At 42.3% G+C, this 72,089-nt stretch overlaps 2 protein-coding genes across 2 annotated transcripts; one reads left to right on the top strand and one right to left on the bottom strand.

Annotated features, from left to right (window-relative positions):
- The first annotated feature begins 12,277 nt into the window (after positions 1–12,277).
- On the top strand, positions 12,278–21,607 carry LOC105056310 (uncharacterized). The gene is made up of 4 exons (XM_010938466.4): positions 12,278–16,209; positions 16,305–16,392; positions 20,435–20,562; positions 21,234–21,607. Exons 1-4 carry the CDS (start codon positions 12,491–12,493, stop codon positions 21,499–21,501), a joined length of 4,203 nt encoding a protein of 1,400 aa, XP_010936768.1. The 5' UTR covers positions 12,278–12,490; the 3' UTR covers positions 21,502–21,607.
- A 2,386-nt stretch (positions 21,608–23,993) lies between these two features.
- LOC105056311 (AAA-ATPase At3g50940) lies at positions 23,994–25,833 on the bottom strand. The gene is made up of 2 exons (XM_010938467.4): positions 24,771–25,833; positions 23,994–24,588 (listed from the first exon to the last, which is right to left on the bottom strand). The coding sequence occupies exons 1-2, from the start codon at positions 25,752–25,754 to the stop codon at positions 24,166–24,168; spliced, it is 1,407 nt and encodes a 468-aa protein (XP_010936769.1). The 5' UTR covers positions 25,755–25,833; the 3' UTR covers positions 23,994–24,165.
- Positions 25,834–72,089: the final 46,256 nt, after the last annotated feature.

Below are 72,089 nucleotides of genomic sequence, written 5' to 3'. Positions count from 1 at the left end.
TATCAACGATTGGTAGGGCATTTGATTTATCTATCTCATACACGGTCTGATATTGCATTCGCCGTTAGTATGGTAAGTCAGTTTATACATGATCCACGTTCAGTTCATATGGATGTTGTGACACGGATACTTCATTACCTCAAAAGCTTCCTGATCGAGGTTTGCTTTATTCTTGTCATGGCAACCTATGAGTGGAGATTTATACTGATGCTGATTGGGCTGGATCACTTGATGGACCGTCGCTCTACCTCAGATTATTGTACTTTTATCGGAGGTAATCTAGTCACTTGGCGAAGCAAGAAACAGAATGTAGTTGCTCGATCTACTGCTGAAGCAGAGTTTCGAGCTATGGCACATGGTGTATGTGAAATTCTATGGTTACGGATCTTGTTATTGGAACTAGATCTTTATCAATCATCACCTCTTATGCTATATTGTGACAACAAGGCAGCAATCAATATTGCTAATAATCCAGTACAGCATGATCGAACAAAGCACATCGAGATCGATCGATATTTTATCAAGGAAAAGCTTGATGCTAAAATTATTTGTATGCCTTATGTGCGATCTGCTAGTCAGCTAGCAGATATTTTGACCAAAGGTCTTAGTGTGCATTCTTTTCATTTATTCGTGACAAGATGGGGTCTTTATGATATCTATAACCCATCTTGAGGGGAGTTTTTGAAATGAGCTATGTAAATCGAAATGAGCTGTGAAGATCTCTCTAATTAGGAATGCAATCTCCTAATTAGAGAGAAATTTGTTTGTATAATTCCAAAATTAAGCCTCTGAAAAATAATAAAAAGGGCTCTTCTGATCCTAGAGAAGGCATCTCTTCTTCCTCTGAAATCTTCGTCTTCACCCTCTTTTTTATTCTTCTTGTTGAGGAATACCCACCGACCGACCGATGGCCGGAGGACCGACCGACTGACTTACGGTCGGAGGGACCGACCGACCGACTTACGGCCGAGGACGACCGACCGACCGACTGACGGCCGGAGCGACCGACTGACGGACGCCATCACCGGCCAATTACGGCCTCACCGACTGAGGATATGTCGGGCATCCCCCGACCGACTGAACCCGGAGGTCTGATGGCCGACTCGCGTAAGACTCGCCGACCAACGGAGGGGCCCGACGCCACTCAGCTGGCCACCGACCTAGGGTCGGTCGACTCCTCCGATCGCCGTACAGCCGCCAGAGCTTGTCAGTTCTGACAGCGCATGCGGCACGGCCATCTAGGGCATTGTCCCGCCGAGGGCATTGTCAACCCTGGTGATTTGACAGCCCCACGGCGACATGACACTTTCACGGCGACTCTGACAGTCTACAGTGAGTTGATTCCTCACTTGTCTGCCATTAATGACGGCGCCATACCGTGCTCCACTATATAAATCGGGGAAGGCAACAGTGCAAGGGATCCGCTCCCCCACTTCTCGACTCCAAAACCACAGGCTCGCTCCTCTCTCCCTCTCTCCCTCGATCGAGCTCTCTGTCTTCATTTCACTGTTGCCCAGTCACCTCTCTGACTTGACCGTCGGAGGGTCCCCGCCGGAGCCGCCTCCGGTCAGTGTGGACTTTTCGTTTTTGCAGGTGCACGTTCCCCGATGATCGGACGACGAGGCGATTGGCCGCAACAGATTGGCGCGCCAGGTAGGGGACAGAATGACAAAGACAAGAGCCCAACGATCGAGGATCACCGGATCGGCAAGGCGCTCTTCCCGCCGGGAAGAGGCCTCCCCGCCACCGCCGGCGGCGGAGCCCAGCTCCCCACACCCCGCGGTGACCACGGAGGCGCAGATCGCGGCCATCGTACGGCAGATGACCGTGCTGACGGACGCGGTCAAGAGCCTCCAGCAACAACGGCGGCCCGTCCAATGCCCTTCAGAGCAGCCGCCGACGACCGCGCCGATCCCCGTCGCCTCTACGCGAGCGCCCCTCAACAGCGCTCCCGCAGAGAAGAGGAGGAGCGGCCCTGGCGTGATGACCGACGGTCCCAGCAGCCCTCTCCTTCCCTGCTGGAACGGGCAAGGAAGGAGAAACGACCGCGCACGCCGTCGCCTCCCTCTCGGAATCTTCCGGAGACTCCACTCCCGGGGTCTCCCAGCATCGACGAGCGGACGACTATGAGCGTCGGTTTGAGGAAATCGACCGTCGGCTCGTGCAGTTGCAGATGGACGGCCAGAAGTCTTCGAACGACGTCGACTTTCAGACCGCCCAATCTCTCTCCCGACTAGTCCTCGACGAACCGATTCTCAGTCGGTTCAAGATGCCACACGTGGAGCCATACGACGGCTCCACCGACCCAGTCGACCACCTCGAGAGCTATAAAGCTCTCATGACGATCCAAGGGGCAACCGAGCTCTTTTTTTGCATCGGCTTCCCCGCCACACTCCGCAAGGCTGCCAGGGCCTGGTACTCCGGTCTTAGATCGGAAAGTATCCACTCCTTCGGGCAACTCGAGCACTCGTTCGTGGCCCACTTCAGCACCAGCCGAAAGCCGTCGCGAACGTCGGATAGCCTTTTCTCCCTCAAACAGGGGGAAAATGAGACGCTCCGACACTTCGTGGCGTGATTCAACACGACCACGCTTGAGGTCCGGGACCTCAACGAAGACATGGCTATCTCAGCCATGAAGCGGGGGCTGAGGGCGTCCCGATTCACCTACTCTCTGGACAAGACCCTCCCCCGGACATACGCCGAGCTACTGGAGTGCGCATACAAATACATGCGCGCGGACGAGAGAGCATCCGACCGATGCTTGGCCGAGCCCAGAGGCCCGAAAGAGAAGCGGAGGAAAGGTCGGGAACCCGCCGAACCCAGCAGGCCCCCGATCGATAGTCGGGTCTCGCCGCCCCGACGAATCCAAAAGTCACCCCGGCAACAGACCCCGAGGCCGGCACGCCCCAGGTATGACTCCTACACCCTCTTCCGCTCCTCGTGCACAGATTTCTAATGGAGATCGAGGGGGAAGAATACCTGCGACGGCCTCCGCCTCTGAAGGCAAAAGGCCTCGACCGTCGGAAGTACTGCCGATTTCATCGAGGCCACGGCCACAACACCGAGCAGTGCATCCAGCTGAAGGATGAGATCGAAGCTCTCATCCGCCGGGGGTATCTCGGTAAATTTCGGAAGGATCCGCCGACCCAACCGATTGCCGATCGACGACCCCAACCGACTGAAGAAGCGGCGACCAATCAGCCGACGGCCGGAGTCATCAACATGATCTCCAAGCGGCTAGGCCCGGGGACGTCTGCGGGAGGGGAGCCGATGAAAAAGCCGCGCACGGACGACGTAATCACCTTTACGGAGGATGATGTTCGGGGCATCCAAACTCCCCACGACGATGCTGTTGTTGTGTCGGCGACAATAGCAAATTATGATGTAAAATAAATTTTTGTTGATAATGAAAGTTCGACAAAATTTTGTTTTACTCGACCTTCTCCCGGATGCACCTGTCAATCGACCGACTTAAGAGGGTCTCCATGCCCTTGATCGGCTTTGCCGGAGATGCTGTCACGACAGAGGGAGAAATTACCCTGCCCGTGACGGTCGGTACCGAACCACGGCAAAGCACGGTCCACTTAACTTTCGCAGTCGTCCAAGTTCCTTCGACCTACAATGCCATCCTCGGACGACCCGGACTGAACGCCCTCAAAGCAATCGTCTCGACGTACCATCTTCTCGTTCGGTTTCCGACCAAAAACGGAATCGGGGAGATGCACGGGGATCAACAGCTCGCCCGACAGTGCTTGCAAATCTCCGCTCAAAATGACGAGTCGAAGGGCTCCCTGACAATCGACAAGCTGGACCAACGGGAGGAGAAAGAGCGAGGTTCGCCGGCCGAGCAGCTCGTGTCGATCCCGATAGCAGAAAATCCGGATCGGAAGATTTGGGTCGGGTCCCGACTGCCCGACCCCGAATGACGACGATTGACGAAGCTGCTGACGGCCAACGCCGACATATTTGCTTGGTCGGAAGCCGATATGTCGGGCATCCCCTCAGAAACAATAACCCACCGACTCAACATCGACCCAACGATGAGGCCGGTGAGGCAGAAGAAAAGGTCCTTCGCTCCAGAGAGGCAGAGGGCCATCGACGAAGAAGTGGACAAGCTACTCGAAGCGGGCTTCATCCGAGAATCCACGTATCCCGATTGGCTCGCCAATGTTGTCATGGTAAAAAAAGCCAACGGGAAGTGGAGGATCTGCATCGACTATACCGACCTCAACCGAGCCTGCCCAAAAGATAGCTTCCCACTTTCCAAGATCGACCAGCTGGTGGATGCGACGTCCGGATTCCGACTGCTCAGCTTCATGGACGCCTTCGCCGGATACAACCAGATCCGGATGGCGCCTGAAGACGAGGAGCATACCGCGTTCGTGACTCCCAAGGGCCTCTACTGTTATCGGGTGATGCCCTTCGGACTGAAGAACGCCGGCGCCACCTACCAGCGACTTGTCAATAAGGTCTTCAAAGACCAGATCGGGCGCAACATGGAGGTGTACGTGGACGACATGCTGGTGAAGAGCGCGCAGATCCCGGATCATGTTCAGGATCTCGAGGAGACCTTCCGCACCCTTCGGCAACACCGAATGAAGCTCAACCCGACCAAGTGCGCTTTTGGGGTGACCTCAGGGAAGTTCCTCGGATTCCTCGTTTCTCAGAGAGGGATTGAGGCCAACCCTGAGAAAATAAAGGCAATCCTCGACATGCGTCATCCGAACACCAAGAAGGAGGTCCAACAGCTGAACGGAAAAATCATCGCTCTCAGCTGATTCATTTCTCGATCAGCTGAAAGGTGCCTCCCGTTTTTCAAAACTTTGCACCACGCAAACGGTTTTTCTTGGTCGGATGAGTGCCAACGGGCCTTCGAAGACCTGAAGAAGTACTTGGCTTCCCCGTCGCTGCTCGTAAAGCCGCAAGTCGGGGAAACCTTGTATCTCTACTTGGCCACATCTTCTGAGGCGATCAGTTCGGTGCTCATTCGAGAAAACGAGTGCCGAACCCATCAGCCTATTTACTACACCAGCAAGGTACTCCACGGCGCCGAGGCCAGATACTCGGAGATGGAAAAGATGATTTTTGCCCTGACCGTCTCCGCGCAACGACTCCGTCCGTACTTCCAGGCTCATGCCATAGTGGTGCTCACCAACCAGCCCCTGAGGGCGATACTGCGTCGACCGGACACATCTGGACGACTCGCGAAGTGGGCAATGAAGCTCAACGAGTTCGACATTCAGTACCGACCAAGGCCTGCCTTGAAGGCTCAGGTCTTGGCCGACTTCATCGCCGAGTGCCCGACAACCGACCAAGGGTCGGGAGCTGAAGGCCCGGGACGAGACGCGGTCTCCGAGCCAGACCCGATCTCCACCTGGGTACTCCACATCGACGGAGCTTCAAACGCTCAGGGAAGCGGGGCTGGGCTCCTGCTCACGAATTCGGATGGGGTGGTCACCGAGTACGCCCTTCGGTTCGACTTTAAGGCCTCCAACAATCAAGCCGAATACGAGGCACTCCTCGCTGGCTTGAGGATGGCGAAAGAACTGGGCGTCGACAGCCTTCGGGCATTCTCCGACTCTCAGCTGATCGTGGGGCAGGTCAAGGGCGAATTCGAGGCGCGAGATCCGACCATGGTCAAATACCTTCAGGAAGTGAAGGACCTCGTGGCACGCCTCAGGTATTTTAAAATTTCCCACATCCCTAGGTCGGAGAACGCCCGTGCCGACGCACTCTCCAGATTGGCGACATCGGCCTTCGACTCTTTGGGTCGGACATTCGTGGAGAACCTCGAGCAGCCGAGCATCGATCGGGTCGAAGAAGTACAGCAGCTAACGACCGAACCAAGTTGGATGGACCCGATCGTTCGGTATCTGACCGACGGGATCGGCCCCGAAGATCCCGCGGAGGCCAAGCGACTCCGATGGTCGGCCTCTCAATATGTAATGATGGATGGCCGATTCTACAAGAGGTCGTTCTCCCTCCCCTTGCTTAGGTTCCTGGGATCGACCGACGCCGACTACGCTCTCCGAGAGGTGCACGAAGGAATTTGCGGGAACCACTTGGGGGGCAAGTCCCTGGCCTACAAAGTCCTGCGACAGGGCTATTACTGGCCTACCATGAAGAAGGACGCGGCCGAGTTGGTCCGGAGGTGCGAGCCATGCCAAAAGTACGCCAACATTCAACACCAACCGGCCAGCCAAATTGCTCCTATTGTCGCTCCATGGCCCTTCGTCCAGTGGGGGGTTGATATTCTCGGTCCTTTTCCACCAGCATCGGGTCAGAGGAAGTTCATAGTCGTCGCCATCGACTACTTCACCAAATGGGTGGAGGCTGAGCCCCTGGCGCAGATTACCGAGCGGAAGATGGAGGACTTTGTCCAGAAGTCCATCATCTTCAGGTTCGGGTTGCCGCATACGATCATCACCGACAATGGACGGCAATTCGACAACCAGGACTTCAGAGACTTCTGCGCCAGGTTCCACATCAAGCACCGATTGACTTCAGTCGGGCACCCGCAGTCCAACGGCGAGGTCGAGGTGACCAACCGAACCTTGCTCCACGGACTCAAGACCCGACTAAACGAAGCCAAAGGCCTCTGGGTCGACGAGCTGGGCTCCGTTCTGTGGGCTTACCGAACGACCCCCTGCATTCCGATCGGGGAGTCACCTTTCAGCTTGGCCTATGAAACGGAGGCCATGATCCCGCTCGAGATTGGACTGCCATCTTCAAGAGTCGAGCGGTATCAAGAGTCGGACAACTCCGAGAGTCGGAGGGCCGACCTAGACCTCCTCCCCGAACTGCGAGACGAGGCTCAAGTTCGCATGGCTTCGTACCGACAGAAGGTCGCCCGGTATTACAACGCCAAGGTCAGACCGAAGCTCTTCAGGCCTGGCGACTTGGTCTTGAGGAAGGCAGAGGTCTCGAAGCCCTTGGACCAAGGGAAGTTGGCTCCAAATTGGGAAGGACCCTACAAGGTGGCAGACACTTACGGTCCGAGGGCCTACCGACTGGAGACCCTTGAAGGGAAACCCATTCCCCGAACTTGGAACGCCGACAACTTGAAGTTGTATTACCCGTGAATTTTGTAATTCGATAGTCGGAATACAAATTCAGTTTGAAAACTCGGAGTTTTAACTCTTCGACTAGCGATCAACTCTCACCACGTTCAAGCCCCGACATACCGACTTGGACTCGGTATCCACCTGAAGTCGACGACCTTATCACCGGTGACCCATCGGACTCTTGCGAGGACCGACTCATCTACACGGACGGGAGTTGACACTCCTTCGACCTTCGACGACACATCGGACTCTTGCGAGGACCGACTCATCTACACGGACGGGAGTTGACACTCCTTCGACCTTCGACGACACATCGGACTCTTGCGAGGACCGATGCATCTATATTGACGGGAGTTTACACTCCTTCTACGGTCGAACTTTCGGGCCGAACCATCGGCTAACAAGCCGATCGGGCCCCGACCAAAGAGAGGCGAAATGCCTGTGCGACCGACGTCGCGACTCCCGACCAGGCTACGGCCGGTCGAAGGATATTCGGCTTACCACCGTCTATCGCACAACGCGACCTTAGTCACATCTACGACTTGCCGACCGAGCCACGACCTGCCGGACGATATTCGGCTTACCACCGTATATCAAAAGACACGGCGAGAATGCCCGACGCAAGTGCATCGGGATCCGACTTGTCGTCGTTTCCCCGACTGAATGCGCCGGACGGTATTCGACTGAACGCGTCAGTGGAGACCCGACTACCGAACCTTTGCCACGTTCGGTCGGCTCCCGACTCAACAGACGTGCCCGACTGACGACCTTGACTATCGGAAGCCGATCCAAAGTCGGGACTTACCCCACCTTCGTAGCAGCACGGGTTGCCGAACGTCCTACCGACTTATGTGAGTTAGCAACTTACATAGGTTAGTGACTCACGAAGGCATTCAACCATACATTTGAAAGAAATAGACTAAGGAAAAATGGAAGAAGTTTTCATTCAAAGTTGAAGGAAAGTTTACAAAGTCGGGTCAAAGCCCGATTACAAGTATTTCACAAATAGAAAAAACAAAAGAAAGTCGGCAAGGCCCGATCACCCTTCTGAGTCGATCTCCTCGACCGACGGAAGATCGGGGATGACCGGTGTGTCGGCCACGGTCGGCGCTGGGTCGACGGCCGAAGCTGGTCCTTCGGTCGGCGGGGGACTGGCAGTCGGCGCCGCTTGCTCCGGGACGGCTTCCTCCGCAGCGACGATGCCTCCCGATGGCTGGTCGGCCATCTCCTCGGTGGCTTCCTCCTCGGCCCCCGGTGGGACGATGCTGCTGAGGTCCAGCTCCGGGTACAAGGCCCGGACCGCATCCCGACCGTCTTCGTACCCCACCCGGTACGAGGCGAAGCCCGACTCGAGCATCTCCTCCCGATACTGGTCGGAGGCCCGGAAGTCTTCAACCGCCCGACCGGCCGACTCCTTCGCCGACCTTGCCTCTTCTTCCGCCCGGCCGAGCGCGTCCTTCACCGACTCTGCCTCCGCCTTCGCTATGTCGGCGTTGGCCTGGGCGATCGAAAGCTCCTCCTCAGCCTTAGCAAGCTTCTCCAGGCTGACCCGAAGCTGCTCGCGCTCGCCTTGGAGTTCGACGGCGATGCCGTCCCGCTCGTGCCGCAGATGACGTACGGCCCGGCCCTTGTGTCTGGCCTCCTTCTTGGCCGACCTTAGCTCGGACCCGAGCCGGGAGACCTCGTCTACCAACTTGGCCTCTCGGTCGGCCGACTGCTGTAGATGGTCGACCAACATTGCCTTCTCGGCTTCGGTCGCCGCCGACCTCTCCTTCCAAGCAGCCCGGACGTTACCGAACCTCCGGTATCCGGCCTCGAGCTCCGACATTGTGTAGATTAGCTGCCGTTGCAAGCACTTTGTCAGGAACCCATAATGAGAAAAATTCTAAGGAGAAAGAAGGCGATACAAAGCTTACCTCGATCATGGTCAGGTAGAACTTGGACAACATCTCGGTCACTTGCCGAGACCTCAGCGACTCCACGTCGGCCGGGAGGAGGATCCCCTGGCACAACCTCCTCGCCAGGTTGTGGTCGGCCAACGCCGACGCCCCTTCGGGGAACTGTGCGCTGGGCGGCACAGATCGGCTCCCCGACCTTGTTTCATCCGCGGGGTCCATCGGGGCTTTCCCTCGATCGGCCGCCCCGACCGACAGAACCGGCAGCGAGGGGATGCTTGAAGTGGAACCAGCACCCCCCGTTGCGGCCACAGACGCCGCCGGATGATGTTCGGTTTCCCGAACGACATCCGGCTCCACCGCCTCTGGTGATGCCGCCGACGTTCCTTCGGCCGCTTCCTCCACCGGCCTCTCCTCCACACGCGCTGCCGGAGCCGCGAGCGTTATGATGGGCTCCAATTGGTCGGTCACCGACGCTTCGACGATCGGCGCCGCTGGAGCAGGCCTCTTCGGAGGGCGCGAAGGTCCGACCCCCGACGCTGGCCTCTTCCTTATCGCGAATTGTCGAATCTCAGTGTCTGTCGGCCGTATTCTTGGAGGTGTCCCTGCGATACCGACAAAGGTGTTAATTAAAGAACCGGATTAAGGGCCGAATGAAAAGGAGACCGGGAGATCGGGCGATACCTAGTCGGGGGACCAAGCTCAAGCCGGCATCATAGAGAGCTTGTTCGGTAACAAGCTCCCTCTGCTTCGGGACCGACATATCTTTTAGTCGGTGGAAATCCTCCCGATCGTCCGCCTCCACCCGGCTGTTGTCATTGGCTTCAGTTCGGGGCACGCCCCAGCGGGAAGGAAAGCCCCAAGGAGACGGAGAAGAAACAAAGAAAAATTTGTTCTTCCACCCATGGATGGACGATGGAAGACCAGTGATGAAGGAAAGGCCCTTCCGGGGGTTGAAGAGCCACCACCCTCGGGCTTTAGGGTGGGGTCGGAGCACAAAGAAGGCCCGGAAGAGCGAAATGCAAGGGTTGGTCGGCAAGAGCTGACACAACAGCACAAAACTGATTATGAGACGGACGGAGTTCGGTGCTAGTTGCGCCGGACAGAGTCCGTAATAGTTCAACAGATTTCGGACGAATTCCGGAATCGGGAGCCGAAGACCTGCGCGAAGGTCTTCGACGTACAGCGCCAGCTGGTCGGGCGGAGGGCTGTTAACCCGACCACCGGCCCCTGGGGCGGATAGTTGAAACTGCTCCGGGATGCAATACTGCTCCCGAAGCCGATCAACATTCGGCCCCGAAAGCGAGGAAACCTCAACTTTCGGAGTCGACCGGGAGTCGTCAGTCGGATTTCCCGACCGAGCTCCCCGAGTCGGATTCCCGGCCATTGTATCGGAACCGAACAAGAAAGAGGAGAAGCGAAGAGAAGAAGAAGAGGAGGATGAAGGGGAGACCACGAACCGGAAGAACTCTTCTGGAAGCAGGAAAGCTCTGCCCGCGACGACTGAGAAATCGCCCGGACAGAGTTTCGGCAGCAAAATGGCAATAGTGAGGTCTTGGGTCCGGATGGCCCTATATATATAAGGCCGTCCGACAGTCGAGATGACTCCGCGCCGATCGAAGCTCCATGGATGTGCGACACGTGGCGGCTTCCGGGTGGCCTGAGGATTCGACGCGCCCCGTCCCAGGACGGCCGCACCGCCCATATTAAATGCGGGGGGCGCCGGCCAACCACCTTCGACACGCGGCAAGCGGGGACGTGGTTCCGCATTTACGCACCCGCGCCGATTCGCGTTCCACCTGACAGCGCCCCGCGCTCCCACAATCGGCGCCGGATATCCGGTCGTCTGACACCGTATCGTCCGGCACCCGACCTCCTGATACCGACGTGACGTCTGACGACGACAAGACGCGACGTCTGCCACCTGACGCCGACGTGACATCTGACACCGACTAGACGTCCAAATCGCTTGGCATTTATGAGGCGCCTGACATCGGATCAACCCGCGGTACGGTCGGAATCTGACATGCGACGAATCCACTCCTGTTCGCCCAGGGTTGCTGCCCAAATAAAAGCATCGGCCAGCTCACCGTCTGACTCAGGAGTGGAGGGGGGCAACTGTTGATGAATACCCACCGACCGACCGATGGGCCGGAGGGACCGACCGACCGACCGATGGGCAGAGGGACCGACTGACCGACTTACGGTCGGAGGGACCGACCGACCGATTGACAGTCGGACCGACCGACTGACGCCATCACCGGCCAATCATCGGCTCACGACCGACTGAGGATATGTCGGGCGCACCTTTCCCGACCGACTGAATCGGAAGGTCTGATGGCCGACTCACGTAAAACTCGCCGACCTACGGAGGAGCCCGACGCCACTCGGCTGGCCACCGACCTAGGGTCGGTCGACTCCTCTGATCGCCGTACAGCCGCCAGACCTTGTCAGTTCTGACAGCGACATGCGGCACGGCCATCTAGGGGGATTGTCTCGTCGAGGGCATTGTCAACCCTGGTGATTTGACAGCCCCACGGCGACATGACACTTTCACGGCGACTCTGACAATCTACAGTGAGTTGACCATTCCTCACTTGTCTGCGCCATTAATGACGGCGCTATACCGTGCTCCACTATATAAATCGGGGAGGGCAACAGTGCAAGGGATCCGCTCCTCCCACTTCTCGACTCCAAAACCACAGGCTCGCTCCTCTCTTCCTCTCTCCCTCGATTGAGCTCTCTGTCTTTATATCACTGTTGCCCAGTCACCTCTCTGACTTGACCGTCGGAGGGTCTCCGCCGGAGCCGCCTCCGGTCAGTGTGAACTTCTCGTTTTTGCAGGTGCACGTTTTCCGATGATCGGACGACGAGGCGATTGGCCGCAACAGTAACCATGATCGTATACAACCATATATATTTTATACATAGGTACATACTTCATGTAATATACCTACCTTCGTTCACTAAAACAGTGTTTAATTTCAACTGCGAGCTTGAGAACAACCAACAGGCACCGCCAAGAACAAGAAAGTCTCGTGGATCACCGACGTGATCAACCTGCATGCGAGATCCCGAACCCACGTGACATGGTCTGAAGTTGTCTCTTGTCGTCGCATTGGTGATTTTATTTACGCATATCCAGCAACGTGGCGCAAATTGAGTCGTTAAAATAACGGCATCCATAAAAATATACGAACGCCAGATAACCATGATCGATCAAACAGGATACCCAATCAACATCTGCCACCTCACCTACACTCTGCAAACTCGCGCCTCCACCAGCCCATCTAATGCCATTCCGGCGGGCCACCAGACCGGCCTCATCCTAGACAGCCATCGGCTCCTCCCCTCCCTCGTCTCGTTCCCTACCGAGCCTCCCAGTGGCGACCAGAGTCCCACCCTCTTGCCGGTCGACCGCACCGCCATCTCCGGACCCATTGGATTCCCCACGGACGGCGGGGATCTTCTCCTCCTTCCCCTGAAGGTGAGCTAGGTCTTGCGCGCTCTCCGATCTCTGGTCCTCCCCCAATGTACAGTGGCTACACCACCACGGCCTTCTCCCTGAGGGCAAAATCGTCCTTTTCCTACGCCCCTCTGCCCTACTTCACCGAGAGAGCCGACCACTGCCGTGGGGACTGCTCGCCTTGCGCCCAATCCTCCCTCCATGGCTTTTCCATAAACCCTAGATTTCTTCTCTATGGCTACTGCTCGAGGCAATCCTCATTGATCTACTGGTCGCCTTCTAGATCCTTCTTTGCCGGCCGGGCGGCCACCAGGTGCCGGCGATCGGCCCTACGGGAGCTCGGTCTCGGCCCACAGTGCCGCCGTACCTCTTTTTGGTCCCGGACCTCCGATGGGAGCTTCTGGGAGATGATCGGCCTCCTGGCCGAGGTCAGGAGCTGCTGCCAGGAGAGCTACAGCACTGAGGAGTCGAGAAATGAAGCCGGTTGTGATAAAGTTGGCAGCTTGCGGAAGAATTTGAAGAGAGAGGTAGAAATCGAGTCGGTTGATGGGGAGGGGGAGAGCCGGCGGTCTTCCACGGCAAGGAAGGATGGGTCGAGCTCGGTTTATTACTCGGAGTCGTCGTTGGATTGGTACAGCGGTTCCAAGAGGAAGGAAGGTAAGGGGAGAAGGGTTGATGGCGAATCTTCGAGGAATCATGGTAGTGGTACAGTGGACGTCAGTGAAAGGGAGGTTCGGCAAGCTCGGAAGTACGATGATGATGATGCTGGGTCGAAGAAGAGGTATGTGTCGGTGTGTGATGCTGGTGGGGATTCCGGTAGAAAGTCGGAGTTTCAGGAAAAAGATAGCAACTTGAGGGCCTCGAGTTCAAGTAAGTTCTCTGAATGGGAAATTAGGGATAGAGAGAAGAAAGATGCCTCCTTGAGGAACTTACGGCATGAAGTGAGGGAAGAACATGGTTATGAAGATCAAAAGGTTGCTCGGCAAGAAGGTTCTTGGAGATTTACAAGAATGTCTGGGGTAGGTGAAGATAATGCAAGGACAGGTTTGACTTCTAAGAACATGGCTGGTGCAAGGAAGGCTGATAGGGAAGAGGGTTCAAGTTCAGCTGGAAAGTGGCAAGGCAAAGTAGACAAGAGAGTTGTTGGGCGAGCAGGATGGAAAGTAGAGGACAGAGAGGAGAGTGGTGCTTTGTGGATGGATTCAGCTCATGAAGTAAGAGAAGAATGTGATTCCAAAGAGGAGAAGGTTTATGGGGAAAGGGAGTTGAGGGAAAGATCTCAGAAGATTGCTAGAACGAGAACATCTGAGGTACATGGGGATGATTCAAAGAGGTTTTCCAGTTTTCAGAGCATGGTTGATGCAAGAAAGGTAGATAGGGAAGAGGGTTTGGCTGCGAGGCGGCGTAGCAAAACAGACCAGCAGATAGCTGGGCAAGCTGAATGGAGATTTGGGAACAGAGAAGAGAAAGGTGCTTCATTAATTGATTTGGCTCATGAAGCAAGAGAGGAATATATTTATGAAGATGAACGAGTTGTCAGGCAAAGGGAGTCAAGGGAAGGATCTCGGAAGGTTACTGTAACATCTGATGTGTACGAGGATGATACAAGGAGGTCTTCCAGTTCCAAGAACATGATTGATGCAAGGAAGGTTGGTCAGGAAGTTAGTTTGATTTCAAATAAGCATGCTGAGCTTGATCGAGGAGTGGTTGGGCACGCTGAGTTAAGTTCTCAAAAGCTCAGGGAAATAACACAGGTCCATGACAGCAGGACTGAGGGTGCTGCCAACTCTCGGAGGCATTATGAACAAATGAGGGTAAGGGATAGGGAGGACAGATCTGCTTCAGCTCAGAGTTCGGTTCACATGTCAAGAGATAAGAGAACCCAAATGGGTCAACTGGTACTTGGCAGAATGGAATCAAAAAGGCATAATGAAAGTCGCACTGATGTTTCTAGGGTCTCTGCAGGTGATGTCGAAAGGGCCAGCAGTTCACAAAGACTTCTTGAGACTAGAAGGGATGATCGAGAAGACTATTTGGCTTCAGGTTTGAATCTAGTTGGTGAAGCTAGGAACCAACGGAATCTAATCAATGAACAATTCACCCAGCAATCCAGTTCAAGAAGAACGAATGAAAGGAATACCCAGAATTTTGAAGTTTCGAGGTGGGACACTGAAAGGGTTTATAACACACAAGAAATAAATAATACGAGGATAGAGGGTGAAAGTATCAACCGTCAATGCAGTTCCAGACAAGAATCCGAAAAGGAAACAAATATATCTGCGTACTCAAGAAATGACAATGAAACAGCTTCCAGTTCACAGGAGATGTCTCGTATGAGTATAGAAAACCGTAGAGGAAATTCTTCATCAACACTGGTCTGGGATAAGATGGGGAAACAAAGAAGCACACTGACAGGGGACAGTTCACAGCCAACAAAAGGGCAAATGGGTTTTACTGGAAGTTTTGATAGTGGCACTAGAGGTGATCAGACAAGTAGAGGTGAGATGTACATAATCAAAGATGGCTCGCTAGAGTCTGCTAGCCGATCAGACAAGTCTTCTGCATTGTACATTGGAGAGTTTGTCGACAAGGTACAGCAGGAAATTACAACTTTAGATGGATTAGACTATGCTTCCAAATATTCTCCTGGAATTCAAATAGAAGAAGTACATGGTGGAACGAGAAATGCAACTGCTGGCACGCACTCAAGACTTCCTGCTGCTGCATCAGAAGACAAAGATGAGAAATATGTAGAAGAAGCTTCCAGGAGATCTACATCAAGGTCAGGGATGAAAGGGCCATCTGATGAAATTTGGGATGTCCGGGCCTCGACTTCTCAGGAAACTTCTAGGACAGAAGAACCTGAGGAGGACCCAGCAGCTGCAGAAGCTGTGGATTCCACCACTGCCACTGCAGGAACTGAAAATGTTGTTGGTCGAAGAGCCCACAGGTCTTTGTGGTCTTATGTTGCAGATATAATTCGACTGAGCTGGGGTCTGCATGCTGAGTCTCGGAATCCAGCTCCAAAATCAGGTACAAGAAGTTCGTCAAATGAGTCTGTAAGCAGTGAGGCTTGGTTTTCTGGCCAGGAGCCAGATGACAATGATGAGATCGATGTGAAAGGAAGAAGTGGAACACCTAAAGAATCATTACTGATCAAAAGACCTGTTGATGAATCCTATGGCAGGATGCATGCTGGTCCAAGTCAAGGAAGCTCTGAAGTACCTAAATTGGGAGACAGAGTAGTGAAGTCAGATGCTGGTGCATCAACCTCAATGGGCATGACGAAAACAAGTTCGCTGGCCAAAGGTTCTTCCACCGTTTCCAGACCACAAGAAGTAGGATGGACTGAGGGTGAAAAAGGCGGAGAAGGTATTCCTTCTAACGTAATAATGGTTGACCAGTCATCAGCACTGACAGATGATACAGCTGCAGCCATCATAGAAGAAGATAGAACTAATATCGGAAATGTTCAGTTGCCTGTGAGTAAATACACTAGGTTGGAAGAAAATCTTGTTGGAGAGGGATCACCTGAAGTTGGTAAACCTGATGGAAAAGATGGGGAACTGAAGAGGAGGAAACTGCAAAGGAATAAGCAAGTCTTAAAAGAAAGATTTGATGATTGGGAAGAAGCATATAGACTTGAAAGTGAACAGAGAAAAACTGATGAGTTTTTTATGAGGGAAGCTCTGGTGGAAGCTCGGAAAGCTGCAGATACATGGGAGGTGCCAGTTGGGGCGGTGCTGGTACAGAATGGGAAAATCATTGCTCGTGCCTGGAACCTGTAAGTATTATTTTCATATGTTATATTAGTTCCTATCAGTCTTCTATCATGAACATCAAACTTCAATCCAACTTGATTATTCATTTAATGTTCAGAGTGGAGGAGCTGAGAGATTCAACTGCACATGCTGAAATGATTTGCATACGTGAAGCTTCTAATCTTCTTCGGAGTTGGCGCCTTGCAGTAATTTTCTACTTTTATATCTTTACCTGCTGATGATATTGTTAACAAGTCTTAGCCTTGCAAGATTACTTGCTGCTGATTTAGTGGACGTTGTGCAGATATTGGTGTATTTCTTGCTTTAATTTTATGCTTATTAATATTATTTGGCTTTATGCATGAAGACTCTGGATATCTTGAGTCTCTTTTTTGGCATTAATTTTATTTTGTTAATCTGTGTATTTATCTTTGTATAAAGAAATCATGCAGATCTTGGAAAGATCATTTTGATGATAATGCAAGAATGGTCCCCTATAATTTTACATGTAAAATTAGATTGAGCAATGTACAAACAGGAACATGGATTCTGAGAAACTAAAAGCCTTAAAATCATCAACCATGTTTGAAACTTTTTGTTCCTGAAATGGTTTTACGGAGATGTTATAGTGAAAGGTACTTTGTGATGATAGGGTGGAGTGACCATTAATAAAGGATTTGTGTTAACCCGGTCAATAACCGTGGTGTTCCAAATATGATGCTTAATAGGTTTTAACACTGTATGAAATGTAATTACCTTTTCATAGATAGACCTTAAGTATCTGAAGCAGGTTCACGGATGACATGTTTGTTAACTAAATTTTTGCTGAAATTCACATTAATTTAAATGATCGGGAGTTGTAAGCACATAAAGACCAACTTTTCATGGAGAAAAATGACTGTCAGTCATGGTTTTTTTCATGAAGCACATGATCATTTATCCGACATTTCTTCTGTACAACCTGTAACATTCTTTTGCTGCGGTGGAAATGATTATCATAAGCATCTTCATACTAAGTTTGCTTCAGCTAAGTCTTTTTAGTGAATACTAGGAATAGATGTTTTGCAGTCTCCCATTTGAAAAAGAAAGGTGCCCAAAATATAGATCTTTTTTTTTTCTTGTTAAACCAGTTTGAAACTAATTAAAACCATAACTGCAGTTAAATAATCTAAATGCACAGGCAGTTCATCCATTCAGAAACATTAATAAGTGCACTTAGATCAGTCATGTATTACTGATAGTACCAGTCTCCAGATCTTAGATTACTATAATTTTAAATGGACTCAAGTATTGTTGATTACAGGATGTTCATAGTTAGATGGAATTTTATTTCTCTTTAATATTTAGAATTGGCCTCTTAATGATAAAAATTGTATTACTGGGCTTGGAGCCTGTGACCATGGATGTTTCCCATAATCAAGATTATTGTCTTATGCCAAGGAGGCTGTAACTAGAGTTTTTATGTCTGCATCTGCTGCACTTCAGGACCTTCAAATTTAGTGTTTCATTATTTTGTCTCAATTTAAAAGGAGAAAAAGAAAGGTGCCCAAAATATAGATCTTTTTTCTTTCTTGTTAAACCAGTTTGAAACTAATTAAAACCATAACTGCAGTTAAATAATCTAAATGCACAGGCAGTTCATCCATTCAGAAACATTAATAAGTGCACTTAGATCAGTCATGTATTACTGATAGTACCAGTCTCCAGATCTTAGATTACTATAATTTTAAATGGACTCAAGTATTGTTGATTACAGGATGTTCATAGTTAGATGGAATTTTATTTCTCTTTAATATTTAGAATTGGCCTCTTAATGATAAAAATTGTATTACTGGGCTTGGAGCCTGTGACCATGGATGTTTCCCAAAATCAAGATTATTGTCTTATGCCAAGGAGGCTGTAACTAGAGTTTTTATGTCTGCATCTGCTGCACTTCAGGACCTTCAAATTTAGTGTTTCATTATTTTGTCTCAATTTAAAAGGATTTTGTTATGTTTCATATATATATATATATATATATATATATTATACATATATACATATATATATATATATCATACATATATACATATATATATATATTATACATATATACATATACATATATATATATATATATTATACATATATACATATACATATATATATATATATATTATACATATATACATATACATATATATATATTATACATATATACATATACATATATATATATTATACATATATACATATACATATATATATATATTATACATATATACATATACATATATATATATATTATACATATATACATATACATATATATATATATTATACATATATACATATACATATATATATATTATACATATATACATATACATATATATATATTATACATATATACATATACATATATATATTTTATACATATATATATGTATACATATATATATTTTATACATATATATATGTATACATATATATATTTTATACATATATATATATCTTATACATATATATATATATATTATTCATATATATATATATTATACATATATAAATAAAGTCTATTAATTATTAATATCCACACAAGCAACTGATATTATTTTACTGATTACATACATAAAATACTAGTCATAAACTTTTCATTTGTATATCTTCAGTATGCAAATTTTATTTACAGGTTTTGTGGTAAGTTTTATGCACATAAGCTCAGCAACATTGTTTACACGCATCAGTTGTGTATTACCTTTAATTGAGGATGTCTTTGCTTTGCATGGTACCCATTGTATGTTAAGCTTGTACATGCTTGTCTCTGAAGTAGGAATTTTGTAATTCTGTCTATGTACATATAATCAGTGCTTATTTTTCTGCATCTAAATGTGTAATATGAACTGCAAGTTTTTATTTGCTTTTACTATGCGATAATCTCTCCGTTCATGCTAAGTGTGTAGGAACACAAGCAAACTTTCTATGCACATAGGGGTGGCAATTTGGACTTGGACCTGTTTACCTGATCTTACCTAATCAACCCAGCACATATCTTTTGGGTCCATGAGCATGGGACAGGTCAAGAAGCCCTGACTTACCAGCATGGTGGGTTGGGTACAGTTTAACGGCCTTTGACCAGTTGGGTCATATCCAAACCCATTATTTAGTTTTCAGAGCTCTAAACCATTGGAATGAGAAAGAAAGAAAAGAAGGCTGGGCTTTGAGACATTATGTGAGATTGGACATGTATCTTAAGGGCCTTAAACCTGATTTTTTTTTTTTTTTTTGATAATTTATAACCCATTGTCAGAACATGTTGGTTATTTCAGATTAGAAAATAAATAATGCAGAATAAAGTCCAAATTAAAGCTCAAACCTGCATGGCCCAGCACAATGTGGTAATCTTCCTGCAAATGAAGCAGAAATTTGCATGAGCTCGGCCTTTCATTGGTAAATGGGTTGCTCTGGATCAGCTAGGCTGGCCCATCAGAAGATTGGTTATGCCATTGATTGACCTGCTGACCTGCTGGTGGGCCAGGTTGTTGAATGCCTTGATACTTGATGTTGACCAATACCTGGTCCAAAGCAACCCTCAGTCATCCTGTATGCACATATATGAAGTGCATATTTTAATATGAAGCATGAGTACATATATGTCAAGTCTATACATGCAAATTCTAGTCTTTTTCGTATGCTGGGTTTATATGCATTAAACATGTCAAGTCCTGTTTGTTGAGGGAAGAAATGGTAGAGGTAAAATAATGAATGTGGAAGGTCCTAAAGAGGTAAAAAAACTAAATATAATTCAAAAATGAAAATACTATGCTCAATATTAGTGACAGGCATGTTTGTGCACTCTCTGGTTGTTAAAGTGGAGCAGGAGATCACACGTAGCAATATGCTAAAATTCTGTAGGTTCTTCTATTATGAATAAGAGAAAGGCTTGATGAATAATTTAGGAAAACTTTGATGCTCATATGGTTTTGGTGGGGAATGTTGGTTCAAATGAAGCAGACTATGGCATTCCTTTTTTTGAATATATAAGATGCAAAAATTTTGATTTATATCAGCTTATCAGTTGATATAATTGGGAAATGAGCACTTTTAATGTAATATTCTCTTTCAATGAATGGGCATCAGGCCATTACACCAGATTGCATCCCACCTCCAATTGCTAAGATGTTCCTTTTGTGTTTTCTTTTGAAACACCTAGTTTGAATACAATTTCCCTTTCTCAGCACAGATGTTTTTTATGCAAATTCTCTATAGGAAACAACACTTTATGTGACACTTGAACCATGCGCCATGTGTGCTGGAGCAATCCTTCAAGCTAGGATTGATACTGTGGTATGGGGAGCGCCGAACAAGCTACTAGGAGCTGATGGCAGCTGGGTCAGGTGTGCACTTTACATATTTATTTATTATTATTTTGGAATATGCTTACAAACAATTGCAGTTGCTCTCTTGATTAGTTGGTTAATCATGCATTCTGATTGTGACGCTTTCAAGATTGAATCTATTTCGGTTATTTCCACGATACTTTGTATTCATTGGCTCTTGTAATAAGTTTCAGCGCCATGTTGCTCCAAATGAAAAGTTGTAGCCAACTCTTGAAGATTCTCTGTTGCCTTCATTTCCTCTCCATTATCACAAGGGAACTTAGTTTTTATCAGATAAGATTTGTGGAATGATTAAAATAAAATGTAATGGGTTCAAGGATTCAGATCTTGATGGGATACCGGGATGGGGTACCATCCCATACATTGAGACGGGACTATCCTGCCAGCGTCCTAGCATTTTGATCATGATATCTTTGGACATCCTCTGTCCCAAGTGTCAGGATGGGGTGGGACAGCGGCAGATCCTGTTCCATGATAAAATTGGGACAGTCCCATTTTATGAGATTTAAAATCTTAAATGGGTTAATATTCTTAAATTTGACCTGTTGTCTGCGGCTTTTTCTCAACTAGGTATGCTTGGTTTTGTTGTTTGTGGACTCCACATTGTTGACCGGCTTGATTGGTCAAATGGACAGCAAATTTGGCTTGACATGCGCATTATTTTATAGGCTTTTTCCTGGGGACGGAGGAAGCAGCAGCCTGGATTCATCAAATCAAACAGTTGGACCTGTCCACCCATTCCACCCAAAGATAACAATAAGGCGTGGTGTTCTGGCAACGGAGTGTTCTGAAGTGATGCAACAATTCTTTCAGCTGAGGAGGAAGAAGAATAAAAATCCAGAGCCATCACCGCCATCATGCCTGCCAGTATCTACTCACCGGACAAAATTCTTCACAAAGATACATGACCTGTTCTCTATAATGTTTTGCTTGTAGCATTTGAAGTGGACTTACGATTATGATTACTGTAATGTCTTTTTGACAAAGTAAGTCAAATTCCTCTGTTTTTTGTATCAGAACATATGCCTAAGTGATTTTGTTAGCGCGTATGTTTTCTGGGAATGTGGAGGTCATAATATGCACTTAATGTGTTAATTAATTACAGGTAGGCCATAAACTTCTCTTTTTAAACGTACAATGTGCCGCATCATTTCTTTCCTTGGTAGTAAATTATGGTTGATGAGAATGAATGGATCTCTTGCTGCTATATATGGATTTTGTTTCATCTAAGATGATTCAGATTCTCATGCCTGTCAATATCTCAATGGTTCCTACAGGTTTTATTGATTGCAGTAGTAGTTCTACTCAGGGATATGTGAAAAATCCAAGTTCATATTGTTGATATGAAGTGACATCTCTCCAATGATTTGTTTTATTTCTGCCGTTTCTTCTAATGAAGATTGTAAATAATTTTAATGCTGTTTGTTTACGGATTTCGTTTCATCTAAGAGGGTTCAGAGTCTCATGCTTGTCAGTATATCGAGGGTTCTTACAGGTTATATTGATTGCAGCTGTAGTTACTACTCAGGGATATGTGAAAATTCCAGGTTCATATCATTGATATGAAGTGACGTCTCTCCAACGATTTGTCTTGTTTCTGTCATTTCTTTTAATGAAGACCGTAAATAATTTTAATGCTGTTTGGTGATGATCCTTTCATTTGTTTATCTTCTTTCAGAGTCTGCCACAGGGTTAAGAAGGTATATTTAAACTTAACAGAAGATTAGCCTCATGAATACTCTAAACTCTAAACCTGGTGACTTTTATATGAATAGTCTCTTGTGATGAATTAAGGAGGTGCAGCAAATTTGGATGGGTGCTTATGATTCTATTAATTTATCGATCAGGGTTACAGGACTGGTGTGTGTGTGTGAGAGAGGCCCTATATTTCAAATCATGTAAAGACTCATGCTCACGTGCATTGCACATGCCAGACCAGTAACGTGACATGGAGGAGAGCCACCAAAGCCGAAAGAAAAGCTCCTTGCGTGAAGACTACGTCCACAACCAGTCTTTTTTTTTTTTCAGCATTCATGTTATAACCAAACAAAATTCTACTAAAATAAGAGACCTCATCAACTGATTGGTTCTCCTTCATACACTCAAAACAAACAAAATGAGTCCTATGACAGTAATAGTAAATATCAGTTAAAGCTTTATCATTACTTAACAGCAGATAGCAATAGCAACAAGATGGAGCCTGTTTTTCTTTGATTAATTATCACATTTGTTTTTAAGAAAGCCTTCCAACAAAGACAAAAGCAAAGATGAGGACAGCTGCTGCCATCCTCGCCCTCACCCTCACCCTCACCCTCACCATTTCTATGACCATGGCGAAGGAAGACCTGAGTGTGGTGCCGGAGTTGGGCACTTACATCCGCTGCTGGGGCTACGTTGCTAAGATGAAGGTCATCAACGACCTCATCGACTACACCGTCGACGGCACCCTCCCTGGTGAGGACACATGCAAGTTTGTCCAGAAGGCTAGCGACGACGGGTTCTGCATTCCAAACATGTTCCTTATCTGGCAAGAAAAGTATGGTTATAACCGTGATTTTATGATCCAACTTGAAGACCATTGCAAGAAATTCCATTAAGTGGCCTTATTGTTGTTCATGTCATTTTTTCTTTAGTTAGCTTGGAGGTATGATTCAATTTTTATATGATATTGATAGCTGAATGATGTATGTATGGAATGACAACTTTTAGTAGTGTTTCTTTTGTTAGCCAAAATCATTGTGGGGTTGATGGAGGTATATCTTGTATGTTTATTTTCTTTATCTTTATATACTATTTTAATGAAAGTTTTTAACAAAATTCCCCTCCGCATCAACATCGATTTAAGTTGGATGTTGACTAGAAGTGGTTGAGACCCTAAGGCTCATCTGGCGGTGAGGCCCATGCAACTTCTACAAATTGTCAAATTGAGCCATCCGGTCTCTATTTCATTTATAGTTTCAACATTTAATTCTTACCATAGGAAAATAGAAGAAAATTGCACTTCTCATAGCTGGATGTTTATTTATCATAAATCAAAAAAGAAAAGTTAGAAAATAACGATCGGTCATGCGTCTTCTCGTGAGCGCTGCACAAAATCTCCAGCATGAAATGGCCTTTGGGTCATGACAAAGACCTGGGCAAATATTATAGTACCACAAAAAGTTGTGCATCTTTAGATGGCCGCCATGGTAAAATGAATGGTCATCAAATAATACGTGTCATGTATGAAATGGTATCCGCTTGTGGACCTTTTTGTTTGACGATCGTCCGCTTAATGATGAGTTGATGACCAAGCCTGGCGTGTAAGGGAAAGTATTTGACGTCTCCAAAAGAGAAAAAAAGGGCACCCTTTATTGGCAGTGGGCCTCGTCGTTTCCAACCTTCGATGGGACCACAAAACATACCACCGTCAACCCGGGAGACCGTCATGCTTTGATGGTTGGAATTTTCTAATTAATTAAAAGTTTCACTACAGTAAGTCAATCAACACCTACATGACTCCAACATCTCATCTCCCCCTTTCTTCTTTGATCTTTATTGGCAAGCCTTTTGACGAATTCCTCCGGGGAAAAAGAAAAAGAAAAAAAAGAAAAGAAAATCTCAAGCTTGACCTCCATCAATTAGGTTTCCTCCACCCTCCTGGTCCTCATTTTGATCTGGACCAGCGGCTTTCTTCTTCTTTGTTTCGATAAGCTTCATGATGAGCCCTCGGAGCGCGATTTCGGCGTCGTCGCTCTTCATCAGCTCTTCTGCAACCTCGGCTGGTGTGACCTCCACCTCTTTGATCAATGCTTCGATCTCCTTGAAGAGTGGGTGGTCGCCGAGACAATGGTAGTTGGAAGCCAGCACCCTGAACCCGGTGGGACCGCAGTAACCCATCGGAACGTGCACATCCATCCTGCCCGGCCGCAGCAGTGCCGGGTCCAGCCGGTCCTTGTAATTGGTAGTGAACACGATGATCCTCTCTTCCCCACAGCTCGACCACAGCCCATCGACAAAGTTTAACAGACCAGAAAGTGTCACCTGTCGAACAACATTCCAGAAATTAAGACTCAGGAACAAAAAATTTCAGAAAGATTCTGTCTAGTTTAGTAATTGAAAAACAAGCGAGCAAATTCCACGAATAATTAATGGATAAGTTCAAAAAAGGAAAAATCTTGATGCATCGTAATTAAGCTATCAAATTACTAGAAATATGCGCTTACCTTTTCTATTTCATCATCGGAATTCTTGGTTTCCTTGACTACCTTCTTCTCTCCATCCCTGTTCTGCAAGTCGAGGGAGCAGTCGATATCCTCCACCACCAGTATGGATCGGTTGGCCGTCCCGACGAGCAGAGATCTCAACGCCGAATTGCTTCTCACCTCCGTCATCTCCAAATCGTACACGTCGAACCTCAGAAAATTCGCCATCGCTGCGATCAAACTCGACTTCCCGGTCCCCGGCGGGCCGTGCAACAAGTAACCCCGCTTCCAGGCCTTCCCTGTTCTCCTATAGAACTCCTTCCTCTTCACGAACCGGGTCAAGTCATCCATCACCTCCTTCTTCTGCTCGTCGTCCATCGCCAGGGTCTCGAATGTCGCGGGGTGTTGGAGATTCACAGGCGTCCACATGTCGTCCTCGTTGGTGTAAAGCTTCAGCGTTTTGGACTGCTCTTTGATCGCTTTGGCTTGGTCCAGGACGTGAGGCAAGTAGGACTTGAGGGCCAGGTCTTTGTGCTTCCTGTGGAAGGTTAGCTGGAAGTAGCGGACTTCCGACGGGGTGGAGTCATAGAAGTAGTGGCGGCGGCGGTGGGTGTGGTACATGGGGCGGTTGGCTTCCCGAGATAGGAGTTGCCACCGGAAGCGCACCCCTTGGAAGACGTCTTCGACGTCCTCGCCGCGCTCCATGGTGACGTCGAGGGCCTCGGAGTCGTCTTGCTTGGTGACGCGGAGACGGCGGGTGGCGGGGGAGACTTTGGTGCCGAGGTAGATCTCGGCGGAGCGGTACATCTTGTTGACGGTGATGCCATCGAGCTCGTCGATGACTATGGTGAGCTGGGAGGAGAAGCGGCCGAGGAAGGAGCTCAGGGAGGAGAAGAGGTAGTATCGGATGTGCTCGGGGACGAGGTCGTTAGCGATGGTGCGGACGAGGACGACGGAGGCGGTGACGGAGGCGACGGTGGAGAGCAATGTTTTGGTGGTGGCCATGGGACTTGGTGGTGCGGGAGGCGGAAAGAAGACCACGGGCTCTTAAATAAGAGAGATTCTTGAATGGACCCTGGTCTACCACATATATCGTAGGCAAAGCCAATAAAAGATACCAAAACAATACGACTCCCATATTAAAGGAAGAGATATCCAATCTCCAAAGAACAAAGCACAAACGCTTCCTTCTTAATCAAGCTCTCTCTCTCTTTTTCAATTTTTTCAATATACCGTGTGGGTCCTACATGAGCTGGACCCAACGTGCCTTGCAAGTTTCTCTATTTCAAATATTTGAAGAATTTTTATTTTAATTTTTCGGAGAAAGGGCCAAAGACCCGTCGTTTGGAAGCGGTCTTGGTGTTGCTGCTGTCTGCAAAATTATAAAATAAAATAACCGACGGTAATGGAAACCGTTGACCAGTTTGTAATTACCCGCCCACAGCATTATTGTTCTTTTAACATCCGGCCTTATCCCGATTCTTTCCGCTCTGAAATCCGACCGCCATCCATCCCCACCCACCCCACTCGCACGATCAATGGGAAAAAAGGAAGGAAAATCCTAACCTCAGGTGCTTGACTCGCATCCCACCCGCCCTGATTTCCGTCAGGATGCGATGTAGCCATAGATGACATCCGTCCCATGCCATCAAACAACATACAATGCATCTGACATTGGTGGATGCCATCTATAAGTGCGCGTATTATACGGTGCGTGCGCGCAAGAGCATGCTGTAAAAATTTTGCAGAGTGGCGCTAACTCGCATGTGCACTCAAAAAAAAAAAAAAAAAAAAAAAAAAAAAATCCTAATCTCACGTTCTCGACTCATATCCCATCCATTCTCGCAACCACCAGAGTAGCCATACATGACATCCATCCTATGCCATCAAATAACAAACAATGCATGCCACATAGATACATGCCATCTATAGATGCACCTACCGCAAGAAATCCATTTCACGCCTTCATATCCCAAAAGAATATGTTTGGGTAGATCCTCGTTACTTAGCTGATTATCCTGCCTTCTGATCTCTGAGTCGACTAAAAAAATTATACCGACTAATCGATAATCAATCCGATTTAGATATACAAAGTTCTCCCTCTAGCAGGATAGACGTCAGGTACCATCACTGATATCCAACCAACTAAAGGTTGGTCGCCTCTGATCGACACCATTCCTACTAAAATTAATATACCTCCCATGGCTGTAATCTTTCCAGCGGTGCTCAGTTTATAATCGACTTAATGGTCGATTAACAACCGACTATGCCAATCGAAGACAAGGCACCTCGATAATTTCATCCTACTGACTCCGGTAATATGGACCTCTGCCGACTAACTGAGCACCAAATATGACCATCATACGACTCTGACAAGCCACATCAAGATCATATCACTTAGACACCATATCCTGATTGGCTAGCTGCGCACCGTGATGGGATATTATGATCTCATTAAATGCGCTTATAGGGTCATTTATTATGCCCCATATCCGATAACGTCCGCCACCATGAGTACACTGAATAGAAGGCTCACCGTCGGCATTTAAAGACACCCATACGACACCATACGATGCCATACGATAAGATATGATCGACATGATTGCCTATTCTCTCATCATTTATTTTGCTCTCTCTATAAATAGAGCTAAGCAGAGACCCCTCCAAGTATGCATAGATGCACTATCTTAAAGTCCAGAGACTCTGTCACTCTTTTCTCTCGATCCATTTCACTGACTTGAGCATTGGAGGATTTTCGTCGGAGCCACCTCCGGCGGAACTTATTTTGTAGATCTTCCTTTTTTGGCATTGAGTGGAGCCCAGCACCATCTCACTCTAAACTCTCTCATCACCTTTCATCTGAATCTTGACTGTGTGCACCTTCCCCGATGACGATACATCATTCTTTGGCAATTCCACCACCAACTGACAGGCGTAACTCCTAGTCAGCTTCAGACTGATTATCGACAATCCATCGGAATAAGGCCGCAACAGTTTGGCACACCAGGTATGGGGACTATCGTGCAGAAAAATTTTTTTTCTTTTAAGGACCTCCATGGCCAAGACAAGGGCGTAGAATGTCTCTACTGGTTTAGTTTGATTTTCATCATGGCATGACACACCTCTAGCAACCCGTGGAGAGCCGAGTGCTTCACGACCATTGGTGATGGCAGATCTTGAGTTTGCTATCCTCGTGCAGCAGGTGAAAAGTCTGACGGAGGTTGTTCAAGGTCTCCAACAACAACAACAGTTGGAAGAGGTCGCACCATGTGATGCACCTTCCAAGCGTAGCCACCGACCGCGATCTCTAACCCGCCACTCTATGCAGTATTCTCGTCGAGCGAGTTCTCCACTTATCCAATGGCCACCACGTTTAGAGTCTTGGCATGCTTCACATGCCAATTTCGATGATCACCAGTCTCCGCATTCCCCTTGATAAACTCAATACAAGGGGAAGAGGCCGTAGTCTCCTTCGAGATCTTTTTTTTTTGGGGAAGGTTCTACTCTAGACTACTCGCGGTATCCTGATATATCGCAACAACTGCTGGATGAGTACGATCGAAAACTGAAAGAGATAGATTGCCGTCTGGAATAGCTCCAAACCAACTATCGTGACCCGATCAATGAATTCGGCATTAGTACGAATCCACCTTTCTCAAGATGGATCTTTGACGAGCCAGTTCCTAATCAGTTCAAAATACTGCAAATCGAACCATACGACGGCTTCACAGATCCACTCGATCATTTTGAGAGCTACAAAGTCCTCATGCTTTTACAAGGGGCATCTAACTCCCTCCTCTGCATTGCTTTCTCGGTTATGCTCTAAAAAACTGTGCAGGCATGGTACTCAAGGCTACGGTCAAAAAGTATTAATTCTTTTAAATAGTTTGAGCAGCTGTTTGTGGCACATTTTGGCACAAACCGAAGAGTGTCCAAAACTACTGATAGTCTTTTCTCTATTCGCAGTAGGATGGAGAGTCTTTGCAAAAATTTGTAGTGCGTTTCAACACCACCACCCTGGAGGTCAAGGATCTCGATGAGGCAATGGCCATTGCAGTGATGAAGCGGAGACTCTGGAACTCTAAGTTTACCTACTTTCTAGACAAGATTCTTTTTTGATCCTATGTCAAACTTCTCAAGTATGCATCGAAGTACATCTGCATCGAGGAAGCTGTGACTGACCGACGCTAGTTCGAGAGAAAGGGCCAGAAAAAGAAGACAAGAAAGGGAGGAGGCTCCAGGGAGCCCAGTCGGATCCATGCTGAGAATGAGGCTCCACCTCCCTGACTAAGCCAGAAGCCCAAAAGTTTAGTAGGTAGGTATGACTCCTAGACTTCTATGATTGCTTCTCAATCACAAATTCTGATGGAAATAAAAGAAGAAAGCTTCCTTCATCGACCCCTGTCAATGAAGACGAAATCTTGTGATCGAAAGCGCTACTGCAGCTTTCATTACGACCATGGACACGACACAGAGTGTCACCAATTGAAGAACGAGATCGAGAACCTGATAAGATAGAGATATCTTGGAAAGTATGCACAGGAGCGTCCTATGCAGCTACCTTCCAATTTACCTCGTCCGAAACTTGAAGAGCAGGTTTACGTCCAACCAACGGTAGGCATGATTAATATAATCTTGGTGGGACCACGACTCCAAGGGATAGATGACTGTGAAAGTACTTTCAAGCACTAGTGCGCTAACAACGATATCATCTTTACTGAAGCAGATCTACAAGGAATCCAGACTCCTCACAATGATGCTATAGTTGTATCGATGACAAATGTAAATTATGATATAAAAAGATGCCTTGTCGATAATGGAAGTTCCACTAACATGATTTTTTATGATTGTTTCTCCTAGATACGATAGTTTTCTGCTAAACTTTTTAAATCCGTTAATATTTCTCTAGTTGGGTTTACAGGTGATTCGATCAAAGTGGAGGGCGAGATCGAACTTTCTGTCATGATCGAACAACCACCTCGATAATCAATAGTTCACCTCAACTTTCTCGCAGTCCGAGTCCCATCCACTTACAACCTCATCCTGGAGTGGTCCGGATTGAAGGCATTCCGAGCGGTCGTCTCAACTTAGCATCTGCTCGTATGCTTTCTGACAAAGAACGAATCCGGTGAGATACGAGGAGACCAACAGTTGGTCCGATAATGCTACTTAACTACTATCAATAGAAAAAGACCAACTAAAACTCTTCTCATCGACGACGGACTAGATCAGAGAGAAATTGAAAGCCAAGAAGAATCCGCAGAGCAGCTCATCTCAGTTCTCCATCTAAAATCATGCAAATCAGATCCTCACTGAGCAAAAAATTGCAAGAGGAGCTGATCGATTTTTTAAGAAAAAATACCGACGTCTTCGCTTGATCTACCTCAGACATGTCGGGCATCCCTCCAGAAGTTATTGTCCATCGATTAAACATTGATCCCAACCACAAACCGGTAAGATAAAAGAAGAGAAGCTTTGCTTTAGAGTGATAGAAGGCCATTAATGAAGAGATTGATAAGTTATTGACAGCCGACTTCATCCGTGAGGTAACCTACCCTCAGATTGGCTCGCGAATGTGGTTATGGTCAAGAAAGCAAATGATAAATGATGGATCTGCATTGACTACACCGACTTGAACAAAACCTATCCCAAAGATAGCTTTTCTCTCCCCCGAATAGATCAACCAGTTGATGCGATATTCGGACATCAGCTACTCAGCTTTATAGATGCCTTCTTCAGCTTCAATTAGATCTAGATGGCATCCGAGGATGAGAAGAAGATGGTGTTTATCATCGAGAAGGATTTATACTGCTACAAAGTCATATCCTTTGGCCTCGAAAATATCGGAGCAACATATCAGAGACTAGTCAATAAAGTCTTTAAAGGCCAAATCGAGCGCAATATGAAAGTTTACATCGATGACATGCTCGTAAAAAGTATTGAAGCTATCCTCCACATCAGCAATTTGACCGAAGCTTTTGATGCCCTGAGAAAGCACCGAATGAAACTAAATCCGACTAAGTGCGCTTTCGATGTCACATCAAAAAAGTTTCTCGATTTTATGATGACAAAGAGAGGCATCGAGGCCAATCCCAAGAAGATCAAGATGGTTCTCGACATGAAACCTCCTAATTCTCGGATGGATATTCAGAGATTGGCGGAGCGAATTACATCCTTAAGTTGATTTATCTCTAAGTCTGTGGAACGGTGCCTCTCTTTTTTAAGACCCTTAGGTGAATGAAAGACTTCATCTGGACGGAGGAGTGTCAAAAATTCTTCGACGAGTTGAAGCAATACCTCATCTCTCCTCCACTTTTGATAAAGCCGAGCACCGACGATGAATTACTCATGTATGTGGCAACCACTTCTGAAACCATCAGCTCGATACTGGTTCAGGAAGAAGACAAAGTGTAGAGGCCTGTTTACTATATAAGCTGGATGCTACGTGACGTCGAAATAAAATATTCTAGGATTGAGAAGGTCGTCTTTGCAATCATAACAACTATTCGATGGTTATGGCCCTACTTCCAGACCCATTCAATAAAAGTTCTCACCGACCTCTCCCTAAGGTCTATACTTCATAGATCGAATACCTCAGGGAGAATGACAAAGTGGGCGATCGAGCTCATCGAGTTCGATCTTTTTTTTATTCCAAGAACATCAATGAAATCTTAGATTTTTGCTGACTTCATCGTTGAGTGTACCCTGACGGACAATGATCAAGTCAAAGGCAACTTCTTGGAGAACACTCAAGAGTCCATCTAAATTTTGCACATTGATGGAGTTTCAAATGCTCAAGGATGCAGCGTGGGTCTGATCTTGATCAATATTGATGGGATGGTGACCGAATATGCTCTTTGATTCGAATTTAAGGCTTCAAACAATCAAGCGGAGTATGAGGTCCTAATAGCCGGACTCAAGATTGCTAAGGATCTTGGTGTAAAGCACATATGGATATTCATCAATTTGGAACTCATCGTCAGACAGTCTTAAGGAGAATATGCAGTCTGAGATCCTGTTCTCTCCAAATATCTACAAAGGCTTAAGTCTCTACAATTATATTTTGATTACTTCAAAATTTTTCATATCCCTCGCTCTGAGAATGTCTGAGCTGACTCTCTATCCTATCTCACCATCTCTGGTTGTGGAGATCTTGAAAAAATTTTTATCAAGCATCTCGAGAGTCCGAACATTGACTCGAAGGAAGAAATCTGTCAGATTGAAGTCGGACAAGAGTCGAGTTGGATTGATTCGTTCATTAATTTTTTGAGGGATGGAGCCTTGCTGACTGATCCTGTCGAGATGCATCGAGTAAAAAAGTTGGCAACTCTGTATGTAATCATTGATAATCAACTTTATAGAAGATCAGTATCTCTACCCCTGCTCAAGTGTCTCCGACCTTCCAAGATCGACTACATCCTTCGGGAGGTGTACGAAGGCATTTACGGCAACCACTTGGGGGGCAAGTCGCTGTCCTACAAAATCTTTCGGCAAAGATATTACTGGCTGACTATGTAGAAAGATGCTTATGATTTGGTGTAGAAATACGATCAATGTTAAAGACTTGCCAACATTTAGAGGCTCCCATCTAGCCATCTTACGGCCATCTCGGCACTCTGGCCATTCGATAAATGGGATGTGGACCTACTCGGTCCATTCCCACCTGCCAGCGGACAAAAAAAATTTCTCATAGTGGCCATCGACTACTTTATTAAGTGGGTTGAAGCCGAACTATTGGCATAGATAACAAAACAGAAGACTACGAATTTTTTATGAAAATTCATCATTTGTTGATTCGATCTGCCTCAGACAATCATCACTGACAATGATCGACAATTCAACAATGCCAAATTCGAAAAGTTCTGTGTGAAGTATCATACTATCCACAAGCTCATTTCGATTGGACATCTTAAATCTAATGAAAAAATTGAGATGACCAACAGGATGATTCTTCAAGGCCTAAAGATCAGAATTGATCAAGCTAAGGAAAGCTGGGCCGACGAGCTTCACAGTGTCTTATGATCTTACCAAATAACTTTTTGGATCCTGATCGGAGAAACTCCATTCAAGTTGGTATTTGGATCTGAAGTCATGATTCCAGTTGAAATCGGCCTACCTTCAACTCGAGTGAAATACTACAATGAATCAACCAACTCGGACAAGAGACGAGCAAATTTAGATTTACTCGAAGAAACTCGAGAACAAGCTTGACTAAGAATGACCTCCTACCAACAAAGGGTAGCACGATATTACAACTATCGAGTCAAGCCAAAAATTTTTCGAGTAGAATACTTAGTACTAAGAAGAGTAGAAGTTTTCAAGCCCACTGAGCAAGAAAAGTTATCTCTGAATTAAGAAGGTGTTGGAAAATATATCCTAAAGTCAATCATCTCGGTTGTAAATGATTGCGCTTCATATATATATATGAATTATAAAATGATAAATGTTATCTGACAAGATTCATCATAAGAAATACATCTTCCTGAATAGAACTCATATGTTATGATAAAGTCTTTGGAACTACTTCCAAAATGATGAAAAAAAAATTATCGTATGGTTCTTAAATTCTACTCGTGATCAAATGATATAATTGTTACAAGGACGATAGTTGTATCGAGTGTAGGTCGTTATGTGCTATATTAGTTGGTTGTCCTCTTAATCAAGTTATATGGTGACATGGATATGGCATGCAGGTGATATATAGGAGTACATTTCACTGAGCGTGACTACTTCTGGAGCACTCTGTTGTCAAGGATTGCTTTAATGGGATATGGATATAAGTGTTTCTCTAATCTGAGGCTGCCTCGGTGACTTACAAGCAACTCACTGTGCTTTGGTGTCAGACTATTCGAATTTCTAATTCGATGACGAATAATTTTTGGGTATAGTCAAGTACTTATGAAGTCTGAGTGTGAATCAAGATGGGATTGACCACTCCAAGTAAAATTAGAGATGATGCATCATTGTATTTTAATTCAGCAAACTTTGACCAAAGTAGTCTTAATGAGAAGTCACAGAATTTTTGAGGTTGAGACACAATGTGGACCACTCATCCTGGGTTGACAGTTTAACTCTTAATTATCCTTGAGCATCAAGAGTCAAAGAGATGAATTATATGGTAACTATATCCACATGGGTTCTAGAGTGTTGCTGGACATACATTCTATCTATCTGGATATCGAAAATCATTACTAGATGGTAACATCGATTAGTACAAAAATTGTTCTTGTGCTACCGGCTTAAGTTTGAACTTATAGGTCACACACAGAGAAGTACCGTCTGATCAAATGACTGATCGATGATTATGAATCGTTGAAGAGTTTAATTATCAATGTGATTAATGATTAATCCTATACAAAGATTGTAATAAATTATTTACTAATGATTGATAAATTAGAAGAATAATTAATTAATAATATGATTGTTAATTGACTTAATTTGATTGAGCTATAGGGATTGGATCAAATTTAATTGAATTGGATTTAGTTAGGTTTACTTTGGATTGATTGGATATAGCCCTTTTGAATAACAGGACTTGTTCCAATTGATCTTAAGGATAAAAAAGATTTAATTTATGATTTAGGATTGATTAGATCAAATTCTATTAGATAATAGGTTTGATTGGACCAAGTCCTATTGATTATGACATGACATTAAATCCAAGAATCAATCTCTGGATCAATGAAATTTTAATCTAACTAATTCTCTAATTAGATTGGAGCCTAATTGGTTTCATAATTAAGCTAGGACCTAATTAGTTAATTTGTTATAACTAATTTCTAAGTTAGTTAGAATTGGGTCCAAGAATTAGTTAGAGTTTGATCAAAATTCATGAGCCCTATTTGGAATAGGACTAAACCAACTAAATCCATCTATTTAAAATCTTCCTCACACCCCACCTCTCTTCACATTGAGAAATCCCATGCCTATCATAAAGTGCCATGCCCCTTCTCCTTTCCATGCATGAAAAGAAGGCTTCCCTTCTCTTATGTGTCCCCCAAAAGGAAAATAAAGAAAGGGGGCATCCAACTCTTGGATGCCCCAAACTCCACACACCAACCCCCTCCTCTTCTTCCCATCTTAGAGTGATTTTATGAGAGTTTGATTACTGATTCTTGAGCATCAAAGAGGACTTCTCTTGTTGGTTATACAGTAAAAAATTTGAGAAGAAAAGTTCTTCCCAATGAGAGAAAGGAAAGAAAAAAAATTGATCCTCTTTCTTATGTGCAGTCTTAGAGAAGAAGAAGTTCTTCTCACAGATTTTTTTTAATTTTTTTGTAAGATTAAAATTATATTGGATCTATTTTTAATATTATAATTTGGAGAAAAAATATCAAAAAAAATTGGTTGGATGTTTGGAGCTTCCTAGGGCTCTAGATCAAGGAGAAAAAGAGAGAAGAAGGGGGAAGAATAGTTCTTCTTTTGGATCTTTCTTTTGAATTTTTCTAGAGCATGAGAATTCATGTTATTTTCAGTATGAGAAATCATATTAGATCTGATTTTCATCATGAAAAATCAGAAAAAAAAGTTCTTCTTAAAGATGTAGAAGGAAGAAAGAAAGATTCTCTTTTGTGCATGGAAGAATTGAGAAGAAAGGATTCTTCTCTTGATCTCTATTATAGAGATTTAATACGTGAATCCAGAAAGAAAAGAATCTTTTTATTATTGATTCTATTCATGTTCCTCTTAGATCAGTCAAATCATGATATCTTCACGAGCTAGCACTCCCAGAGAGATCGATCAGCATATGGGCTTCGTGTGGATACTTGTAGAGGCTGCACGTGTGCGGCTGTCGAGCATCATGAAGAGCCAACTACCATGGATTTTGGATGCAGTGATCTGCTACCCACACTTAGGTATGAAGTTTTAAAATTAATTCATATTTAGATATAACTTAAATATAATTTAGATATGATCTAATTATATATAGATATGATCTATACTTGCTGAATTTTAGATTTCAAATTTACATACATGTATATTAGTTCATGTCATGGTTCCTGTATAGTAATTTTAGATTTGATCTATGCATGTATTGTAGATTAAATTATTTAATCTATAGATGTTCAGTTATAAAATTTTAAAAATACATGCACAAAACCACCATGCTTTCCTTCAGAAGGTCCTTATAGAGTCTCGATGGTCCTACGATCAGGGGCATACAAAATTGATCGCTTGGATGGCATCAAGATCCCTCGAACTTGGAATGCCAAAAACCTATGAATGTATTATCAATAAGAATGCCTTCGTCAAATAAAAAGATCGTTCTTCCTGCAAATTATGTGCCTTACAATTCAAATTCTCGATAAATTACAATACAACCTCTCCCTCATCGGCTCATACCCAATGAAGTGCTAGCCAGCTGATACCTTGCAAATGAAGCCAGGAGTAAGTCCGTGCTTAACAACGAGTGGGTTCTTCAACCATAAGCGTGTCCGCTAAAAACTGCAACACCAGATTGAATGCAAGACTTAGGCAAAATCATTACGTTAATCAGCTAAAATCCGATTATTGAAGTCGCACGATCCGACAACTGCCACCATACTTGCAACAGCCCAAGGATCGCAAACGTAAGAGTTGCAGTTCGTCATACGATCCGACGAAAATAAATTATGCTCAGTCGGCTCAACACCGACTAATCGAGGATCTATCAATCCTAAACAAAAATCACCTATAAGTTCCTACTCGATGGGATAGTCTACGGTGAATGATTTACAATTATGACTTCGCTCTGGCCGAGTTCGCCTGTGAGAGTCGATTACATGACTTAGAAAATTTTTTTAAGTTCAATTAATTCGGCTATAACCTACTCGGTTCGCTGCTTCCTACAGACTGTTTTACTTTATTACTGATCATAAGATTTAAAAGATTCTATCGAATCTATCGATTCGGTTGTAATTTAGTCAGTCTGTTATTTTTAACTAAGTGCATTGCATTATTACCGACTTAATTACTTAATCAATTTTAGGGAAAGATTGTCAAGAAAGTAAAGAAGAAAAGCATACACAAGAAAGAAGTCGGACAATTCATAAAAAAGAAGATTTCATTTTATTTTAGAGAAGTTCATTTCAGATATGGAGAAGAGTACATGAGGTATTCAAGAGGTCGGCTAGGGATGGTCCTCTTCGGCCTCTGCATCTTCGTCGCCTGGCTCATCCGATTCCTTGTCGGGCTGAATGGAGCTCAGGTCCATCTTGGACATGAGGTGGTGAACTTGCTTCTTGCATTCCATAAATCCGAGCTGAAATGCATCTGCATTGACATCGGTGAGATCATTCTCATACTCCTTTGAGTCGTGAAACTCGACCAGTGCCCAAGAAGTAGCTTTCTGGGCTCGAGTTTCTGCCACCATCAATTTCTCTTGAAGTTCGATGGTGGACTTCTCGACTTTCTCAATGGTATTTTCAGCTTCCTTGACGGCGTTCTCAGCCTCCTTGGTTGCCTTCTTTGCCTTTCGCATCTTTTTCTTCTCCTCGATGAGGGTGCTCTTAGCCGACTCCATCTGCTTCTGATAGTCGGGCTTTAGCTTCTCAAACTCCTTTTCATTTCTCTGTTGGGCCGTTAGACTCGCTAACTCGGCCTCTAGCAGAGAAATCTTCTCTCTGCTCTTTCTTTTTCGCTCCTCAATGGCTTGGAGAAGCTCGTCAGAAATCTCGACCCACACATGAGTGGTCTGGACCTGGTCCTTCAAGTCATGGTTGACCAGAGTAGACTTGATCAACCCCTTCGACAATATTGTAATATTGTGAATCATCTGCAATACAAAAAAAATGGCTAAGTCATCTACTCAGCTAAAAATAATTCAAAAAAAAGAAGAAGAGAAGGCTGAGTAAAGAAAGCCCGAATACTTATCCCGATCAACGACATATAGGCGCCCGATTGGATCTCTGAGACTGGGCACGCTTTCTTGACTTTCCAGCCTGCTGGAAGCATGACCACTCTCGCCAACTCTCCGACGAATCGATGATCCTGGAGCACCTGATCGGTGGCTTTGAAGTGTATCCCGATCGCGATTGTTGGCTCCCCAGAAGACATATCCAGACCGTAGTCCGTAGTGAAATGGAAGAGCATTGATGCCTTACCCCTGTTGGCACCCTTATCGACAGCTTCTTGACTTGCTGCTCGACTTCCTCTGGACCCAGCTTGGACTAGAAGGGCTTGCACTACTTCCATCAATCTCATCGGTGTTTTGACGACCACCGCATCATCGTTAGCCGAGGGAGAAGCCACAACTGTGATGACTTCGATGGAAGGTGGCGGAGACAAGTGCTTCATCGATATTCGGAGCGACGATGGTGGCTGTGTACTTCTCAGCATCCGAATCAGAGACTCCTCTCTCGACTTCTTCGATGGTCGAGATGGGCTCTCGGGCCCGGATGCTGCCTTGATCCTCTTCTTTCGAACTGCCTCCTCCTTCAGAAATCCTGCCGTGATTCGCATGCCTGTATGAATGCAACAAAAAGAGAAAAAGATTAGTCGACGAATAAAGCAAAAACTACAAAAAGGTCTACAAGAAAGAAAATGATTGAGATGGCTAGTCGGGCTAATCCTGGCGTCATAAAAGGATTGCTCCTTGAGTAGCTTCTGATGCGTGGAGATCTGAACCTCGAATAGCTTCTCGTATGTCTCTTGATCCTCATCCAGGACTGTGTCATTCCTATTTAGGGAGAGGTTTGGAGTCGTCTAGGTCTAGTCAAAGCCCCATGGATGGTCGGCGATAATGTAGAAGAACTTACTCTTCCACCCATGAGTAGAGGAAGGAAGCTTTTGGAAAAGCTGTTGTTGGGACCAAGGACAGAAGAACCACCATCTCTGCTCTCGAGAATGTTTCTTCAGGATAAAAATGGCTCGAAACAAGAAAACTCGGGGTTCAACCTAAAGAACGTAACAAAGAATGACAAAATAAGAAAGGATATGAATAGAGTTGGGAGCGAGTTAAGCAGGAATGACCTCATACAGGTCAAAGATATTGACAAAGAAAAGGTGAAGAGAAAATTGAAATCCCAATCAGAGGAACTCCTTATAGATGGCAATATAGCCATCGAAAGGATGAACGACCCGACCTCCTTTGTTGGGCACCATCAACTGATATCGACTAGAGATGTGATAGTGTCCCTCTAGTCGGTCAACGACTGTCTCAGTCAACTTGGACCTCTCAACGAGAGGTCCAAAGATATTCTCGATAGTCGGCTGTTCATTCGACTCATCCAGATCTGACTGACCTTGCCAAGAAGACACCTCATCGGGATCATCCCGAGTAATCTCTTCGGTTGCCCTCTGGGTGGTTAGAACTCGAGAACTCTGATCACCGATCGGATTCTCATCTCTGGACTCTCTACCAGAAGAAGCCATGGAAAGGACTAACAAGAGAAGACCAAAAAAAAAGAAGAGAGAAGAACCGAGAAGAAAATCTCTAAGGAGGGGAAGTGAACCGGCGACAAATGCTAACAGTGGTGGAAGACTGACGTCGGAGGGGATGACTCGCCGGTAGCTAAACTCTCTGCAGAGAAGGGAGCAGCATGGACTCAAGATGGAGCAGAAACAGTGGAGCCAAAAATGGGAAAAGATCAACTCCTATGTACAGATTCCTTCAACGATCAGGGTCGACGCTGAATACCATGCCTAACTCAGAGATCATGACATGTGGCGGCAATCTCGGTCGGTCTTCTCGTTATCCGTTCAGCGCACCATCATTCGGATCTTGTCAAGTAAGTTCAATCCGTGTGATCATAGATCGGACCAATAGATGACTGACATGCGGACGACTCGGGTATGCATGCTCATTATTGTCCTGCCAGTCAATCTCCTAGCATTTATACGGAAGATCATCTCAAGCTCTACGATATTTATTGCCATGCGATCTACGATGGAACGGCACCATCGCACGAAAAGATAAGACAATGATTTGCCCTACGAAGCAGCAACTGAGTAGTAGTTGGCTAAAGCAACTCAGAATGGTTCGAAAACGAACTCCTCTTATCCGACTAGCTGCTAAGTCAGACTCGAGAGTTAGGGATCAAGTGTTGGGGTAAATCCCCATTACTTAGTTGACTATTCTATCTTCTCATCTCTGAGCTAACTAAGAAAACTGCACCGACTAACCGACAATCAATCTGGCTCGGATATACAAAGTTTCTCCTCAGTAGGATAGACATCAGGTGCCGTCGCTGACTCTGGCCAACTAAAAGTTGGTTGCCCCTAGTCGGCACCATCCTGACTAAACTTAATATGCCTCCCACAGCTGTTATCCCCCCAGCGGCGCTCAGCCTGTAACCGACTTAATGGTCGGTTAACAGCTGACTACATCAATCGAAGACAAGGCACCTCGGTAATTTTATCCTGCCGACTCTTACAACACAGACCTCTGCCGACTAACTGAGCACCGAACGTGACCATCATACGACTTTGACAGACCATATCAAGGTCATGGTACTCAGTCACCATATCCTGATCAACTAGCTGCGCATCGTGATAGGATACTACGATCTCATTAAATGTGCCTACAAGATCATTTATTATGCCCCATACCTGGTAGCATCTGTCGCCATAAGCGCGCCGAATAGAAGACATGCTCGCTGTTGGTATTTAAAGATGCTCACGCAGCACCATGCAACGCTGTATGATAGGACATGATCGCTTATCCTCTCATCATTCATTTTGCTCCCTCTATTAATAAAAGTAAGCGGGGATCCCTTCAGGTATCCATAGATGCATTATCTCAAAATCCAGAGACTCTGTCATTCTTTTCTCTCGAGCCATTTTACTGACTTGAGAATCGGAAGGTCTTCGCCGGAGCCATCTCCAGAGGGACTTGTTTTGGAGATCTTTTTTTTTGGCATCGAGCGGAGCTCAGTACCATCTCAGTCTAAATTTTCTCATCGTTCTTCATCTTGATCTTGACTGTGTGCACCTTCGCCGATGATGATACATCATTCTTCGGTAATCTCACCGTCAATTGACAGACGTAACTCCTAATCAGTTTCAGATCGACTACCGACTATCTATCGGAATAAGATTGTAACAAAATCTACAGATATTCTTGCCCATCTTTTGGTAACCAATATAGCATCCGCAAGACGTAAGAAAAAGCAAAGTGACACTCACTTAGAACACTCAAAAGAAAACAAAAGAAAAATCCTAACCTTATGTGCTTGACTCATATCCCATCCGTTCTCATTACCGTCAGAATTTGGTGCAGCCCTAGATGGCATCCATCTTGTGCCATCAAACAACATACAATGCATGCCACGTAGATGGATGCCATTGTAGGTGCACCGTATTCTGCGGTGCATGCACGCCCCGCAAGAGATCTACGCTGTGGTAATTTTCACGACTTCAAAAGAACGGATGGATACTCGATCTTGCCCATCTTTTGATTAATTAATATAGCGGCCATAAACAATAAGAAGCAGCAGGGTGGCAGTCATCCTTAAAATATTAGAAAAATCATACTATATCACCGACTAGGATAATATCATGTCCCTTTCCATACTTCAAGAACGAGCAGTTGGGATTTTACATGTGACCACTGGCTAGTCTGTGCACTACTTGCAGATTGAAAGCCCCACACGCGTAACATCGTGGGATGACAAATATTACCCAAAAGTGCATGTGAATTTTTATTTATCGAATAGTTTTAGATCATCCATCCAAGTAAAAATATGTTTTATATTTTCTGCACGCAAATATATGATCATAATTTTTAATGTAATTTTGAATATTCCCTTTTCTGCGTACCAAATATCTTTGGTTGAAGGTTATTCATTTTTGATGAGCTTAGAACAGCTGGCACACCTCAGAGGATATGGTTCGCTTCTGTGCAGAAGAAATAAGAGACGCATGAATCGGCAAATCCTCTCGCAACTGCCGTGTTCAAGATACAAGCATGAGCCTGAACTATTTCTTTTTTTACGGCTCGTTGGAGTTGTGGGAGGTAAAGGAAAAAAAAAAATAAAAAATAAAAAAATTCTATTTTTTGTTAGAGTTTCAAGAGAACAAAGAAAAATTTTTTTTCATCGAAAGATACTTTTCATATTTTATAATAATTATAAATAAATTTTAAAACTTTTCATTAGATAAAAATTGATAGTTTTTTTTCTGAAAATATCTTTTTAATAATATCCTTGTAAAGATTAATATAATATTATATTAATACTATATTAATATTTATAATAACATAATATAATTTTTATGTTAATATAAATATTGTAATATTTATAACATATTAATATTACTTCAATATTTATATTAATGTGATATTTTTATTACTTCTTGGAATATTAATTTTATATTAATATCTATATTGATAAATTTATTATAATAAAATATTAATATTATATCAATGTGTATATATTAATGTTGTATTAATATAATAAACTATAATGATCTAATGTTATATTATATTATATTTATATTAATATAAATATTATATTAATATTTATATAGAATTTGAAAGTAAAAAGATATGGTTCTATATCTATTAAAAATATAATAGATATTTTACATAATTTTTTTAAAAAAATAAATATTTAACTAAATATAAATTACTTTGCTTTATCACGATCAATTACATATATTAAAATTATATTTTAAAAAATAATTTTTTTGAACATAAGAGATATTTTTTTTGCAAACCAAATAAGCCTTTAAAGGTTTCAAGCACTACCGTTCATCTATGACTTATTTGATTTTATAATCACAGGCCTTTTTCTTGTTGGCTTTCCTATGGAATCCTTTCATCCATATTCTAACGAGTGTTTTTGTTTCCTTCCCTCGCTCTTCTTTTAGGCCCATTGCAATCCTTTGTGGTACCATTGCATCTTATGGTCACTCTTTTAAATATTTCAAAAATTTGCAGTAAAGTGACAATAAGGCGTGCAGAATAGAATGCCTACACATGCCGAGAGATAAGAGTGCATGGGATGCAAGCATGCGAACTCGTGAACTGTTTTATTGTTAAAGAATGACGTCTTTTCTTGGGCCGATATCTCTGCAGTCTTCTCTCGCCCGCTCTGTTTGTTTCTTCTCGATGCAACTTTATTTTGGAGCTGGCCCCATTATCACGCATACTTTATTGTACTTGCTAACGTGTCATCCGTTGTTTTTTTTGGCTACCGTATTGGTTTCTGGTCTTCCACGTTTTTGTTCCTAGGGAGGTTTTCTACCGCTTAATGTCCTCCATTCTGTTGGATTCAATGCCCTCCCATATGTTGTACTTATTTGACTTTCTTTTACTCTTTGAAATATAGTTGCCTTTTCTTTACCCAAAAAAAAAAAAGGGAACGAGTGCTAATCCCATAAGGTGTCTGTATTTTTTTGTAGATCAAACATCTAAAGGTATGCAAAATAACTTGGTGAGCAAGATACTACAAAGTTGAAATTGGATTTTTGTGTGATCCTTCAATTATTTTTCTTTTAGTGAGAAAAGATGATCCTTATATTATCATCGATCACAAATATCCCCCTTGACACTTTCCTATACTGATCTGAGAGCTGCTGCTATCTCTAGAAAATAGACCCACATAAACTTAGTTGAGCATGCTCGAGTTGCTCCTAGCAGCTAGACAGAGAGTGATGCATCAGGAGTTTTGGAAGTGGACATAGACACAGATTTCATACTTCCCTTGCACTGAATCAAGGTGTGGCACCTTGATTAACATAAAGAGCTGGCTCAATGTATATGTAAGCAAAGGCAAATCAGGATGTCATGTAATAAGATCACAAGAACCAATAAATTCTCCATATGAACAAAATAAACATAATAATTAACTACGTACCAAACTTGCCCAAGGAAACTCTCTGTAAAATATGAACTAGTCTTGGCTTGCAAAGTGTGGAGGCTAATTGAAATTTGGCATCACAGTTTTTGTCAAATATAAATCAATCAATCTGGGCATGCTAGAAATTTTGTTTTGTGTGAAATGGACTAGCGCAGTGGAGCCATCAGTGGTGACGCACAACCTAGCAATTCCTTAAATTGTTGCCATTGTGATTCATGAACAGCCAAACTAATGTTGCATTCTTCATGTCAATACCTTAAAGATTTCCATGTCTTTTCAGCATCGATGGCGATGCTAATGACAATGGTGACAATAGTTTTATCAACATGCCCTTTTATTATCAAGCCCAAGGAGCAGGTAGGATCCATTCCTTCTGCCTTGAAGTTAATCTACCAACAACAACAAAGGAAGCCTCTTAACACCCTCAATGAAGTAGCTACGTATCTTGGAATACCGAATGTTCGCAATTTTGTTGGATGAACTACAAATTTCACGAAGCAGAATCTCGAGACTGTATTGGGTCTTAACTTCCAGTGGCATTTTTTCAAAATCGAAAAAAAAAATATATCATTAGAAGACTGCAATGCCAGATGGACAGCAGACCTTCAAACTCAGTTTATTGTGGAATTCTAGGATTGCGTTAACATTGCATTGGTTGTGGACTCTGATGAAGGAGCGTTACCAAAAAAGTACGGGTGAAATAATATTTTTCTTGATTACACCCCAGAAGCGCCGCCTGTTTTGACTGTTGCCAATTTAATGATAGTCCTAATCCAACTGCTCCCAAACAATTAGCAGACCAATTTAATCATAGTCCCAATCCAACTGCTCCCAAACAATTAGCAGTCCAAGTCGAATCGTACTTCCAACTCGACAATAACCATGTTTCCAAACTTTGATACCATTCTCTTCCTATGTAACCCATCATGCTTGTCGTACCTCAAACCGCATATCGAAATAATTTAATCGACTCTTTCGATTCTGACTTTCAATTGATCTGATAAGCACGAATCACCGACTATCAATCGATTGGCTGACCAACGATCGGCTATTCTCAATCTTCCTGACAAACTCTGACTATAACAACTCAACTGACTTCAGACTAATGACCATCGATATATCAGAGTTGTTGATCGATGGTCATTCGGACTTCCACAATTGCCGATATACAGTCGACATATTCAGACTATCGACATAGAGTTGGCATACCAGAACCGCCAGCAGAAAAAGTGCATACTAGAACCGCCAGCACAGAAAGCGCATAATGACCAGAACATAATCGGTGGTGGATATAACTGTCCATCCCACGATCACATAATGCCAAAATAAGTAGGACCACATATCTAACCATTACAAACGGTTACCAACAACTCGTCTATAAAAGGAGATAAATGAACAGCATTGGGTAAGACATTCTTTTGAGCTGAGACTCTGTTTCTCTAAACATTCATTTGCTGTTCACCACTCTCCATTGACTTAAGCATCGAAGGATCTCCGTCGGATACAATTTCGATCAGTGTGGATTTCATTTTGTAGATGCTCTTCACCGACGACGGACACAACAGGAGATTGGCCGCAACAGATTGACGCGCTAGATAGGAGAAAGATACGAGAAATCATGGCAAAAATCAGAGCTCAAAATAACTCTACAGGATCCATGAGGCAATCTTCCCGCTAAAAAGATCTCTCTCCCCTACCTTCAATGGCAGAGCCTAGCTCTTCACATTCCGTAATCATTACGGATGCGCAAATTGCTGCTTTAATATAGCAAATGAAGGTGTTGACAGAGGTGGTACATAGTCTCCAACAACAACAGACACAGCAACAAAAGCAGCTATTGGCGGAGGAGCCGGTGGCTCATCCAGTGCCATCAAGGCACAGCCATCGTCCTCCACGGTACTCACCTCTTCATCTCCAGAACGAGATCGTCTCGACGTTCTCATCGAGTCGAGCAACCACTTTCTTGATATTCTCATCATGCTGCTCATCATTCGCGACGATCTTCCTCTCATTCTCGTGTACATAGAATCAAGAAGGAGAAGAGACCGCCTGTACCTTCCACTTCTCTATCCTCAAGTTCTTTAGAAAATTCTACTCTCAATGACTATGAGCATAAATTCAAAGAGATCGACTGCCAACTTATCTGACTCAAAGTAGAAGGTTGGAAGTCCTCCAACGACCTCGGCTTCCAAATTGCCCAACTTTTCTCTCAGCATATTTTGGACGAACCGATCTAGTCTCGATTCAAGATGCCGCAGATGGAGCCATATGATGGTTCCACTGATCCAATTGATCATTTAGAGAGTTACAACGTTCTCATGATGATCCAAGGGGTGATCGACGTCCTCCTATGCATTGGCTTCCCGACGACCATTCGGAATGTTGCTCGAGCCTAGTATTTTGGGCTTCAGCCGGAGAGCATAAGTTCGTTCGAACAGCTCGAATATTCATTTATAACCCATTTTAGCACTAGCCAAAAGATATCGTGGACATCAGATAGTCTCTTCTCCATCAAATAAGATGAGATAAAGATATTGAGGGACTTCATGGCTCGCTTTAACATGGCCACACTTAAGGTCAGAAACCTCAGTGAAGATATGGCCATCTCGATCATAAAGAGAGGTCTGATGAGATCCAGATTTATCTATTCTCTAGATAAAACTCTCCCTCGGACCTATGCTGAACTTTTGGAGTATGCATATAAGTATATTCGTGTGGATGAAGATGTTTCTGACAAGCGCCAGACAGAAAAAAAAGATCAGAAAAAGAAATCAAAGAAATTTGGAGCTTCGATCGAACCAAGTCAGTCAACAACCAATAAAGGAGCTTCATCCCATCGATGGAGTCCAAGGCCAAATAATTATGGTGGTAGGTATGACTTCTATACTCCTCTTTCTGCTCTCCGTGCGTAGATCTTAATGAAAATCAAAAGAGAGAAATATCTTCAATATCCCCCATCAATGAAAGCACCACCCAGTAGTTGCAACAAAAAGAAGTATTGTCAGTTTCATCATGATCACGATCACGATATCGAACAATACATTCAACTTAGGGATGAAATAGAGGCCCTGATCCGATGTGGCTATCTCAAAAAATTTGACGAGATCATCCGACTCAATCGCCCACCGACCAACAGCCTCAGCCACAAGTTGAGAAAATGATTAACAATCGATCAATATCTGGAGTGAACAACATGATTTCTGGATGACCGAAGGATTGGAGGGCAACTTTCGAAGAAGAGTCGACAAAGAAATGATGACTTAACAATTTAATCTCTTTTTTGAAGGATGATGTTCGGAGAATACAAACTCTCCATGATGATGCTGTCGTCATCTCGACGATGATAGCAAATTACGATGTAAAAAAATTCTAGTTAATAATAAAATTTTTAGTGATATTCTCTTTTATTCGACTTTCTTCCGAATGCGACTATCGACTAACCGACTCAGAAGAGTCTCAATGTCATTAGTCGGTTTTACTGGAGATGCAGTTACCGTGAAAAAAAAATACTCTCCCACTAACCGCAGGAATAGATCCACAATAAAGCACCATTCTCTTGACATTTACGATCGTTCGAGTTTCTTCGATTTACAATGCCATACTTAGATGATTAGGACTCAATGCCTTAAGAGCGGCAGTATCAACATATCATTTATTAATTCAATTTTCAATAAGAAATAAAGTTGAAGAAATACGTAGAGATTAACAACTTGCTCAATGTTACTTCATGGTCTCTACAAAGAATAATCAATCTGAAGACTCTTTATCTGTTAATAAATTGGACCAAAGAGAAAATAAAGAAAGAGGTGAACCAGCCGAGCAACTGATTTCTATCCCATTAAGGAAAGATAATTCTGAAAAGATGGTTCAAATTGGATCGTAATTATCTGATCTAGAGCGACAGCAACTAGTGAACCTGCTAAGAGCAAATGTCGATATTTTTACTTGATCAGTAACCGATATGCCAGAAATTTTTTCAAAAGTAATAACTCATCGACTGAACATTGATCTTAAAGTTAGGCCGATAAGGCAGAAGAAAAGATCTTTTGCTCCTGAAAGACAGAAGGTTATCGACGAAGAAGTCGACAAGCTCCTCACGGCTGGCTTCATCAGAAAAGCTAATTATTTCGATTGGCTCGTCAATATAGTGATGGTGAGAAAAGCCAATAAAAAATAGAGAATCTGCATTGACTATATAAATTTAAATGAAGCTTGTTCGAAGGATAGTTTTTTCTTACCAAAGATCGACCAACTAGTTGATGCGACTTCGAGACATCGATTTTTGAGCTTATGGATGGCTTCACGGGCTACAATCAAATTTGGATGGCATTTGAAGATGAGGAGTATACTGCCTTTATAATTGACAAAGGCATTTATTATTACAAAGTAATGCCATTTAGTTTAAAAAATACCGGAGTTACTTATCAATGGCTAGTTAATAGATTGTTCAAGGGATAAATTGGATGCAACATGAAAGTCTATGTTGATGATATACTGATAAAATATTTTAAAACTTTTGATCACATTTAAAATTTGAAAGAAGCCTTCGACACACTTCGACGACATCAGATGAAATTGAATCTAACTAAGTGTGCATTCGGAGTAATTGTCAGAAAGTTTCTTGGATTTCTCATGTCGCAATGAGGAATTGAAGCTAATCTCAAAAAAATAAAGGCTATCATTAATATGAAGCATCCAGGCTCTAAGAAAGAGATACAATAACTCAATGGAAGGATCGCCGCACTCAATCGATTCATCTCAAAGTCGGCAGAAAGATGTCTACCCTTCTTCAAGACCTTGCGACAAGCAAAAGATTTTTCATGATCAGACGAGTGCCGATAATCCTTTGAAGATCTAAACAAATATTTGACATCTCTATCATTACTCACAAAATCAAAAGTGGGAGAAATATTATATCTTTATCTGACGACTTCGATAGAGGTGGTTTGTTCGGTACTTATCCAAGAGGACAAAAATCGAATTCAACAGTCAATTTATTACACCAACAAAGTGCTTCACAATGCTTAAATACGATATCTAAGAGCAGAAAAGATGATCTATGCTTTGATCATATTATCACAATGACTTCAATTGTACTTTCAGGCACATCAGATAGTTATCTTGACAGATCAGCCATTGAAGATAATTCTATATCAACCCGATACTTTAGGTCGATCTACGAAATGGACAATAAAACTCAATGAGTTTGATATTCAATATCGCCCACGATCGTTAATGAAGGCACAAGTTTTGACTGACTTTGTCGTTGAGTGTACCGTGTCCGATGATAATCTTGAGGATGAACTCGACGGTAAATCGAAGCAAATTGAAATCCTTGAGGCCGATTTAGCATCGGTGTAGGTGCTACATATTGATAGAGCATCCAACGCACAAGACAATAGAGCCGATTTCATCCTCACCAATTTTGAAGGGATCATAACTGAATATGTCATTCGGTTTAATTTTAAAATCTCAAATAATCAAGCCAAATATGAAACTCTTTTAGCCAGTTTGAAAAATATCAAAAAATATGACATTAACAACTTGAAGGTCTTTACCAACTTACAACTAATCAATGAACAAGTTAAGAATGAATTTGATATTTGAACCTCCGTTATAATGAAGTACCTTCAGAAAGTGAAAGATTTTACATCAATCTTGAAATATTTTAAGATCTCTAATATTCCAAGAGTAGAGAATGCTCGAGCTGATGCACTTTTTTGACTTGCAACTACTTCATTCAGCTTGCTCGATCGGACGTTCATCGAATGTCTTGAACAATTGAGTGTTGACAAAGTCAAAGAAATGCTGCAAATCAATGATGATCTAAGTTGGATGGATCCGATCATCTAATATTTGACTGATGAAACTCTATCTGTAGATCCTTCAGAAACCAAACAACTAAGGTGGATGGCCTCACAATATATTTTGATGAATGGATAACTCTATAAAAGATCATTCTCTCTTTCCTTACTAAAGTGCTTGAAACCAATGGATGCTGACTATGCACTCCGAGAGGTTCATGAAGGGATTTATGAAAATTACTTGGGAGGTAAATCATTGGCTTGTAAAGTCTTATGATAAAGATATTATTGGCCCATCATGAAAAAAGATGCAGCTGAACTTATCCGAAGATGTGAACCATGTCAGAAGTATGCTAACATACAATATCAACCAACCAGCCAACTAACATCAATTATTGCACCATGACCCTTTGTGCAGTGGGAAATCGACATACTTGATCTTTTCTCTCCAGCATGTGGTCAGAAAAAATTTATAGTAATTACCATTGATTACTTCATCAAATGGGTGGAAGCTGAACCCTTGGCACAAATCACTAAAAGTAAGATAGAAGACTTCATTCAGAAATTAATTATATGCAAATTCAGTTTACCATACACACCATCATCACCGACAATTGTCGACAATTCAACAATCAAAATTTTAAAGAATTTTGTGTGAAATTTCATATTATGCGCAAGATCACCTCATTCGGCCATCCACAAGCCAACGGTGAGGTGGGGGTGACAAATCGAATAATTCTACATGATCTCAAGATCAGATTGAAGAAGCTAAAGATCTCTGGATGAAAAAATTATATTCGATCTTATGGGCATATCAGATAACTCATCGTATACCGACAGGAGAATCACCATTCAACTTAGCCTATGAAACAGAGGTGATAATTCTATTTGAGATCAGATTGCCATCAGTGAGAGTCAAATAATATAATGAGCTAAGTAATTCTGAATATCAGAGAGCCAATCTAGACATATGTCTGAAAGTCCGACAGTAAGCTCAAGTTTGGATGGCAGTATATCGACAGAGAGTGGCCCGATATTATAATACGAAGGTCAAACTGAAAGTCTTCCATCTAGAAGATCTGATCCTAAGAAAAGCAAAAGTTTCAAAGCCTCTGGATCAAGATACTTCGTCCGAGTGCATATCGACCAGAAACTCTCGATGGAGCAACTATTTCTCGGATTTAGAATACCGATAATTTGAAGATATATTATCACTAAAGTTATTCACATGTACAATATATTCAGAATGAAACATTGGGATTCTGAATCTTAAAATTTTCGATCATTTACAAGTTATCTACAAAAGCGGCATTAGATCGATAAATAATCGATCAGTTTGTACCGACTATATCTCAGTTTTCTACTGTAAAAACTGACTTAAGTCGAATAATAACGTCAAATCGATAAATAGTCAGTCAGCTTGTACTGATTATATCCTGATTTTTTACTGTAAAAATTATCTTAAGTCAAATAACTACTCATGCTGACTTAGCTTTAGCTAAGCAGAATATTATACCGACTCGACTCCGATCGAGTAAAAAATATATCGACTTGACTCCGATCAATTGAAGGATATTCGACTTGCCACCGTCTATCAAATACCTAAAAAAAATTTAAAAGCTAAGTTGACTGACACCCAACTAGCAGACAAACTCTACTATGATTATTGGTCAATATTTAACTCACCGATGGATAATCGATAATCCGATTGTTATTCAATGACATTGACAACACACCAGGATTGAAAAGAGATTCCATACTTAAATTTTTTTTTTTCATTCATTAAAGAAAAGATTACAAAATTAGACCCAAAATTCGATTACAAAATTAGACTATTGTTCGATTACAAAAAAAAAAAATTACATCGATCACCAATCGGCTTCTTCTTCAGCTCACTCCAGTATAGCTTTGGTGGTTGGAGCAAATTCTGGTGCAGCCGGTGCATCTCCTTCATTTGGTGCGATGGTCTCCTAAGTAGTCTCTTCTCCCAAACTAGGGGGATGATGCTGCTCAGATCTAAATCCGGATACAACTTTCTGACCGCATCACTGTTATCCTTGTATCTGATGCAATAGAAGGCGAATCCGCCCTCGAAAATTTTATCCTTATACTCCTGTGATTCTCCAAAATTCTTGATGGCCAGATTCAAAGCACATTTCACCGACTCTGTTTCTTCTCTAGTGGAAGCCAACTCTGCATTAGCCAATGCCAACTTCTCTTTAGTGGCCCGATGCCTCTCACACTCTGCCTCAAGTTCTTTAATACATTCGTCCCTTTTTCTCTGGAGCTGATTGGTCGAGTGCTTTTTGCTCTTAATTCGAAACTCCAGGGACGCTATGTTTTGTTGAGCCGACACTAATTCAGCTTTGATCGACTCCAGTTCGGCCATCGCATGGCAGATCTCCTCCTGAAGCTCCTTCTCTCATTCAGTTGTTGCTTGAAGCTATTCGATGGTGGCAGCTTTCTCGACATTTGTGGCTGCAACTTTGTCCGTCTAGGCCCGATAAAGTTTAGAAATTTTTTGATATCTGCTCTTTAGAGCATGCATGTCATATGCCAATTGAAAAGAAAAGACAAGTCAGATCAAAAAAAAAGAAAAAGAAAGAAGTATCGTCAACTTACTTTGAGGATCGTCGGGTAGAAGGAAGAAAATATCTCAGACACAGTCCGATCTTTTCTATTTTCCCTATCAGTCAGGAGAAGAACAATCTCGATGAGCCACTTGACTAGCATCAGAGTGGCCAAAGCCGACTCACCGACTGAAATTCGGATGTCGAAGCGGGTAGGGAGACCCGTCGACGATCCATCCTTAGCAGAGATGGCCGGCACTTTTCCCTGCTTTCCAGTTGGCGGTCGTTCCCTCAAAATTGCCATGAAGTCAAAGCTTGACTATGCCCAAGACTGCGTCGGCCCAGCTAGAGGTGCTTGAGGAATGGTCTATATGGCAGCAGACGATTTTGGTTCGACCGCGACTACAGATTCGACCTGAATCTCCACTGATGGAATCGGAATCGATGTCATCTTGGCTACCACAATTGGCATGATGGCCATGGCATCCTCATCTCTCGCCATCTCTATTCCAACCGACGGCACTTCGATTGGAGGAAGCATTGTCGGAGCCAACAATGCTATGATCAGCTCAGTGCTGGGAGCTACCACCGATGGAATGTTGGGCTCTTTCGTCGGTACCGACTCTGAATCAATCTGACTCTTCTTTGTCATTCAGGATGATCTGACGTCGGTCATTGCTCTCTTCTTGACAGCATGTTGACGAATATTGGTAGCTGAGACTCGTGCTGTTAAACACATAGCTACAATCAAAAGACACAAGTTCAGTTATAAAGTTTGAAAGTAAATGAAAAACAAAATGACTGACTATGCTATACCTAAAAAAATCATCGAATTAAGTCTGACATCATAGAAAACTTGCTCCATCATTAGCTCTCGCTGTGCTAGGACTTCCATATCCTTGAGTCAGAGAAAATTTTCTCAATCAATAATATCGATCCGACTATGTTCGTTGGGGTCAATTCTCAGATCGCTCTAGGATGAAGGAAAGCCCCAAGAAGATGAAGAAGAGATAAAAAAAAATTGATTCTTCCACCCATAAATGGACAATGGAAGATCAAAAATAAAAGACAAACCCTTTCTCGGATTGAAAAACCACCAACCCTTTGCTTTCGGATGAGGACGAAGGACAAAGAAGGCTCAAAAAAGAGAAGAACAAGGATTGATCGGAATGAGACGACACAACAAAGTAAAACTAATAATTAACCGAATGGAGTTCGGGGCTAATTGAAAAGGATAAAGATGATAATAATCAAGGAGATTTCGGACAAACTCCAGAATCAAGAAGCGAAGATCAGTCTGAAGGTCTTTTACATAGAATTCATCCGATCTGAAGGAGGAGAATTCATCTGACCATCCGGACCATGAGTAAAGAGTTAAAATTACTCTGAGATACGATATTATTCTCGAAGCTGATTAATGTTGGATCCGGATAAGGAAGAAACTTCCATCTTCAGATTCGAAAGAGAATCATCAATCAAATTTTTCGATCGACTATCTTGAGAAGTTGAAACCTTCCCTTTCCTACCCCAACTTGTCATTGAAAATGATAGATGGTAGAGAAACCTAGAAGAAGAAAGAAGAAAAACTAGAAGAAAGGAACGAAAACTCAACCTGGAACTAGAAAATGACGTGAAGAACAAGGAAGACTTCGAAAACTCTTGAAGCTCTCAGCACCCGAGGCGGAACCTTCTGTTACAGGAGAAAATGACAAATGCAGAAGCAGAAGATTCAAATGAAAGTAATATCATATATATATAATCCTTCAACGGTCTGGATAAGGTTATTCAAATCAAAGCTTCTCTAGATTTTAATACGTGGCTACATCAAAACTGATCGTCGATCAGACGGTTTGATGCATCTACCTTCAGATCGTACCACCTCATCCGTGTGAATGGCTCAGAGCCAATGACATCTGAACACGTAGCCAAAATCAACTAATCAAAATCAAATCAATCAGATTCACCAGAAGTTGGACTATCTTCTTGAAATGATATCCCAATGATGATCTCATGGTTATTAAAATGACAAAACAGCTAGAGACCTTTCATTTTTTTAAAGAAAACATTAATGTCTGCAGTCGAATTGAAGCTCGAGATAATACGTGGTAACTCTCTTCGTCCAATGTGTCAAACCACATGCTAATCTACATGTCAGGCTATCTTGGACTTGAGAGTGGGGGGCAACTGTTGGGGCAATTCAACCGACTCTCCCGATTTCGATTTTCAATCGATCTCATAAGCACGAACCGCCAACTATCAATCAATTAATTGATCAACAGTCGTCTATTCTCAGCCTCCCTGACAAACTCCGACTATGATGACTCAACTGACTTCAGATCGATGACCATCAGTATATCAGAGTTGCCGGTCGATGGTCATTTGAACTTCCACAATTGCCGACATATGATCGACATATTCAGACTGCCGACATAGAATCGATATATCAGAAATCGCTAGTGCAGAAAGCGTATAATAGCCAGAATATGATTAATGGTGGGTATAATTGCTTATCCCACGATCACATAATGCCAAAATAAGCAGAATCCACATGTTTCACTATTACAAATGGTTTCCAACAACTCGTTTATAAAAGGAGATAAATGAACAACATTGGGTAAGACACTCTTTTGAGCTGAGACTCTATTTCTTTAAATATTCATCTGCTATTCACCACTCTCCACTGATTTAAGCATTGGAGGATCCCCGTCGGATATAATTTTGATTAGTGCGGACTTCATTTTGCAGGTGCTCTTCACCGACGATGGATGCAACAGGAGATTGGCCACAACATCGAGCATCTGGGTCAGCCACATGACATGACCGTATGAATCCTAGAGTGATGTCCTAGAGATCATGTAAAGACTTAAGATCCGATACAACCTCAATATTCTATAAATTATAATAATATAATGTCATAATAATTAAAAAATTATATAATTATAAATTTAATTTCTTTAATAATCCAGTCAAGTATCAATAATATTCTATCTATTCATCTGTTCATCCATGAATCCAAATCATAGCTAATCATAAATGTCACATGTATGTTCATACAACTTATTATTTATGTTTCATTAACCTTTTTCTACTCCATCATCATCTTTCAGTTTAGACTAATGGTCATGCTTCGATTTATGACCGGCAAACTATAAACCATGCTTCGATTGGACTAGCTGGAGTTGGACGGCGCTGGACTTGCAAAATAAGTTCCTAATAAAAAATAGCTCTGACGGAGATCTTTCGATGCTCAAATCAGAAATCTGATAACAGGGAGAAAGAGCGTGTTGAATATTAGTATTTTTTTTCATACCTTAGGGGTCTCCTTTTCTTCACCTTTTATGGACAGTACCTGTAACTGTTGGGGGCGATAATCGGGGTTAATCCCAATCAACTCAGATGCATCGTGGTGAGAGTTTGGGCCAAGATTATTGGGATGTAGTGGTTGTTCTTTCCTAATCTGATTCTTGGCCAGCTGGATTGTATCTTACTCGAAAAAGTATAAGATTCCAAGGATTGGTTTGCTTCGAAGGTCTTTGATACATTCGGCCGAAGTTGGAGGAGGCGAGGGTAATTCAAATTGGAACTGAAATCAAGTTCGGATGGAATAGGGATCGAAAGCTGAGGTTTGATCTCCATGCCCGAAGTCAAGTTTGGGCATTCTCACTAGGTATGAAGACCGAAGTAGGGTTCGGTGAGCCTTTTTATTCACGAGCCCACCCAGGTGACCTTGACAGGGCTTAAGGTCATGCTGATATATTCCATGGTGAGAGGGGACCTTGAAAGAATCCCCCAAGCCTTTACCTCTTCGCAAGAGGTGCGGTCCTTAGCGAAACCTATTCCTACCGTCTGTGAGTGATGAGGTCGAATGATCTTCCGTCGAGGTCATCGCACAATCTAGACCAACTTGTCACCGAGGTTGCCATGTGTCCTTCGGTTGAAGATTACCATTTTTTCTCCAACATATGCCCTATACTCCCTAGTTTAAACTAGGATTAAACATAGAGAGTACTGTTAGTCGGTTTCAAGCCGAGGACATGTGGTATCATTTGGTTGGCATGGCCAGCATGTCTGTCTAACATTGAACCGTTGTGTCAGTGAAGCCGATACAGTCATGATAACCATCGGGCATTGGTTTAATAATTATTGAGGCAGAATTTGAGGTGTTATATGCGACTTTGGAGGCACGATGATTAATGCGTAGCTTGATAGAATCACTCGAACCGATTTACTTACGCCACATGGCATTTCTTTTCTAGCTCGATTTAAATTTTTGGGAGATTGAGAGCCACCTTCATCCTTTATAAAAGGGGTTGCCTTTCTCTCTTCTTCCTCTTTCCATCATTTCCTGAAGCTGGGGTCTCCTCTTTTTTGAAGGCTCGGAGGTCCTATTAGCAGGTTTGGGTCTTTTTTGACTCCCTCCTTTTTCATGTATTCATGCTTTGCCTTTTCTTGCTTTCTTTGAGTCGGGATGGGGAGGACAGAGAAGGGTATTGTACTGTGGGAGCCCTTTGAATCTTCCACCACATCCGATGCCCCATTACCAGAGCCTGTAGATACTAGCTTTGCCCCTGGGATGTATCACTCCATTCTGAAGCCAGATGATCTTAGCTTGATTAGGGCTCAATATTGTATCTCTTTCGATTTTGATTTAGAGCTTCCCGACCCTTCCAGTAGAATTTGCAATCCCCCACTGGGTTGATTGGCTCTTTATGAGGAGTCTTTTCAAGTGGGTCTTAGGCTTCCTCTACCTTCCTTCATAGTAGAATTTTTTCTTCTTTCGAGGATGTCCCTAGGCTCAATAGTCCCCAACTCTTTCCCTTTTATAGTAGGCTTTTTGGTTGTCTACTTTTTGGAGGATGTCAAACCTTTTGTTGAGCTTTTTCGAGCTTTTTATACCTTTAAGAAACTCCTCAAAAAGAATGGTGGTATGTTTCCCCCCAAAAGAGGGTTAAAGCTTTGATCCGAGGTACTCCCTCCTCTGTTCATATTTGGAAAGAGTGCTTTCTATATATCTCTTGTTCTGGGGTGAAAGACTGGGCTTTGCAAGTTGAGGGCAATCTGACGAGTCTATCCTCCAAGCCCCCAAGTTGGATGATGAAGATGAGAAACACTTCAAATCATTGACTAGGGCTAAGATTCTGGATCTTTCAAAACTATTAGTAGAGGAGATTTTGTATAACGCTGGCCTCAGTCCAATCAACCTCCGAGGTAAGAATTTGTTCCATTGGTATAATATTTTCTTTGCCGAACTCATATTTTTTAACTCTTTTGATTTTGCGTAGAGATCAAGCCTGAAGAAGCGGGTGCCTTAAAGAGCATAACCATGAAGAAAAGAAAGGCACCAAGTTCAACCTCGGGCACTGGGATTGTCGGATCAAAGAAACCTCGAGACACCCCACAGGAGCTTACTGTTGAGCCATTCACCATGGTGGCAGCTTAGCCTGCCCCACCAGTTGTCTAGAAGTCCTTAGTTTGAGCTACTGTAGTGCTAGCTCAAACGACAGTGAATCGGACGATGAAGTCACTTACGATAAAAGTTCGGGAGTCTAGTCTGGCTACCATTCCTACTCCCGAAGTCCCAATGGATGCACCAGTCCCAAGGTTGCCCCCCAGATCAGATGCAAATGACTTGGAGTCTGGTTTTCCCCCTCTTCGGGGGTCAGAGGGTTCTACTGCCGTCATCCCAGATTCAACTTTTTGAAGTCATAGGGTGGTGCGTAGGTAGGTCCAAAATTTTTTTCTTCCAACCAACACAGATCAGATGGAAGAGATGAACCACATTGCCTAGACCAGAGATGCAGTCGTGACATACATCCAAGTAGATATAACATTTGCCATCTCCTCCTGTTTTCATTTTCATTCACCCTTTTCTTTACTTCTTCCTTCTTTTTTCTCTCTCTTTCTCTTTTTTTAAAGATGGGCCACTATCTTGCTCTCTTTCAAAGTAAGATGACGGTGGCCCAACCCGAATTTGCAAGGGCTCGATCCAAGGTTGAAGGGTTCGCTGGCAAGGTTAAAGAGGTTGAAGCTGCGGTGGAGCACGTCTGGGAGGAGATAAAAAAGCTCAGGGTCGACCTTGAAACTGCTGAGTGGCTCAAAAATTGGTAGAGCCAGCAGTGTCTGCCATTGAGATGCTGAAGAATGATGTCGAGGCTCGTAGGCTTGCAGCTGAAAAGGCACTTCGGGAGGCTAAGTCCGTATGCCTAAAGGCTAAGGAGGAGTAGGAAAAAGTCGAAGCCAAGCTGCTTGAGATGAAGAACAAACTTATGGAGGCCGACCAGGTTACCACCGAAACTTTCCATTCCTCCCTTGAATTCTCCAAAGGAGAAGATTGAATTCTCCATCGAAACACACCAGCTAGGGCAGGAGGTGGTTTGGGATAAAGTAGCTGATTATTACCCCGACCTAGACCTTTCCTTTCTGTACGAGGAGTTAGATGAAGGGAGGATCACCGAAACTACCGATGGTGAAGGGGTGTGGATGGAGCCAATGATGGAAGATGGACTCTGGGTTGGGCCGATAACATCAGGGGAATCTCTTCAGTCAGAGTCCCAAGGCGTCAATACTCGTGTTGCCGAAGTAGTAGGTCAGCCTGAGTCTGTCGATGTCGAGCCCTCTTCAAAGGCCTCCTCAGCTGAGGTTGTTACCTCCTAATGTATTTTTACTTTTTTTATTGATGTAAAACTTTCTTTAATGAATGAAATTTTTGTCACCTTTGTATTTTTTTGACTGGTGATTGTTGAGATGCATTTCATTTTAGCCTGATCACTATGCTTGGTCTACGTCTGTACTTACAGCTTTTCCAGTGAAACCTCAGGTGAAAGCTTTGAAAGGAGAATTGAGGAGAGCACAAAAAGAGGTTGCCGAGGTTAAAAAGAAATTCATAAAAATGAAGAAGAATTATAACGAAGCTTTAGCCAAAATTGACCGTCTGAGGGCATCTTCGAGGAAGGCTTGCATGGAATATCTCACGAAAAAATGTGAGTTGATCAACAAACACGCTCGATTTGCAAGCATCGCGAGTGAGGAAGGGTGAAATTCGGCCGTCAGAGTCAACACTCTCCAGGGCAAGCTTCGTTCAGTGACCAGTACTCACGACAATCTTGACAAATCACTGGTGAAGGAATGGTCGAAGAATGCCGAGCTTAAGGAGCAGGTTAGTTCGGCACAGAGAGCCATTGGTTGCCTCCTGAAGTCTTTAAAAGAAGAACAGAAGAAAGTGGCTAATCTTCATATTAAGTTACTAGAAAGTTAAGGAGCAAGGAGGTGCATGAAAAAGTGGCTTCTTGGGAAGGAGGCCCTGATCGACGATGTCATCCATTTCAAAGCAGAGATCTATATAGCATCCGTATCCGCCCTAACTTTTGAAGCCGGGTTTGGGGAATGTAAAGCTCAGGTCACCTTACTCTTCTCTGAGGTAGACATTAGTCTTCTAAAAATATCAGATTTTGAGGGTCCTAACATTGAGGCACAGCCATCCAAAGTTCCTTCTACTAACAGTGTAGCTGCTAAACTTATGTCTGCTGGGCCTTCTTTGTAGTTTGTGTACAATCCATTTTTTTGTGATCATTTGATCGTTGTAATTTTGAAGTATTGCAACCAAATTTAGTATATTTGAAATAGAAATTTCCTTTTTACCTCTTTGTTTGAGTTTCTTTGTTTTCGCATGATTCGAACTTATGAAGAGAAACTCGTAGGGTCTCATGGATAGTCCATTTCCTCAAGGGTCTTCGGAGATCAACTTGTCTTTCATGCGATGTCGATTACCAATATCCCACTTTGGGGGACTTATGGGCTTGGACTCGTTCTCTGAGTAGTGGAGACTTTCTAGCTCAATTCACCAAAAGGTGAAGGACCACTAGAGGGCACTGTTCATCGAGGTGGAGGGCCATTAGAGGTGTTGTTCATCGAGATGAAGGGCTATTAGAGACGCTATCCACCGAAGTAAAGGGGCATTAGAGGCACTATTCACCGAAGTGAAGGGCCATTAGTGGGCGTTGTTCACCGAGGTGAAGGGCCATTGGCGGTTACTGTTCACCGAGGTGAAGGGCCATTGGCGGTTACTATCCACCGAGGTGAAGGGCCATTAGAGGCACTGTTCACTGAAGTGAAGGATCATTGGTTGGCGATGTTCACCAAGGTGAAGGGCCATTAGAGGCACTGTTCATCGAGGTGGAGGGCCATTAGTGATCCCTACTAGTTAGCCCCTACTTCGTAGCCACCGAGGTCATCTTCCCGTCAGTCTAGGGAAATAACGAAACTTTGTAAAGAAGAATATTTGAAAAAAAACTTGGTTATATGAATGATAATGATACATTATTGATAATACTTTCGTAAGTTTTTTGAATTCCATGGGAGAGGAAGAGGCATCCCATCTAGCTATTTCAGGTGATATATTCCAGGTCGGATGACTTCTTCTACTAACACTATAAGAATTCAGACTATTAGTGATGGCTAGTTACCATCGCTAATAGTCCACCAGCCATGGCTAATAATGTCGCCATCACTAATTTCATTGTAACAGCTAATCTAAAAAAAATCTTATCGCTAAATATCCTTATTAGCGATAAAAAATATCATCATCGCTAATATGACTATTAATGATGGTGTTAGTGACAGAAGAATTTTGTCACTAATTATTTTTTAATTTTTTAATTAATTTTTTAAAAAAATTTAAAAAATATTAACGATGTCATTTTCATGGCTAATACCATTACTAATAATTATTAACGACAAACAATATCATTGCTAATGCCATCTCTAATTTTTAAAATTTTTAAATTAAATAATTTTTTTAAAAAATATTAGAGATGGTGATATCACCGCTAATACCGTCGCTAATAAGTATTAGTGATGATATTTTTCATTGCTAATACCATTGCTAATAATTAATTTATTTTTTTAAAATTAATAAAAATATTTTTTTAAAATCTATTTTAATTAATCATAATGAATTATGGTTCCTAATACTTGTTATAATTAAAATTCAAAAATAATATGATAATCAAAAATTAAAAATTAATTATATTATATTAAAAATATAAATTATATATATATTTTACAATCAGTATCAGAAAAAATATAATACATCATAAAAAAATCAGGTTCGATCCTCATCGTCGTCTGCTTTCTCCTTCTTCTGCTCCTCTCTAGCAGTTGGTGAATCGGAGTCAGATATCCCAACATCCTGTAAAAAAAAAAATAATATTAATAAATTTTGATATGAAGGTATATCTTTCGATATGGAGGTGTATCTTTTGATACACTCCTCTAATTCTCGAACAGATTATTCTTACATATTCTATTCGATGATACGGAGCTATAGACACCTCCGATCCATCGATTGAATGGTTAAATTAAATTTTTAACCCCTATATCTCTTTTTTGGACTCAAATCTAAATATATGAAGCTTTTAAATATAAAAACTTAAAACAAGTAAAAAGATTTAGTAATATAATTACCTGATGTGATGGCTGGGACGACGAGCCCAGCTGATCGCATAGATGTGGATCTCAGAGAAGCTCTACAATCATATCGTGGATGGCATCCAGGAGGTTCTGAGGTCGCTGGCTCAGAAGCTTCTGCATAACTCTGCACAACCTCCTCTATGTGAGCATCGCTCCAGGTTTGAGACGTCGAGGTTTGTGAAAATATCGAAGGATATCGAGCCTGTGGAGAGTCGAAGCTGTGGTCGAGTCCTGTGATCCGGCTCCTACTCACTCTCTCAATGGCGTTGAGCCATCCCTTAAGGTCAAGGGGGGTTGAGAAGATGGGTCATCGCTGTACCTCTCAGCAACGTACTCCGTATAACGTGTCTGCACAGTTCAAAAGTATATTAGTTTTAATATAAAAATAGATCCTATAACAACTTAATTAGTAAATAAAATTTGAAGTTCTTATCATAATTTATCGTAACATAGAATCTAAATTATCACCGGTCCTCCTAGATTGGTGTGTGGCCTCCCATAACTGCAGTTGGTTTGGTGGACGACCCAGCTGCCATGTTTACAATAAGTAAATAATAAAATTAAATTAATTAAAGCATGCATATAATAGTTTTTACAATTTCAATAAAAAATTTTGATATAGATTTTTTATCAGTCTGTCAGCCACAACATGTGTGCCGACCGAGTCATCCGTATGCTTGATCAGATTCTGCAGGACGATCCGATTCTATCAGGCCCTTTGCCACCTATCAGAGTACTCTTCGCTGCTCCACTAATTACAGAGGGCCTGTCATATGTCCATCTATATCCAGTGATCCGTGAAAGACCTCCAGTCTGATGGTGATTGGGAATCGATGTGTTGGATGGTGGACTGTCTGAGGCTGTAGAGGCCATCTCGAAACCTTCGTATGGCCACCTCCTGAAAGATCCGATGGCTAGTCTCCTCATCTTGGAGAGTCTCGAAGCGGTAGTACTCTTACAAGATAGAAGCAAGCATGTATTAATATATAATTAAAATACCAACATACCAAAAAATTAAAAATTAAACTAGTTTTGACTTACTAGAAACATCTCCTAGGCTGCATCACGAGCTCCCGATGGCCAACTCGAGAACTCATTCATTGATCCTGGCATCAATCGATGTATGATCTCGATAATGACATGAGATGTAGAAGGCTCTTTGAATGTGCTGTAAAATTGATTTTGAAGAATAAATCTCTAAAATTATTAAATTTTAAACATATTAATTGAGTATGTAGTACTTACGAACGGCTTTGGATATAGATGATCTCTCTATCCTCCGATCGAGACAGAAGTGCCATGAGCCGGATGGGTCCTCAATCATGGTGCTATGTCTGAGAGCCGGTGGTCACTACTGTATGTGATTGTGGGGTCACTGGTGACCCCCTATCTTCCGAACTTGAGCGCAAAACATCTAATATAAAGAATATTATATTAGGTAACAAATAATAAAATAATATAAATAAAATTATATAAATTAAGTATTAGAGCTTATCATCTGGTGAGAGAGATGCAGAATCATGCGAGCTGATCACGTAATCACTCTCTCCTCGAGAGCTCTATCCTCGACTGGCGCAGCTCCGACCTTTGGAAGACATGATGTATGCTCTTTGAAAATAAAAAAATTGATTCACTAAATTTATTTTGTAATTATGGATGATAATGCTAGATTTAAAATGATGCAAGACAAGTAATTAAAATGATCCAAGAATTATATATTTAGCACTACTCATCGGCCTCTTCAGATGTTTGGTATCCTTCGAAATCTTCTTTCGATTCTTCCACTTCTTCCTCTTCTTCTTCCTCTTTTTCTACCTCTTCCTCTTCTTCTTCCTCTTCTTTCCCTTCTTCCCCTTCTTGGAGAAGATTGTGCTTTAAAACAATCTTAGTTGGATCTACCTCCTCATGTTGACCATCTTCACATAGGAGAATTCCTGGAGCATCCAATTCCACATCATCGAATGATGGATGAATTTCTACTGTCTCATCCTCTTGAAAATATTCTGATAATTGGAGCTCTTCTTCTTCTTTGAATGAGTAATGAATGGCTCGAGACTTAATTTTGCATACAGCCTATCAATCTTTCCTTCTTCTTTTTCTTGATGGAAAAGGAGTATAATATACTTGAGCAGCTTATGCAGCTAGTATAAATGGCTCGTTGATATAAGCTTTTGATCTATGTTTGATTTTAATAAGCCCATGCTATGGATCAACCTTCATATCATTGTCAGTATCAAACCATTGGCACTTAAATAGAATGACACTATTAGCTCCAATGTTGCTCATCTTAATCACTTCTTCGAGGATTCCATAGTAATCATTCTCCGCCTTATCTTCCCACCAGCTGTCTTTTATGCATACACTACTATTTTTTGTACTTTTATAATTTTCATATTGCTGTGTGTAAAATTTGAAACTATTTATGTTACAGCCATTATAGCATGTCATATATTTTTCAGACTCGTAACCTAATGGTCTCAGCTTCATTGGTATGGACTAGCTTCCTTGAATGACCTGCATATTATAAAAAAAATAAATTAAAAAAATTAAAAGATCTAAAATGATAATGGATGCTTACGAATTGATGAAACCAACATACAAAGTTCTCTGAGTGCTTTGTTAATATTTTTTCATCACTTATGCTTGGATTTTCTCCTTTCAGTATCTCATCATTTTGCCTCAACATGCATAAGATAAGTATACTTAAATAAGTGATTAAAGAGTTGGAATTATGATAGACACTTACAGAATATATGGGTCGACCTCCGTATAGTTTAGCAAAACATATATCTCTATCTGTTGAAGTTCAGTATCGGAGAAAATTCGATGAATCTCGTGTCCAAATTCTTGAGCAGAATAGTCAAATATTAAGATCTCGGACCTTATTTTTCACTTTCTTCTTAAGATTGTGTATGTATCTTTCAAATGGATACATCCACCTATACTACACTGGACCCCCTATCCTAGCTTTATATGTTAGATGAATCACGAGGTGCTCTATGGAGTCAAAGAAACTGAGAGAGAATATCTTTTCCAACTTACATATGGTCTCTACATTGCTAGCCTCAAGACTGGAGATGTGATCAATGGATAGTTTGGTAGTACAAATATCTCTGAATAGAAGGCTAAGCTCGATCAAAGAACTCCATATGGAGTTGGAAAGGACATCACTCGAAGCCAATGGAAGTAATCATTGCCTGAATATATGGCAGTCATGACTCTTTAGCCTATAAAACCTTTAATATTTGACATTGATGCATTGAACTAAATTACTTGATAACCATCTGAGAATTTAAGGCTCTTATACCGTTCGTAAACATCCATCAGCTACTTTCTTATTAAGGTATAAGATACTTTCGGCTTTAAAAATTTTTCAAGTGACACCTCAACCAGCTCTAATAGAGGACACTTGCATATATTCTTCATATCTGCTCGAGCCTTGGGATTATCCTTCATCTTGCCTTTTACATCCATAATAGTATAGAAAATATTATCAAATATATTCTTCTCGATATGCATGATATCAAGATTATGATGGATCAAATTGGTGGACTAGTGGGCAATTCTCAGAAGATGCTACACTTCACCCAGTTATGAGCTGTACCAAACCTCCGAGGCTTCTGCTTGTCAAATTCAATGTCAAACTGAACTTTGTCTAATGGGATACCCTCTAAAATACTTCCATACCATTGAGGTGCTGGGGTGCATGGTCCTTCTTTGTCTTATTTCTCTTGAAACTATCTTGCTGCTTTCGAAAAGAATGATACTTGGGGAGGAATTGACGATGACAATCGAATCAGCAGGGCTTGTGACCATACTAAAGCTAAAATAATTTTGTATTCTCTATGCAATAGGGACATGCTAGCTTCCCATAAGTGCTCCATCCTGACAATATCTTATAAGCAGAAAAATCGCTAATGGTCCACATCAATATAGCCTTCATTATAAAATTCTGCTTCTTCAATTTATCAAAAGTATGAATACCATCGGACCATTATTATTTCAGCTCATCAACAAGAGGCCTTATATATACATCAATGCTTCTACCAGGATGTCGTGGTCCTGAAATGACTAATGTAAGAAAGATGTTATGTTCTTTCATGCATATCCCAAGTGGCAGATTGTATAGAGTGATAAAGACTGACCAATATGAATAAGGAGCCGCTGCATGATTGAATAGTGTAAAACCATCCGTAGATAGATTCAGTCGGACATTGCATGATTCCTAAGCAAATAAATGGTGGCAAGCATCAAATTGCTTCCATGCCTTGTTGTCCAACGGATGACACATTATATCAAGGTGCTTGCGTGGTCCTTTTTTTTGTCATCTCATTTATTCGACAGTACTCTTGAACAAGTAGAGTAAAGCCTTTGAAGTCTAGGAGTGAGGAGAAGGTATCGAAGAACCTTGTATGGTATATCCTTCTGATTCCTACCCTCTTGCCTTAGCTTAAATCGGCTTACACGGTATATGCCGCATGAGCTCTTCTATTGGTCCTCTTTATTGAAAAGTATGTAACCATTATGACATGCATCTATCTTCTTATAATATCTCATGCCCAATCCTTCACTATTTTCTTCGAAGCATAGAAGCTCCCAACAAGCTTCTCATCTTTCGATAGCATTTTTTTTATTATACTACCATTTTATCATAACAATTGACCGTCATATTAAACTCGACCTTCAAATTTAACAACTCTAACACAGCTGATAGTATAGTGTGTGTTTCACATCTCGATAATTGTGGTTCATCAGCATCTTTCAGCATATGATAGAAATTGCTATTGCCATCTTCTGGATCATCCTCCACATCCTAGTTAAGTTTAGGACCAACTGTATCCATAACCATGTTCACCATTCTATCTGTGTCCATATTCTGCTCGGTTCTAACCCTTGCAACTTTCTTCCATATCTCTCCATGCAGGTACCAATGCTTATAGTTGGACATAAGTCTACTCTTATACAAATGGACAGTAATTATATCCCTATCAAATATTTCTCTATTGCCACATCTATTACAAGGACAACGAGCTCATCCTAGATATAAGAGTACCGCATTTCCAAAAATAAAATTGCAGAAGTACTCTATACCCTTTTTATATTCAGTAGAAATCTTCTCATTGACTACTCAACGATCCATTCAATTACGGTCTATGGTAGACTATCTAAGAATTTTGCATATATATAAATACAAGATAATTACTAAATACTATTTTATTTTTCAAAATGGCTTACATAGTAAATACATCCTATCATCAACTAATAGGTAAAGATAGATCATGTCCCATTCAGAAAAATATTAATTCTATCGGTCCATTACAGTAATCAAATGATACGCAACAGGAATCGAAAAAAATTTTGACAGTATTTTTCTTTAGTTCTTCCGTATAAGGAGAATAAAAGAAAAATACTGTCCAAAATTTGTTTCAAATCTTCAGCATATCATTTGATTACTGTAATGATCTATAGAATTACTTATATTTTTTAAATTATCAATGATGGACAATCAATTGATCAATATACATAATTCTTTCACCCTATAAAAATAAATAAATATACGAATATATTAGAATATTTACATTAATCAACTGATGGATCATCGCTCTATGCAATATAAATTTTATTAAAATTAACACATAATTAATGCTGCCTGATACCTTCCATCAGCTTAAGCACATTGAATGCACGAGGACTAGATACCTTTGATGCCAGCTGTGACTTGAGGCCCGGATACACAGGATATATCTAGACCCCATGTTTGCAATGCTGCCCGATACCTTCCCTTGATCTGAGCACTTTGTATGCCTTGACTCAAGTCCCGTGCATCTAATTAATTAATTAATTAATTATCTAACTAATTAATTAAATTCATATTTATTAACTTTTAGTGATGGTACTAACCGTCACTAATAGTAGACAACATTAGCCATCGCTAATACTCATAAGAATACTCAAAATGCGCTAATGCGAAGACGGATCGGGGGCAGAGGCAGTGGGGCAGGACAGAGGCGGCTAACTCAGGGTCACAGGTTGGGGGTGGCGGAGTCGGGGCAAGGGTCGCAGGGTCGGGATAGGGGCTCGGGGGCCGGTGAAGTCGGGTCTTGGGCTAGGGGCCATGGGGCCATGGGGCCGCGGGGGTTGGTGGGGCCGAGGTGGGGCCAAGGGGTTATGGGTTGCGAGGGCCGGTGGGGTAGAGCTGGGGCCGTGGGGGGTGGCGGGGCCGTGGGGCCATAGGCCATGGGGGGTGGTGAGGCAGGGGACGGCAGGGCTGGCACTCCTGTGGAGGGCTGATCGATCCGAGGGCTTCGTGTGGACCATCCATAGAGGTCGAATGATTATGCAACTGTGAGTGATCAGAGAGGACATTCATATCTACATTCTTGATCATGGAGTTTGACTATCTATGTTTAGGTATTGGGTTCAAAATTCTAGAAGTGGTAGATTAGATCTATTACTAAATATTATTTTTGGTTCACATGCTTATCATGTTAGATTTAGATTTTTATGCATATAAATTTATATCATAGATCTATTTGTAGAAGTTTTAAGATCAAATCTTATGTATATATTTATAGATTAAATAATTTAATCTAATATTTTTTTACTGTAAAATTTTTGAAATGCATGCATGAAATCCCTGCGCATCCCAACAGTGGTATCAAAGCCACAGTTCGATATGACATAATATTATATATATTTAGATCTATAATTTAATTTAAATTAGATTTGATATATGATATTTAGATCTAAAATTAGTTATAAATCTGATCACATAAACTGATATAAGATTGTCCTGCTGTAAGGTTTATCCCTTATAGTGCAAAGGTTGTCCTAGTTTGTGCTGATCTTTATAAAATCTGATTTTAATTTGAAGCATGTAAAATTTATTTATGATGATTATTATCATATTTTGATATGATCAAAATATAATAATTAGATCTAAAATAATTTAGATTAGATCTAAATTATTTAGATTAAATGATCTAAGTAGTGAAGTAATCAGATCGGATTTGTCACCAGACCGTCCGGTCATAGGAGGTAATAGAGATTAGATCTCTCTTTTTTCCATTCAATTGGATCCTCTTATGTTGTGTAGAGATGCCATTGTGATTATATTTCATGAAGATGAATGCAAAAAAAAAATTTACTTTTCTCAAATTCTTAAGATTGTGTATATGATACATTGTATGAAAAGTAGTTGCATCTAATCTTTGCAAATAAAATCTAGAATCATGAATATGTTTAGAATAGTTCTAAAATAATTTATGATTAATTTTATTTTTATTTATATAAAATTATTTTAATTTAAAATTAATATAATTATTATAGTTCATCTGTTGAGTCGACTCAGTATTATTTGGGTCGACTTAGGACCCTGGTCAGTCAGCTTAATTTTTGTTAAGTTGACTCAATAAAATAGGTTAAAAATTATGATTAATAGTTCATCATCAATGAGTCAACTAAATCTTGAAACTTAGTCGACCCATTGTGGTGAGTCGACTCAGTCCAGAGATGAGCTAATTTCAATTTCAGATCTAAATAATTATGTAAAAAAATAATTATAAAAATATTTTATAAAATTTGAAATTATTTTTAAATACCAAACCCTTATCCATAGCCCCAAACTTAATTGAGAATTGAGTTGAACAAATTAGATCTAAAATTATGAATTAAAGATCTAATGTCATTCGCATAAAATATGGGTGATGGGTTTATGGGTTAGCTTGATCAGGTCTTCCTAATTGGGTTAGATCCTAGGGTTAGAATCAAAGATTAAATGGACTAAAGAAAAAAATTAGATTAAATCAAAATTTTTCTAGAGCCAATACAATAGTTATAGTTGGTCTAGTCCATATCTTTGATTAGACCGAAGTGGACTTTGATCTTGAGCTCAGCGATCGAATCCAAATCTATAAGTAGATCCAATTGAAACTGATTAATCAGTTGATGTCTAAGGTAAGTTTGACAGTTTTGACTGATGGTTTTTAATTGAGAGCTACTCATGTAGATTGAGTCTATGATGAGTTAATGGCATATCCCTCCCACCGATCTCACTTTTTTGGCTAACATGGTGAATCAAGTTTTGATCAAATCACTTAATGATTAGGGTTGACTTATGCTTACTAAAAAATTAGTTCAACTAATTTAGGTACCCCTAGTTCAACTTGTCTTTATCCTTGACATAACTTGATAAAGTCGGTGGGAGGATTGATGACTTGTCAGTAGGACTGACTTATTTTTAGTCTACCCTGATCTAACTTGGTGAAGTCAGTGGGAGGATTAAGATTAGCTGGTCTGTATATTTAATTCTGTTAAATTATGTTAATCAAATCTTTTAAATTATTAGGTCCAAAAAATGAGCTAGTTATGGTGATAACTAGATCAAAGCTTCCTATTAAAGTGAATGATAATAGGTCCATTATTTCTTATTGACATTACAGGTGCCATCTGTCTGATATTTTTTTTGAATGATGAAATTATTATTCATCATATGATGACTCTATTTTACTATCCGATGAATGGTTGGGTTCATCGAGACATACTCGGGCTTAATTATTCATTAGTTAGAATCACTGAGTATGTTCATGTTAATGGTTGGACCTAACTAGGACTTTCATGGAGGCCCATCGCCTACTGAAATAAAATTTAGAGTAAAATTAATTATTAAAAATTATTTTAAAAAATAATTGATTGAGAACCTATCCACAGATGCATGTGTGTTAGTTGAGCCATACTCGGGCCTGTATGCAGTCTGTGTGGATTCTAGTATCTGCTAAAAAATTAAGGTAATTCTTCGAATTAGAGGTGGAGGCTATCAATTCATATAAAATAGTGAGAGAATCTTTAGACTAAAGTCCATATTTTTAGGCTTGATTAATTCATATGCTAATTAAGTCTGTATTTTTCTTTCTTTTCAGAAATAACTAGCAATTTGTCGCTCCGCTCACTATTTGACAGTGATGAGCTTATTGGATCCAACTTCGATAGCCAGTATCAGAAGTTAAATATTGGTTTTGAGCCCAATCTAGCTAAAAAGTTTAGGACTGAATCGAGTCAAGCAGATTATGACCCAAATAGGCTAAAGAGAAACAAGCAATTAGTTGCTGATCAAGATGCTTATATGATAACACTTTATAATTTCTCCATATGTGACACTACTATCTGGGTATTGAATACTAGAAGTCCAGTTCACATATGCAATTCATTGCAAGGACTTTAAGTTAGTAGAAATTTTGAGAACGACGAGAGATTTCTAAATGTGGGAGATGAAAATCAAATTTTAATCCAAGCTTTAAGAGTCGTCGAGCTTGTTTTCAAGTCTAATAGTGTCATTTTTAGTGATTGTCACTATTGTCTATTTTTCTTGATGAATATAACCTCTGTTGGTCTTTTGGTCAAAGATGGTTATAGTTTATCAATAAAGAATGATTATTGTGATATCATTAGGAATGATATTACAATAATGCGAGGACAATTAGAAAATGACATCTATATTTTATCAAAACCTGTGAGTATAATGTATACTCCAAATAAACATCTAAAGTTAGATAATATCACGGATGCCTACCTTTGGCATTGCAGGCTCGGTCATATTAACAAAAGCAGGATAAACAGGTTAGCACAAAAGGGTATCCTCAATATCAATAATTATGAATCATTGCCGACCTATGAGTCTTGTCTTCTTGGAAAGATGACTAAGTCACCTTTTACTAGAAAAGGTGAATGAGCTAGTGAAGTTTTACATCTAATATATAGTGATGTTTGTGGACCCATGAACATTAGTGCCAGAGGAGGGTATAGCTATTTCATTACATTCATAGATGACCTATCTAGATATAGGTATATCTACTTGATGAAACACAAGTCCAAATCATTTGAAATATTCAAACGATTTCATAATGAAGTAGAGAAACAAACTGAAAAAAATATTAAGACTGTTCAGTCTGACCGAAGAGATGAATACCTTTTCGATGAATTTTTGGTATATCTTGGAGAGCATAAAATTCTCTCATAATAGACTCCTCCAGAGACACCACGGCATAATGGTATCTCAGAAAGGAGGAATCGAACCTTGTTGGACATGGTTTGATCCATGATGGGGTTTGCAAGTCTGCCGATCTCTTTTTGGAGATATGTACTTGAGACAGCCTGTTTTATGCTCACTAATATTTCGAGCAAGTCAGTTAGTAAAATATCATATGAGATATGGTCAAGACGTAGGCCAAACCTCATTTACTTTAAGGTTTGGGGGTATCCGACTTATATCAAACGATTACAAACCGACAAGCTCGGACCTAGATCTGATAAGTATAATTTTATACGGTACCCCATGAAATGATGGGATATTACTTTTACCTCCTTGCTGAATAAAAGGTATTCATCAGCAGTAAGGCACACTTTTTGAAAAAGAAGTTCCTTAGTGAAGGATAAGTACCTTTAAAGTCAAGCTTGACGAAGTTTGATAGGTAGAAGAACCAACATCAGTGATTGAATCTAAACCGAATTTGATAAAATTAAATTTGATGCCCAATATACAAACATCCTTAAGGCGATCCGATAGAGTACCGCATCAGCCTGATAGATACTTAGGTTTCTTAATCTGGGATGGAGATCCTATTGAGCTCGATGAGAATAATGAGGATCCAGTCACCTATATGGATGCAATGCAGAGGTCTGACTCTAAGAAATGGCTTGAAACTATAAAATCTGAAATAAAAT

Source organism: Elaeis guineensis, chromosome 13 (assembly GCF_000442705.2).
Source record: "Elaeis guineensis isolate ETL-2024a chromosome 13, EG11, whole genome shotgun sequence".
Taxonomy (NCBI): domain Eukaryota; kingdom Viridiplantae; phylum Streptophyta; class Magnoliopsida; order Arecales; family Arecaceae; genus Elaeis; species Elaeis guineensis.
Note: the sequence above shows the minus strand (reverse complement) of the source record. Positions and strands in the feature narration are given on the sequence as shown.

Excerpts from the sequence above, each read along its gene's own strand:
- LOC105056311 (XM_010938467.4), bottom strand. The coding sequence starts at position 25,754 with ATGGCCACCACCAAAACATTGCTCTCCACCGTCGCCTCCGTCACCGCC. Across the intron at positions 24,589-24,770 it reads CCGATGATGAAATAGAAAAG|GTGACACTTTCTGGTCTGTT; the intron begins GTAAGCGCATAT and ends GTTGTTCGACAG.
- LOC105056310 (XM_010938466.4), top strand. The coding sequence starts at position 12,491 with ATGTACAGTGGCTACACCACCACGGCCTTCTCCCTGAGGGCAAAATCG. Across the intron at positions 16,210-16,304 it reads ATTGCTCGTGCCTGGAACCT|AGTGGAGGAGCTGAGAGATT; the intron begins GTAAGTATTATT and ends TTTAATGTTCAG. Across the intron at positions 16,393-20,434 it reads TTCGGAGTTGGCGCCTTGCA|GAAACAACACTTTATGTGAC; the intron begins GTAATTTTCTAC and ends AATTCTCTATAG.